This window comes from Oncorhynchus masou, unplaced genomic scaffold, assembly GCF_036934945.1.
Source record: "Oncorhynchus masou masou isolate Uvic2021 unplaced genomic scaffold, UVic_Omas_1.1 unplaced_scaffold_2510, whole genome shotgun sequence".
NCBI lineage: Eukaryota > Metazoa > Chordata > Actinopteri > Salmoniformes > Salmonidae > Oncorhynchus > Oncorhynchus masou.
In genome coordinates this window covers 471-62,562 of record NW_027008961.1, presented here as the reverse complement: position 1 = coordinate 62,562, position 62,092 = coordinate 471, and the positions used below count along the sequence as shown (strand labels likewise).

The 62,092-nt window shown below is 43.5% G+C and overlaps 2 protein-coding genes and 2 long non-coding RNA genes across 6 annotated transcripts; all 4 read left to right on the top strand.

Annotated features, from left to right (window-relative positions):
- The first annotated feature begins 4,918 nt into the window (after window positions 1–4,918).
- LOC135533614 (uncharacterized) lies at window positions 4,919–19,047 on the top strand. Of its 2 annotated transcripts, none has more exons than XR_010454559.1 (3): window positions 4,919–4,963; window positions 18,380–18,457; window positions 18,740–19,047. It is a non-coding gene; the product is annotated as an uncharacterized LOC135533614 (long non-coding RNA). The 2 variants fall into 2 exon arrangements; XR_010454558.1 differs by lacking the exon at window positions 4,919–4,963 and adding an exon at window positions 8,136–8,224.
- A 2,712-nt stretch (window positions 19,048–21,759) lies between these two features.
- LOC135533611 (B-cell receptor CD22-like) lies at window positions 21,760–27,309 on the top strand. Its single transcript, XM_064960901.1, has 6 exons — window positions 21,760–21,787; window positions 21,868–22,131; window positions 22,333–22,423; window positions 22,534–22,585; window positions 22,679–22,914; window positions 27,072–27,309. The coding sequence occupies exons 1-6, from the start codon at window positions 21,760–21,762 to the stop codon at window positions 27,307–27,309; spliced, it is 909 nt and encodes a 302-aa protein (XP_064816973.1).
- A 13,964-nt stretch (window positions 27,310–41,273) lies between these two features.
- Window positions 41,274–45,759, top strand: LOC135533613 (uncharacterized). 2 transcript variants are annotated; one of them, XR_010454557.1, is made up of 4 exons: window positions 41,274–41,507; window positions 44,867–44,944; window positions 45,208–45,552; window positions 45,737–45,759. It is a non-coding gene; the product is annotated as an uncharacterized LOC135533613 (long non-coding RNA). The 2 variants fall into 2 exon arrangements; XR_010454556.1 differs by lacking the exon at window positions 41,274–41,507 and adding an exon at window positions 43,415–43,675.
- Window positions 45,760–45,778: 19 nt separating this feature from the next.
- On the top strand, window positions 45,779–59,135 carry LOC135533612 (sialoadhesin-like). The gene is made up of 12 exons (XM_064960902.1): window positions 45,779–45,946; window positions 46,319–46,663; window positions 46,847–47,074; window positions 47,218–47,577; window positions 47,688–47,897; window positions 48,051–48,314; window positions 48,778–49,041; window positions 49,144–49,401; window positions 49,560–49,647; window positions 49,753–49,807; window positions 56,089–56,318; window positions 58,011–59,135. The coding sequence occupies exons 2-12, from the start codon at window positions 46,396–46,398 to the stop codon at window positions 58,099–58,101; spliced, it is 2,316 nt and encodes a 771-aa protein (XP_064816974.1). The 5' UTR covers window positions 45,779–45,946; window positions 46,319–46,395; the 3' UTR covers window positions 58,102–59,135.
- The last annotated feature ends 2,957 nt before the right edge of the window (window positions 59,136–62,092 follow it).

Genomic DNA, 62,092 nt, shown 5'->3' with positions numbered 1-62,092 from the left:
AGGACTCTAGTGGTGGACCTCTCCTCCCCTCAGGACTCCAGTGGTGGACCTCTCCTCCCCTCATGACTCTAGTGGTGGACCTCTCCTCCCCTCATGACTCCTGGTGGACCTCTCCTCCCTCATGACTCCAGTGGTGGACCTCTCCTCCCCTCAGGACTCCAGTGGTGGACCTCTCCTCCCCTCATGACTCCAGTGGTGGACCTCTCCTCCCCTCAGGACTCTAGTGGTGGACCTCTCCTCAGGGACTCCAGTGGTGGACCTCTCCTCCCCTCAGGACTCCAGACTCCAGTGTGGACCTCTCCTCCCCTCAGGACTCCAGTGGTGGACCTCTCCTCCCCTCATGACTCCAGTGGTGGACCTCTCCTCAGGACTCCAGTGGTGGACCTCTCCTCCCCCTCAGGGACTCCAGTGGTGGACCTCTCCTCCCCTCAGGACTCCAGTGACCTGGACCTCTCCTCCATTCCAGTGGTGGACTCTCCTCCCCTCAGGGACTCCAGTGGTGGACCTCTCCTCCCCTCAGGACTCCAGTGGTGGACCTCTCCTCCCCTCAGGACTCCAGTGGTGGACCTCTCCTCCCCTCAGGACTCTAGTGGTGGACCTCTCCTCCCCTCAGGACTCCAGTGGTGGACCTCTCCTCCCCATGACTCCAGTGACTCCAGGACTCCAGTGGACCTCTCCTCCCCTCATGACTCCAGTCCAGTGGTGGACCTCTCCTCCCCTCGGGACTCCAGTTGTGGACCTCTCCTCCCCTCAGGACTCTAGTGGTGGACCTCTCCTCCCCTCAGGACTCTAGTGGTGGACCTCTCCTCCCCTCATGACTCCAGTGGTGGACCTCTCCTCCCCTCATGACTCCAGTGGTGGACCTCTCCTCCCCTCAGGACTCTAGTGGTGGACCTCTCCTCAGGGACTCCAGTGGTGGACCTCTCCTCCCCTCATGACTCTAGTGGTGGACCTCTCCTCCCCTCATGACTCCAGTGGTGGACCTCTCCTCCCCTCAGGACTCCAGTGGTGGACCTCTCCTCCCCTCATGACTCCAGTGGTGGACCTCTCCTCCCCTCAGGACTCCAGTGGTGGACCTCTCCTCCCCTCATGACTCCAGTAGTGGACCTCTCCTCCCCTCAGGACTCCAGTGGTGGACCTCTCCTCCCCTCATGACTCCAGTGGTGGACCTCTCCTCCCCTCATGACTCCAGTAGTGGACCTCTCCTCCTCTCAGGACTCCAGTGGTGGACCTCTCCTCCCCTCGTGACTCCAGGAGTGGACCTCTCCTCCCCTCATGACTCCAGTGGTGGACCTCTCCTCCCCTCGGGACTCCAGTTGTGGACCTCTCCTCCCCTCAGGACTCTAGTGGTGGACCTCTCCTCCCCTCAGGACTCTAGTGGTGGACCTCTCCTCCCCTCATGACTCCAGTAGTGGACCTCTCCTCCCCTCAGGACTCCAGTGGTGGACCTCTCCTCCCCTCATGACTCCAGTAGTGGACCTCTCCTCCTCTCAGGACTCCAGTGGTGGACCTCTCCTCCCCTCATGACTCCAGTGGTGGACCTCTCCTCCCCTCAGGACTCTAGTGGTGGACTTCTCCTCAGGGACTCCAGTGGTGGACCTCTCCTCCCCTCATGACTCTAGTGGTGGACCTCTCCTCCCCTCATGACTCCAGTGGTGGACCTCTCCTCCCCTCAGGACTCCAGTGGTGGACCTCTCCTCCCCTCATGACTCCAGTGGTGGACCTCTCCTCTCCTCAGGGACTCCAGTGGTGGACCTCTCCTCCCCTCAGGACTCCAGTGGTGGACCTCTCCTCCCCTCATGACTCCAGTGGTGGTACTCTCCTTCCCTCATGACTCCAGTGGTGGACCTCTCCTCCCCTCATTTACATTTACATTTAAGTCATTTAGCAGACGCTCTTATCCAGAGCGACTTACAAATTGGTACTCATGACTCCAGTGGTGGACCTCTCCTCCCCTCATGACTCCAGTGGTGGACCTCTCCTCCCCTCAGGACTCCAGTGGTGGACCTCTCCTCTCCTCAGGACTCCAGTGGTGGACCTCTCCTCCCCTCAGGACTCCAGTGGTGGACCTCTCCTCCCCTCATGACTCCAGTGGTGGACCTCTCCTCCCCTCAGGACTCCAGTGGTGGAACTCTCCTCCCCTCAGGACTCCAGTGGTGGAACTCTCCTCCCCTCAGGGACTCCAGTGGTGGACCTCTCCTCCCCTCAGGACTCTACTGGGTGTGTATGTTTAACTCTGGCTATCATACCTGGGTTGTATTGTGATTCTAGACCATGATAGCCCACTGAGCTAAAGTGTAGACATTAGCTCCTGTTAGCTAACATGAATCTCCAGGTCTAAGACAAGGTTATCTCACCATTACAGACCAGATTCGTTAACTGAAATCACACCCAGTCTGTTGTTTGGTTATTCCACATCTAAATTATACATACTTGAATGTGAGTGTATATACCTACAGCTATACGTTCTATAGACTGTCCAAAATAGCACCCTATTCCTACACAGTGCACTATTTTCTACCAGAGCCTCAAGGTCACGGTCAAACATAGTGCACTGTGTAAGGGATAGGGTGCCATTTAGGTCACATTCATAATGTTGGGTTGTTGTAAGGTTGCTGTAATGGATTTATTCTGACCATGGTCCCCTCCCTTCCTCTCCTCCTCTGGTCCCCCTGTCCCTGTCTCTGGGTGGGGAACGTCACCATGGACCTCACTGAGAAACACATATTGGACCTTTTCAAAACGTATGACCATCATGCCCCATCTGTTTTAGTTCTGTATCTGCATCTCGAACTACATGTTAGTCAACAGACACTCTTATCCAGAGGACTTTCAGAGTTCTACATTCTAATTCTATCTCCCCTCACCTACAGTACAGAACACAGAGAGCATCACAGTTCCACATTCTAATTCGATCTCCCCTCACCTACAGTACAGAACATAGAGAGCATCACAGTTCTACATTCTAATTCTATCGCCCCTCACCTACAGTACAGAACACAGAGAGCATCACAGTTCTACATTATAATTATATCGCCCCTCACCTACAGTACAGAACACAGAGAGCATCACAGTTCTACATTATAATTATATGTGCTGTACTGTAGTTGAGGGAAGATCGTATCAGAGTTCTACATTCTAATTATACATTCTGTACTGTAGGTGTAGGGAGAGAGTATCAGAGTTCTAATTTTATCTCCCCTCATCTACAGTAAATAACATAGAAATATAATGTAGAACTATAATACTCTCAATGTTTAGTCTCTCCCTAGTTGTGGTTATATGTGTGGTGAGATAGAGAGTATCAGAGTTCTACATGAGAGATGATGTGCCTTTGTCAAAATCAAGAATACTAACATGGCTGCTCTCGCCTTGGAGAGGCTCCAGGTTAGTGGTGGGATGAAACATAATGCTGCCAAATGCATTTAACTATGTGAGATGTGCTTTCAATTATTTAGCTTGAACAAAAGGAGATTGTACTTTTGGGAATATGCTATTGGTTCCATTGTACTATTGAGACAATGCTATTGGTTCCATTGTGCTATTGGGACTAGGCTATTGGTTCCATTGTACTTTTTTGACTCTGTTATTGGTTCCTTGAACTTTTGGGACTATGCTATTGGTTCCATTTAATGTATTTTGACAGTGGCTGCTGTTGTATGTATTTTGACAGTGGATGATGTTGTATGTATTTTGACAGTGGATGATGTTGTATGTATTTTGACTGTGCCTGCGGTTTGTCCTACTGTCCAGGTGGTGCAGCTGGAGAGCACCAGACTGGTGATTTGGTACCCAGACCGCTAGGTCCTCTCCTCAGAGGACCAACCTCCAACCGAGACCTCAACACCTCCTCAGCCTCCCAGTACGCGGCCACAGGGTAAGGACATCCAACTATATGTCAAAACATCAACTATATATTATTAATGTATATAAGCATTTATAATGTTGTATTCTAAATTGCTATTAATCTATGGGCCATGAATTGTACAAAATTACAGATAACTGACAGAAGGTGGGGATGGGAGCACTTGCGTGGAGGTGCTTGTGTTTTCATACTGTTTGTTTGTCTTTCCTAGGACCAGGAGGATGGCTCCCATCAATGGTGATGAGTGTTTCTTCTGGAGGACCACTGGCTGCCTGTATGGTGACAAATGTCGCATCAAACACAAGCCTGACCATAGAGGAAGAGACAGGAAACCATGGCAACCCTGAACACCCTGACCACCCAGACTACCCTGACCCCCAGACTACCCTGACCACCCAGACCACCCTGACCACCCAGACTACCCTGACCACCCAGACTACCCTGACCACTCAGACTACCCTGACTACCCTGACCACCCTGACCACCCTGACCACCCAGAGCACAGAATGATTGATGAGAGCATCAATGTAAAAAGACAATCTGTCTGTATCCTCTCAGCATGTGGGGGAGCTGAGTGAACAAATGACTTACTGTTTTATTATGTCAATCAGTTGTATTCATTCATAATAAAATACAGTTTAATCAAATCATATGTAGTGTCATTATTAATGTAATTCATTATTCAGAAAGGCTATGGATACTGGTGTTCTAAAACCCAAAAACAGTTTTAGCAACATGTTTGGGGAATGAACAGCACCCCCACCAGAACTAGTGTTTCTCAATCCTCTCAGGAGGGACCCATCTATCCACTCTCCATATTGGAGCCACCAATGAAGAAATACAAGTAGCCTATGACATATCAGACAGACATTTCTTGTAAAGTCCCTCTCTCTCCTCATGAAGATGTCCACACCGTTCTTAAAGCCCTTCACTGGCGTGTTGGTTGCCAGGAAGAGGCATCATGAGGACAGGAAGCCAGCTCTGCAGCACCTTTCAGCCCCTCAGTACATCTAGTTGCTGTCAACCACAGAACTCACACCATTCTGTTTCATTCTCAGCTTGGACAGTGAGCTCACCTCCCCTCTCTCTCCTCACGCTGTAAGTACGCTTGATGATGTCTATCTTTTCATTATTATTGGTTTCTAGTCCTCAAACTTCTGATATGACAATGTTTTTATATTGCTGTTTTGTTTGTCTGTTAGCCTAGACATACATAATGTAGACCTAAATACAGTTTGTTTGTCTGTTAGCCTAGACATACATAATGTAGACCAACATACAGTTTGTTTGTCTGTTAACCTAGGCATACATAAGGTAGACCTTCATGCAGTTTGTTTGTCTGTTAACCTAGACATACATAATGTAGACCTACATACAGTTTGTTTGTCTGTTAGCCTAGGCATACATAATGTTGAACAACATACAGTTTGTATGTTAACCTAGATATACATAATGTAGACCTCCATACAGTTTGTTTGTGTGTTAACCTAGACATATATAATGTAGACCTACATACAGTTTGTTTGTCTGTTAGCCTAGACATAGATAATGTAGACCTACATACAGTTTGTTTGTCTGTTAGCCTAGACATACATAATGTAGACCTTCAAACAGTTTGTCTGTTAACCTAGACATACATTATGTAGACTACATACAGTTTGTTTGTCTGTTAACCTAGACATACATTATGTAGACCTACATACAGTTTGTTTGTCTGTTAACCTTGACATACATAATGTAGACCTACATACAGTTTGTTGTCTGTTAACCTAGATATACATAATGTAGACCTCCATACAGTTTGTTTGTGTGTTAACCTAGACACATATAATGAAGACCTACATACAGTTTGTTTGTCTGTTAGCCTAGACATAGATAATGCAGACCTACATACAGTTTGTTTGTCTGTTAGCCTAGACATACATAATGTAGACCTTCATACAGTTTGTCTGTTAACCTAGACATACATTATGTAGACCACATACAGTTTGTTTGTCTGTTAACCTAGACATACATTATGTAGACCTACATACAGTTTGTTTGTCTGTTAACCTTGACATACATAATGTAGACCTACATACAGTTTGTTGTCTGTTAACCTAGATATACATAATGTAGACCAACATACAGTTTGTTTGTCTGTTAATCTAGACATACATAATGTAGACCTACATACAGTTTGTCTGTTAACCTAGATATAAATAATGTAGACCTACATACAGTTTGTTTGTCTGTTAAGAACCTAAAGTGAACCTAACTTCAACGTCAGGAAAAACAAGCATTTTAAAACCACGACCTGGAGAGGTAACACCGGCGATCAACTTAACACTTTACAACTAAGCACGCTGAAAATAAACAGGACTTCTGCAGAGTTGCACACACTGTGGTCCAACCAACAGCTCCACACAGAGAGCCAGAAGAGCTTTATTTCCTCCTTCCTGACTGCTGATGTGCTCTTAAAGTGGCAGCGCACAGTGAAGGATCTGTGCAGGATTTCACCACAACATGAAACTATATATGGATAACAGGCTACATTAGACTATATATGGATAACAGGCTACATTAGACTATATATGGATAACAGGCTACATTAGACTATATATGGATAACAGGCTACATTAGACTATATATGGATAACAGGCTACATTAGACTATATATGGATAACAGGCTACATTAGACTATATATGGATAACAGGCTACATTAGACTATATATGGATAACAGGCTACATTAGACTATATATGGATAACAGGCTACATTAGACTATATATGGATAACAGGCTACATTAGACTATATATGGATAACAGGCACCATTAGACTATATATGGATAACAGGCTACATTAGACTATATATGGATAACAGGCTACATTAGACTATATATGGATAACAGGCTACATTAGACTATATATGGATAACAGGCTACATTAGACTATATATGGATAACAGGCTACATTAGACTATATATGGATAACAGGCTACATTAGACTATATATGGATAACAGGCTACATTAGACTATATATGGATAACAGGCTACATTAGACTACATATGGATAACAGGCTACATTAGACTATATGGATAACAGGCTACATTAGACTATATATGGATAACAGGCTACATTAGACTATATATGGATAACAGGCTACATTAGACTATATATGGATAACAGGCTACATTAGACTATATATGGATAACAGGCTACATTAGACTATATGGATAACAGGCTACATTAGACTATATGGATAACAGGCTACATTAGACTATATGGATAACAGGCTACATTAGACTATATATGGATAACAGGCTACATTAGACTATATATGGATAACAGGCTACATTAGACTACATATGGATAACAGGCTACATTAGACTATATATGGATAACAGGCTACATTAGACTATATATGGATAACAGGCTACATTAGACTATATATGGATAACAGGCTACATTAGACTATATATGGATAACAGGCTACATTAGACTATATATGGATAACAGGCTACATTAGACTATATATGGATAACAGGCTACATTAGACTATACAGTATATGGACAGCAGCAGTCAATACAGCAGACTATGGTGATGATGATACTGATTCCTCTGCTAACTAATGCTACTACCAGTACTGTACACAAGGGGCAACAGTGTAACATAATATGATAGAGGCATGTTGTACTACAGACATCAGTGTTTTGGTGCTTCAATGTGACTTTGTCAAGTAGACAGTGTTGTGTTTCACCATTCTATCTGATGTATTGTCAGTTTGTAATGTTGTTATTCGCCCAACATTATTGAGGACATTTTTATTAGGATGGTGCAGTAATGTTGAGATGCCAGTAGGAGGAGCTCTAGTCCAGAACACTGGAACCTTCAGTACCACGTTGATGCAGCTGATGAGGAGTGTAAATTGAATGTGTTTGTAGAATAGAATGAATGACATCATGGAACTGACCAAATGTAAATGGAACTTTGACCTGTTCCATGTAGAACTCAGAGGGTCAAGGCAACACATTCTAAGATATTATAAAAATTCCATATAGAATAGTCAACATATTGTTAACATGGTTCTGTATTTAAATAAAAGTGGATTTGGGGAACATTTAGTCCATTATAGAAACGTAGGACCCTCTCTAATACAGTAACCTCCGTTCTCTGACATGATGTTCTGGTCCTCATGCATGTTAATGAGGAAGGAAAGGAAGGAAAGGACAGTTCTGGATCAGCTACTTGTGTTCTGACTACTATAAATATGTATCAACCACAGAACTGACACTTCAGAACTGACACTTCAGCAGTTCCCACACACTACCAGACAGTTAACTCACTGTACAAGACCTCTCCCCTTCACTTCACTCTGTAAGTACACTTGACAATATCTTGAAATATAGTTTTTTGGTTCTTTGTTTTTAGTAATATATACATAAGACACATACTTGAGGGTAATGTATCATTTTACTCCTTGTTATGTTTTGAGTTATGTTTTGGTTGTTACATCCGGGTCAGTATTCATAAAGTGTCTCAGTGTAGGAGTGTTGATCTACATAGGGATGAGATGATTAACCAGGGTAAAAAGACATGCAGACAAACATTGTAATACTGCAGTGTGTGTGTGTGTGTGTGTGTGCGGGGGATTTCTACATTGCTAGACATGACGGCCTTGTAGACCTGATAGCCAGCGAGGTGAGACCAGTAGTCTCACCAACAGCACACATGCATAAACATTCTTGTGTAAGGGGTCACCTTGTTGGCGCTGGAGAAGATGGCTGACGTTTTATGGGCTCTTATTAACCAACTGTGCTATTTTGTTAGTTTTTTCTTGTTGTTTCTAACTTATTTTGTTCATAATGTTGCTGCTACCATCTCTTATGACCGAAAATAACTTCTGGAAATCAGAACAGCGATTACTCACCTTGAACTTATTGAAGAATTTCTCTTTAATGAGTTGGACGAGAGGGATTTACTCCAGACATCCGAACAGGACCTCATCCCCGTCATTCGTAGGAGAAAGAGACGGAAAAGATTTTGCGGAAGAAGATCGGGTGCCTTGTGACGAGTGGTTAATGTGCAGTTGCCACCTGTGCTGTTAGCCAACGTGCAATCGCTGGATAATTAATTGGACAAACTAAAATCACATATATCCTACCAATGGGACATTAAAAACTGAAACATCTTATGCTTCACTGAGTCGTGGCTGAATGACAACATGAATAACACAGCTGGTGGGTTATACACTGTATCGGCAGGATAGAACAGCAGCCTCTGGTATGACAAAGGGTGGCGGTCTATGTATATTTGTAAACAACAGCTGGTGCACAATATCTAAAGAAGTCTCAAGGTTTTGCCTGCCTGAGGTAGAGTATCTCATGATAACCTGTAGACCACACTATCTACCTAGAGAGTTTTCGTCTTTATTTTTCGTAGCTGTGTACATACAGTGGGGAGAACATGTATTTGATATACTGCCGATTTTGCAGGTTTTCCGACTTACAAAGCATGTAGAGGTCTGTATTTTTTTTTCATAGGTACACTTCAACTGTGAGATACGGAATCTAAAACAAAAATCCAGAAAATCACATTGTTTGATTTTTAAGTAATTAATTTGCATTTCATTGCATGACATAAGTATTTGATCTACTGTTCTCTGCTACCGCACGGCAAGCAGTACCGGAGCACCTAGTGTAGGTCCAAAAGACTGCTTAACAGCTTCTACCCCAACCCATAAGACTCCTGAACAGCTTCTACCCCAACGCATAAGACTCCTGAACAGCTTCTACCCCAACCCATAAGACTCCTGAACAGCTTCTACCCCAACCCATAAGACTCCTGAACAGCTTCTACCCGAACCCATAAGACTCCTGAACAGCTTCTACCCAACCCATAAGACTCCTGAACAGCTTCTACCCAACCCATAAGACTCCTGAACAGCTTCTACCCCAACCCATAAGACTCCTGAACAGCTTCTACCCCAACCCATAAGACTCCTGAACAGATGGCTACCCAACCCATAAGACTCCTGAACAGCTTCTACCCCAACCCATAAGACTCCTGAACAGCTTCTACCCAACCCATAAGACTCCTGAACAGCTTCTACCCCAACCCATAAGACTCTTGAACAGCTTCTACCCCAACCCATAAGACTCCTGAACAGCTTCTACCCCAACCCATAAGACTCCTGAACAGCTTCTACCCAACCCATAAGACTGCTGAACAGCTTCTACCCCAACCCATAAGACTCCTGAACAGCTTCTACCCAACCCATAAGACTCCTGAACAGCTTCTACCCAACCCATAAGACTCCTGAACAGCTTCTACCCCAACCCATAAGACTGCTTAACAGCTTCTACCCCAACCCATAAGACTCCTGAACAGCTTCTACCCCAACCCATAAGACTCCTGAACAGCTTCTACCCCAACCCATAAGACTCCTGAACAGCTTCTACCCAACCCATAAGACTCCTGAACAGCTTCTACCCCAACCCATAAGACTCCTGAACAGCTTCTACCCAACCCATAAGACTCCTGAACAGCTTCTACCCAACCCATAAGACTCCTGAACAGCTTCTACCCAACCCATAAGACTCCTGAACATCTTCTACCCCAACCCATAAGACTCCTGAACAGCTTCTACCCCAACCCATAAGACTCCTGAACAGCTTCTACCCCAACCCATAAGACTCCTGAACAGCTTCTACCCCAACCCATAAGACTCCTGAACAGCTTCTACCCCAACCCATAAGACTCCTGAACAGCTTCTACCCCAACCCATAAGACTCCTTAACAGCTTCTACCCAACCCATAAGACTCCTTAACAGCTTCTACCCAACCCATAAGACTCCTGAACATCTTCTACCCAACCCATAAGACTCCTTAACAGCTTCTACCCCAACCCATAAGACTAAGACTCTAACAGCTTCTACCCCAACCCATAAGACTCCTGAACAGCTTCTACCCCAACCCATAAGACTCCTGAACAGCTTCTACCCCAACCCATAAGACTCCTGAACAGCTTCTACCCCAACCCATAAGACTCCTGAACAGCTTCTACCCCAACCCATAAGACTCCTGAACAGCTTCTACCCCAACCCATAAGACTCCTGAACAGCTTCTAAACCCAGACTTCTACCCAACCCATAAGACTCCTTAACAGCTTCTACCCAACCCATAAGACTCCTGAACAGCTTCTACCCCAACCCATAAGACTCCTGAACAGCTTCTACCCCAACCCATAAGACTCCTGAACAGCTTCTACCCCAACCCATAAGACTCCTGAACAGCTTCTACCCCAACCCATAAGACTCCTTAACAGCTTCTACCCAACCCATAAGACTCCTTAACAGCTTCTACCCAACCCATAAGACTCCTGAACAGCTTCTACCCCAACCCATAAGACTCCTGAACAGCTTCTACCCCAACCCATAAGACTCCTGAACAGCTTCTACCCCAACCCATAAGACTCCTGAACAGCTTCTACCCCAACCCATAAGACTCCTTAACAGCTTCTACCCAACCCATAAGACTCCTTAACAGCTTCTACCCAACCCATAAGACTCCTGAACAGCTTCTACCCCAACCCATAAGACTCCTGAACAGCTTCTACCCCAACCCATAAGACTCCTGAACAGCTTCTACCCCAACCCATAAGACTCCTGAACAGATGGCTACCCAGACTATTTGCATTCCCCCCCTCTTTTTACTCTGCTGCTACAATACTCTCTGTTATTATCTATGCATAAGTCACTTTAATAACTCTACCTACAAGTACATATTACCTCAATTTCCTCGACTAACCGGTGCCACCGCACATTGACTCTGTATGTTATGTACTTGAGTGAAGACCCAAAAGCGGTTTTAACAGAAACAGAGTTCTTTTAATGAAAAAACAGGAATGGCATAGATCCTCTTCCGACGTTGTCAATGGCACAATAGAATACCCGCAGAGAGGGTGACAAATGAAACATAAAGTCCCTCTGATGAATAGCTGGGTAGCGGCGACAGGCTGCAGGTCGCTCTGGGTCGGTGCGGGTCACAGAGGAACGGTGGTAGCTGATCACACTTAGCATATGATGAACTGGACACGGTGCAAACACAAGATAGTTAGTAGAGTACAGGATGCACCTGCCAGGCAGACTCCGACAGGATAGGACTAGGAGGAAGCAAACGAGACGATAGCTTGCTTCTGGCATGAGAAACACAAACGAGAATCTGACACCGAAAGTAGCAGGAACAGAGAGAGAAATAGAGACCTAATCAGAGGGAAAAAAGGGAACAGGTGGGGAAAGGGTGAACGAGGTAGTTAGGGGAGATGAGGAACAGCTGGAGAAGGAGAGAAAGAGAAGGTAACCTAATAAGACCAGTAGAGAGAGACAGAGTGAAGAGAAAGGACAGGAACAGACATAATAAGACATGACAGTACCCCCCCCACTCTCCGAGCGCCTCCTGGCGCACTCGAGGAGGAAACCTGGCGGCAACGGAGGAAATCATCGATCAGCGAACGGTCCAGCACGTCCCGAGAGGGAACCCAACTCCTCTCCTCAGGACCGTACCCCTCCCAATCCACTAGGTACTGATGACCATGGCCCCGAGGACGCATGTCCAAAATCTTACGAACCCTGTAGATAGGTGCGCCCTCGACAAGGATGGGGGGGGGACGAGCGGGGGCGCGAAGAACGGGCTTAACACAGGAGACATGGAAGACCGGGTGAACGCGACGAAGATATCGCGGGAGAAGAAGTCGCACTGCGACAGGATTAATGACTTGAGAAATACGGAACGGACCAATGAACCGCGGGGTCAACTTGCGAGAAGCTGTCTTAAGGGGAAGGTTCTGAGTGGAGAGCCATACTCTCTGACCGCAACAATATCTAGGACTCTTGGTTCTACGCTTATTAGCGGCCCTCACAGTCTGCGCCCTATAACGGCAAAGTGCCGACCTGACCCCTTTCCAGGTGCGCTCGCAACGCTGGACAAAAGCCTGAGCGGAGGGGACGCAGGACTCGGCGAGCTGAGATGAGAACAGCGGAGGTTGGTACCCGAGGCTACTCTGAAAAGGAGATAGACCGGTAGCAGACGAAGGAAGCGAGTTGTGGGCGTACTCTGCCCAGGGGAGCTGTTCTGACCAAGACGCAGGGTTACGAAAAGAAAGACTGCGTAAGATGCGACCAACAGTCTGATTGGCCCGTTCGGCTTGACCGTTAGACTGGGGATGGAAGCCGGACGAGAGACTGACGGAAGCCCCAATCAAACGGCAAAACTCCCTCCAAAATTGAGACGTGAACTGCGGGCCTCTGTCCGAAACGACGTCTGACGGAAGGCCATGAATTCGGAAAACATTCTCGATAATGATCTGAGCCGTCTCCTTAGCAGAAGGGAGCTTAGCGAGAGGAATGAAATGAGCCGCCTTAGAGAATCTATCGACAACCGTAGGAATAACTGTCTTCCCCACTGATGAAGGCAGTCCGGTGATAAAATCTAAAGCGATGTGAGACCACGGTCGAGAGGGAATGGGAAGCGGTCTGAGACGGCCGGCAGGAGGAGAGTTCCCAGATTTAGTCTGCGCGCAGACCGAACAAGCAGCGACAAATCGACGCGCGTCACGTTCCCGAGTGGGCCACCAGAAACGCTGGCGAATGGAAGCGAGCGTACCCCGAACGCCGGGGTGGCCGGCTAACTTGGCAGAGTGGGCCCACTGAAGAACGGCCAGACGAGTAGGAACGGGAACGAACAGAAGGTTCCTAGGACAAGCTCGCGGCGACGGAGTGTGAGTGAGTGCTTGCTTTACCTGCCTCTCAATTCCCCAGACAGTCAACCCGACAACACGCCCCTCAGGGAGAATCCCCTCGGGGTCGGTGGAGACCTCAGAAGAACTGAAGAGACGAGATAAAGCATCAGGCTTGGTGTTTTTTGAGCCCGGACGATAAGAAATAACGAACTCGAAACGAGCGACTAAACAGAGCCCAACGAGCCTGACGCGCATTAAGTCGTTTGGCTGAACGGATGTACTCAAGGTTCCTATGGTCAGTCCAAACGACAAAAGGAACAGTCGCCCCCTCCAACCACTGTCGCCATTCGCCTAGGGCTAAGCGGATGGCGAGCAGTTCGCGATTACCAACATCATAATTACGTTCCGACGGCGATAAGCGATGAGAGAAAAACGCGCAAGGATGGACCTTGCCGTCAGAGAGAGAGCGCTGAGAAAGAATGGCTCCCACGCCCACCTCTGACGCGTCAACCTCAACAACAAACTGGCTAGAGATGTCAGGTGTAACAAGAATAGGAGCGGATGTAAAACGATTCTTAAGAAGATCAAAAGCTCCCTGGGCGGAAACGGACCACTTAAAGCACGTCTTAACAGAAGTAAGGGCTGTGAGGGGAGCTGCCACCTGACCGAAATTACGGATGAAACGACGATAGAAATTCGCGAAGCCAAGAAAGCGCTGCAGCTCGACGCGTGACTTAGGAACGGGCCAATCAATGACAGCCTGGACCTTAGCGGGATCCATCTTAATGCCCTCAGCGGAAATAACGGAACCGAGAAAAGGGACAGAGGAGGCATGAAAAGTGCACTTCTCAGCCTTCACATAAAGACAGTTCTCCAAAAGGCGCTGGAGGACGCGTCGCACGTGCTGAACATGAATCGGGAGAGACGGTGAAAAAATCAGGATATCGTCCATGTAAACGAAAACAAAAATGTTCAGCATGTCTCTCAGGACGTCGTTAACTAGTGCCTGAAAGACAGCTGGAGCGTTAACGAGGCCGAAAGGAAGAACCCGGTATTCAAAGTGCCCTAACGGAGTGTTAAACGCCGTCTTCCACTCGTCCCCCTCCCTGATGCGCACGAGATGGTAGGCGTTACGAAGGTCCAATTTGGTGAAAAACCTGGCTCCCTGCAGGATCTCGAAGGCTGAAGACATAAGAGGAAGCGGATAACGATTCTTAACTGTTATGTCATTCAGCCCTCGATAATCCACGCATGGGCGCAGGGACCCGTCCTTCTTCTGAACAAAAAAAAAACCCCGCTCCGGCGGGAGAGGAGGAGGAGACTATGGTACCGGCGTCGAGCGATACAGACAAATAATCCTCGAGAGCCTTACGTTCGGGAGCCGACAGAGAGTATAATCTACCCCGGGGGGGAGTAGTTCCCGGAAGGAGATCAATACTACAGTCATACGACCGGTGTGGAGGGAGAGAAGTGGCCTTGGAACGACTGAACACCGTGCGCAGATCGTGATACTCCTCCGGCACCCCTGTCAAATCACCAGGCTCCTCCTGTGAAGAAGAGACAGAGGAAACAGGAGGGATAGCAGACATTAAACAGGTCACATGACAAGAAACATTCCAGGATAGGATAGTATTACTAGACCAATTAATAGAAGGGTTATGGCGAACTAGCCAGGGATGACCCAAAACAACAGGTGTAAAAGGTGAACGAAAAATTAAAAAAGAAATGGTTTCGCTATGATTACCAGAGACAGTGAGGGTTAAAGGCAGCGTCTCACGCTGAATCTTGGGGAGAGAACTACCATCTAAAGCGAACAAGGCCGTGGGATCCCTTAACTGTCTGAGAGGAATGTCATGTTCCCGAGCCCAGGTCTCGTCCATAAAACAGCCCTCCGCCCCAGAGTCTATCAAGGCACTGCAGGAAGCAGATGAACCGGTCCAGCGGAGATGGACCGGAAAGGTAGTGCAGGATCTTGAAGGAGAGACCTGAGTAGTTGCGCTCACCAGTAGCCCTCCTCTTACTGATGAGCTCTGGCTTTTACTGGGCATGAGGTGACAAAATGACCAGCGGAGCCGCAGTAGAGACAGAGGCGGTTGGTGATTCTCCGTTCCTTCTCTTTGGCCGAGATGCGGATACCCCCCAGCTGCATAGGCATCCGAGCCGGCGGAGGAGGGTGGCAGTGATGCGGCAGGTGGCAGTGATGCGGAGAGGGGGGCAACGGAGAACGCAAACTCCTTTCCACGAGCTCGGCGACGAAGATCAAACCGTCGCTCTATGCGAATAGCGAGAGCTATTAAGGAGTCCAGACTGGAAGGAACCTCCCGGAAGAGAATCTCATCCTTAACCTCGGCGAGGAGACCCTCCAGAAAACGAGCGAGCAAAGCCGGCTCGTTCCAGTCACTAGAGGCAGCGAGAGTGCGAAACTCAATAGAATAATCCGTTATGGATCGATTCCCCTGACATAGGGAAGACAGGGCCCTGGAAGCCTCTTCCCCAAAAACAGAACGGTCAAAAACCTGTATCATCTCCTCCTTAAAGTCCTGATACTGGTTAATACACTCAGCCCTCGCCTCCCAGATTGCCGTGCCCCACTCACGCGCCCGTCCGGTAAGGAGAGAAATGACGTAGGCGATGCGGGCTGTGCTCCTGGAGTAAGTGTTGGGCTGGAGAGAGAACACCACATCACACTGAGTGAGGAATGAGCGGCACTCAGTGGGCTCCCCAGAGTAACACGGCGGGTTATTGATCCTGGGCTCCGGAGACTCGGAAACCCTGGAAGTGGGCGGTGAATCGAGGTGGAGTTGGTGAACCTGTCTTGTGAGGTCGGAGACTTGGACGGCCAGGGTCTCAACGGCATGTCGAGCAGCAGACAATTCCTCCTCGTGTCTGCCTAGCATCGCTCCCTGGATCTCGACGGCGGAGTGAAAAGGGTCCGGAGCCGCTGGGTCCATTCTTGGTCAGATTCTTCTGTTATGTACTTGAGTGAAGACCCAAAAGCGGTTTTAACAGAAACAGAGTTCTTTTAATGAAAAAACAGGAATGGCATAGATCCTCTTCCGACGTTGTCAATGGCACAATAGAATACCCGCAGAGAGGGTGACAAATGAAACATAAAGTCCCTCTGATGAATAGCTGGGTAGCGGCGACAGGCTGCAGGTCGCTCTGGGTCGGTGCGGGTCACAGAGGAACGGTGGTAGCTGATCACACGTAGCATATGATGAACTGGACACGGTGCAAACAAAAGATAGTTAGTAGAGTACAGGATGCACCTGCCAGGCAGACTCCGACAGGATAGGACTAGGAGGAAGCAAACGAGACGATAGCTTGCTTCTGGCATGAGAAACACAAACGAGAATCTGACACCGAAAGTAGCAGGAACAGAGAGAGAAATAGAGACCTAATCAGAGGGAAAAAAGGGAACAGGTGGGGAAAGGGTGAACGAGGTAGTTAGGGGAGATGAGGAACAGCTGGAGAAGGAGAGAAAGAGAAGGTAACCTAATAAGACCAGTAGAGAGAGACAGAGTGAAGAGAAAGGACAGGAACAGACATAATAAGACATGACACTGTACCTTTACCCCCTGTATATAGCCTCGCTATTGTTATTTTATTGCTGCTCTTAATTATTTGTTACTTTAAAAACAAAAACAAAAATTGTTGTATTTTTCTTAAAACTGCATTGTTAGTTAATGGCTTGTAAGTAAGCGTTTCACTGTAAGGTCTACACCTGTTGTATTCGGCACATGTGACAAAAACAATTTGATTTGAAGCTGGTTTAATGTTGATTATCATGTGTTTTCCTGTGTGCCAAATACTCCAGATATTGTTGTTGGGGGGGTGCAGGGGGAGGTACTAATTGTTGAAGTGGGCTACTCATTTAACATCAACATAGAGCAGGTCTTAAATACCAGCCCCTCGTGATGCTTGGACAGCCTGGGTGGAGGTGCAAGTTGGTGGCACTGAAATGTGTCCGTCTCGGCCACTCACACAGTCACAAGTGTAGAGAGTCAGGAGGCAGTTGCAGGTTTAGAACTACTGAAATGTCATAACATTTACATTTACATTTAAGTCATTTAGCAGACGCTCTTATCCAAAGTACTCAGGAAAAAGCAGGACAACAAGCAACATTTACCAAATTTGCCAAAGCGAAGGCTGGTCTGTCTGTCTGTCTGTCTGTCTGTCTGTCTGTCTGTCTGTCTGTGTGTTTGGGTGTGTGTGTGTGTGTGTGTGTGTGTGTGTGTGTGTGTGTGTGTGTGTGTGTGTGTGTGTGTGTGTGTGTGTGTGTGTGTGTGTGTGTGTGTGTGTGTGTGTGTGTGTGTGTGTGTGTGTGTCTGTGTGTGTGTGTGTGTGTGTGTGTCTGTGGGTGTGTGTTTGGGGGTGTGTTTGGGTGTGCATGTTTGTGAGTCACTTGCTGTTTAGCCTCACAGCTTGGAGGTAGCTCCTATCATTGAACATTGTGGTCAGAAATATGTGTTTACAGTACTACAGATTTATTCAATTAGTGATTGTTGTTGTTTATAATGATGATGACTGTTGTATACATTAGGAAATTATTTTTGCATCATACATCATGTCAGCTTAAATAGACAGATGTAGACAGACATGCAACTCGTCACACACATTACATACTGACAGTATTCACATAGACAATCATATAGCACAATACAACACAACACAATATGAGCCTGGTTCATTTTCAGTAATGAGGCCCTGTACCCCATTTACAGTTTCTACTTCAATGTATCAGGTGGAGTTATTCACCAGCTATAGAGTGAGTTGTTGTTTATGTTTCTAAGACTGCAGGGTGGGAGATGCAACAATGGCCTTGAGAACAGCAGGAAGTGTGTTGGTGGTCTTTCTCTGGTCTGTAGCAGGTATGGTCTCATTCTTATGTTTTAGTTGCTCTATGTATCAATCTACAGACATTTCTAAAAGGTTATGAATCATGATGTTATTCTGGTGTGTTCTGTTAGGAGTCTCCACTTAACTATTTAAAGTGATCTTTCACACCTCACTGAGTGACCCTTATCTGTGGTTTCCATTCACACTCAACTCAGCAACTATGGCAACAAAGTGTGGACAAACCTTACTGTCAGTGTGATCCGAAAGACCTTGACTTCATTCTGATTCCCTTTTGTTGTGTGACTGTGTTTCAGTGATTCTGGGTCAGAATAGCAGGATTGTGACCTACACCAAGAAACGTTTCTGTACCTTGAAGGGGTCAACAGTGGATCTATCCTGCTCTTACACATATCCCAGAGGTCATACAGTCACAGCAACCACATGGTATAAATGGAAGAGTTTGACCTGGACTCACATCCCAGTTAAATATGAGGATCGTATAGAGTACCGTGGGAATAAGGAGAATGACTGCACCCTGAGAATCACAGACCTGAGAGAGGAGGATTCAGCATCATATTACTTCTCATTTTCAACAGGCTCATGGACATCTGGCTCAGCTGTCACTCTCTCTGTCACAGGTTCTGTAATCTGACATAAAGAGAACAGTTACCACTTCTAATGATGTATTACATTTTCAATGAGAACTTGGAATGGTGCTGACTGACAGATGTTCTCCATTGTTGAATGTGGACAAGAGGGGAGTATTGGACGACACTGACCTGTAGCACCACCTGTACTCTGACTGACAACCCCACCTACATCTGGTACAAGAACGGACACAAAGTGAAGGAGGACACTTCCAGCCTGGACTCAGACTCCTTTAGTGATGCAGACAGTTACTCCTGTGCTGTAAAAGGCCACGAGGATCTCCGCTCTCCTGCAGTGTGTGAGTGTGGATTCAACTCAATATTCTAGTATAACTTTTCAAGTGTAAATATTCTGTCTAATAAACAGTCCTCATAGATAACACTTAGCATAACAGTAACACAGGATGGCAGAACTATTTTGGATTACTGATGCTCACGATCCCACTGAGTAAATCATGCATTCTTATCATTATATTTCAGGTGTTCAGGGTCAGAGCTGCAACAGAGTGACTTACACCAAGAGGAGAATCTGTGTCTTGAAGGGGTCAACAGTGGATATATCCTGTACTTATGGCAGTGGTTATGATACAGTCACATCATCACTCTGGTTTAGTACTAAACAGAGTGACAGCTGGAGGGATGAGTTGATCCCTGAGGACCTAACCACAGATCCAGGGTACGCAGGTCGTGTGGAGTATGTTGGAGAGAAGGAGAGAGGTCGCTCCACCCTGAGAATCACAGATCTGAGAGAGGAGGACTCTGCTGAGTACAAGTTCATATTCAACACACAGACATCAAGATGGGGACACAGTTTCCCTGGAACAACTCTGACTGTCACAGGTAACACAGGATCATGTTAATACATACAGGATCATGTTAATACATACAGGATCATGTTAATACATACAGGATCATGTTAATACATACATTTCTATTAGATGTTTCATTATACATGTTTTATCCATAATACACTATTGGTTTAATGATGTTATTGTCATTGACTCTGTATTCAGACCTGCAGGTGAAGGTGACTCCTGCCACAGAGGCAGGGAAGAGGACACTGACCTGTATCACCACCTGTACTCTGACTGACAACCCCACCTACATCTGGTACAAGAACAGACACAAAGTAAAGGAGGACACTTCCAGCCTGGACTCAGACTCCTTTAGTGATGCAGACAGTTACTCCTGTGCTGTAAAAGGCCATGAGGATCTCCTCTCTCCTGCAGTGTGTGAGTGTGGACTTTTACATACAACATTTGTTTCAGGTTGTCAGACAATCATTATTTAATTTGCTGTGAATGTGACGTCCACTTCTGCTTTAGTTCTGTATGCTTTGCCACGCAGTGTTGAATGGGCTTCAAGATATATAATCAAATTCATGAAAATGCAGTAAATGGATGGATTTACTTTAATGTTGTGGAAGCTCATGTCTTTTTGTTCCAGTTGTTGTTGATAGTACATTTTCAATGGACTCCCCCATGAGTGTCTTTCAGAGCCCACTGGTCTCATTTTTGTCTTTGTCAGTGACTCTTTTATTAATTCCCATTTTTGTTTTGGTTACATTTGAGGTTTTCTTGCTGGGGAACGTAACAGCATAAGTGTATACAGTAGATATTGTAATTAAGCATTTTATAAAGGTGTTATATTGTCTTGTATTTCAGTTCAGAAGTGTTGGAGTGTGACTTACACCCATCAGAAGATCTGTGCTTTGAAGGGGACAACAGTGGACATTTCCTGCTCTTACACATATCCCAGTAATCATGAGATCAAACAAGCTTTCTGGTTTACTAAATGGTCTGGTATGGAGGCTGAAGATCTGAGCTCAGTGCCAGGGTATGAGGGTCATATAGAGTACCTTGGGGATAAGGAGAGTGACTGTACCCTGAGAATCACAGACCTGAGATTGAGTGACTCTGCTGGGTTCAGGTTCAGATTCATAACATCTGGAGGAAAGTTTAATGGCTCACCTGTCTCCCTGACTGTCACAGGTAATCTGTCACTCATCTCACATCTATGACACATATCTAGATAGCTGTAATGTGAGTGTGGTATTGTATGTATGCTAATGCATATGATGTGTGTGCTTCAGTGTTTGCTGTGATTTTAGCTGTGCTTTTGTATGTAAGCTAATCAGAATGTTGTGTTTTAATCTGATTAAATTGGTTCTATTAAACCCAGGACTTCCTGGGAAACAGTGGAAAATATTCCGGAGTTGACTATCCTGACTAAATCCTTCAAATTCATTAAATGAATGACTGTAATGACCTTATGAAGGGCAGCTATACAGACACAAAGGAGGAGAATAATGATGTGGTTCCTTTTACTCCAGATGTTGTGTTGGAGATGGATCCTACATCTGTGTCAGAGGGGGAGAGAGTCACACTGAGATGTAGAACCAACTGTACACTGGACCCCATCACAGCCTACAGTTGGTATAAGAATGGACAGTCTCTACCAAACAGCAACACCTCCTCTCCTGTCTATATCCTGTTCTCAGTCAGCAGTGAGGATACAGGCAGATACTCCTGTTCTGTAGAAGGACATGAGGATCTCCCCTCTGATGAAGAGACTCTCACTGTCACATGTAAGTACATTGGGTTTAACCCTTTAGTTTGGTATATTAACATTGTAGTGACAGATATTGGCTCCACATGATACTTGAATTGATCATCTTGAATAAGAGGATGGATCTAAAAGTCATTGTGTGGAAAAGTACATTTGTCGAAAATGTACAGAATATGTTTAACTGACCTAATTGGTTCTCTTACTAAATCCACTGTCTTTTACATCAGATGGTCCAAGGAACACCTCAGTGTCAGTCAGTCCCTCTGGTGAAATAGTGGAAGGCAGTTCAGTGACTCTGACCTGCAGCGGTGATGCCAACCCACCTGTGGACAAATACACCTGGTACAAGAAGAACGTAGCCTCACCAAAAGCATCAGGACAGAGTTACAACATCACTAACATCATCTCTGAGGACAGAGGAGAATATTACTGTGAGGCCCAGAATGGAAGAGGATCTAATAACTCTACAGCTCTGATGATCATTGTAGCAGGTAAAGTTACATCTTCAATACAAAGCTACATGTTTCAATCTAATCTTAATCATTATGTTTTGGCTTATTACACCTTAGGTTATAACTATACATTGGGTTATAAGATCCCTTAACAAGTATTGCATTACTGTCCTGTATTATAGTTTATTTTTAGTTTATTATATAATGCCATGTACTCATATCATCCATATTGTATTATAGGGAAACAGACCTCAGTTCTGACTGCAGCTGTAGGAATCATAGTGGTTGTTCTGGTTCTCATCCTCTGTCTCTCTGGACTCATGTGGTTCAGGTGAGTGAAAATGCATATTATCATGTTGTTCATTATTTAAATGTAGCCCTCTGATTTGTTGTTAACTTCATTTATGAAGTAATGTATTTATTAATTAATGTGCAAAACAGGAAGAAGGCCTCCAAACCCACCAACACAAGAGACACAGCAGATGATGGACAGGTGAGTCTGTTGGAATCAGAAGGAGACTGCGATGACTGTATTCTTTGTGGAACATTTCCACTCCTCATGTTGTCTGTCCTCTCTCTCCATCAGGGAGACTCTAGTCCAGTGTATGACAACATCTCAAACATGGCCATGACCTCTACTGCAGCACAGACAGCTGACACAGACAACCAGGATGATGTTCACTATGCCAGCGTCCACTTCTCTCACTCCAAAAACCAGGAAGTGCCTCTGTACTCCACCGTCCAGCTGCTTCAACCCCAGAAAGAGGATGAGGATGTCCAGTATGCTGCTGTGAATTTCAACCTCCCCTGTGCTGCCACCCGGTGAGCATATTCTGCCATTACAACAATATAGAGTCTCGACTATGAAGAAAATGTGAACACACAGACAGCGTCAATGCCATTCATATGCTGCTGCTTATTGGAGGAGAGGACAATGATCTCATTAAAATAAGCAAAACAGTTGACCCCTAGTGACCCCTCATTGCTCCCTGATAACTCCCTCCATCACTATCTGAGGGTTGAAGGAGAAATCTTCATGTCAAGTGACATTTCATTGAACTCTATGGTGAACTCTAGGGGCATACTATGGTGTGACAGTGAACATTTTGAAAAGTTGCAGTTTTAATGTCTAAAAGGTTCCAGGGCCATTCTACAGGCCAAATGGCATTTCCTGAAACTACAAACTCAACAATTTACATCTCAAGACAGTTACTATGGCATATCTATAATGAAGGAGGGATGTGATGTGATGATGGTTTTGAGTAACTGTTCTGTCTGCATTCCAAATGGCACCCTATTCCCTATTTAGTTCACTACTGGTCTAAAGTAGTGCATGCAAAAAAGGGAGTAGGGTGCCATTTCAGACTCACATCCAGTTTAACGTCTGTTTCTTTCTCCAGGTCCACGTTGGAACAAGCAGCTGAGGAGGATCCCTCTGTTCTCTACAGTACAGTCAACAAACCCAGAACCAAGAAGACCTGAACACAATAAACCCAGAACCAAGAACTGAATACAACAAACCCAGAACCAAGAAGTCCTGAACACAACAAACCTGAACCAAGAAGACCTGAACACAATAAACCCAGAACCAAGAAGACCTGACAAACCCAGAACCAAGAACTGAAAACAACAAACCCAGAACCAAGAACTGAAAACAACAATCCCAGAACCAAGAACAGAAAACAACAATCCCAGAACCAAGAACCGAAAACAACAAACCCAGAACCAAGAACTGAAAACAACAAACCCAGAACCAAGAACCGAAAACAACAAACCCAGAACCAAGAACTGAAAACAACAAACCCAGAACCAAGAACTGAAAACAACAAACCCAGAACCAAGAACCGAAAACAACAAACCCAGAACCAAGAAGACCTTGTATATCTGGACCCGTATATAATAACTAAGTGGTATAATTAAGCAATAAGGTCAGAGGGGGTGTGGTATATTGGCCTATATACTGTACCACGGCTAAGGACTGTTCTTAAGCACGACACAATGCAGAGTTCCTGGATACAGCCGTTAGCTGTGGTATATTGGCCTATATACTGTACCACGGCTAAGGACTGTTCTTAAGCACGACACAACGCAGAGTTCCTGGATACAGCCGTTAGCTGTGGTATATTGGCCTATATACTGTACCACGGCTAAGGACTGTTCTTAAGCACGACACAACGCAGAGTTCCTGGATACAGCCGTTAGCAGTGGTATATTGGCCTATATACTGTACCACGGCTAAGGACTGCTCTTAAGCACGACACAACACAGAGTTCCTGGATACAGCCGTTAGCAGTGGTATATTGGCCTATATACTGTACCACGGCTAAGGACTGCTTTTAAGCACGACACAACGCAGAGTTCCTGCATACAGCCCTTAGCTGTGGTATATTGGCCATGAACCACAAACCCCTGAGGTGCCTTATTGCTATTATAAACTGGCTACCAACATCAATAGAAAAGTAAAAAAGTATTTTTGCATCATACCCGTGCTTTATTGTCTGATATACCAACACAATCTCACACTCCATTTGTGCAAATATGAACAAAAACTATTTCAGCAGATTTCATGTTTTTTTGCGTTTTTGTGTGGATTAATTCATGGGAAAAGACACTCCTTTTTTAGCGATTTAATTTTTTGCAAAATACACACATTTTGTGCGACTTCATTCATAGGAAAATACATTTTTGGCGGCAAACTTTTCAAAATGATCAGAGCAATGGTCACGACTTCTAAAGAAGGTAACTCCTCTCCCCAACGATCCATTTTTCCTTTTCTGTTTGTTTTGTCTTTGGTTCTTTTTCACACCTGGTTTCATTTACATTAATTTCTGTGTGTATAAGGGTAACCTGTTGCCTGCCTAAGTTTGTGCGGGATTAGTCTTTTTATTTGATGTGCTCAGTGTTATTTGTTTTCACGGTTACGTAAGTGTATATAGTGTCAGAACTGTGTTTGTTCCTCCATGCGTTTGCACGGGTTCTCTGTTACGAGGGCGTTGTCCTTTTCGATTGTGCCATTCCAGTGTTGGTGGACGGTCTTATTAAAGCACGCTTCTTAGGCATCCCTGCTCTCCTGCGCCTGACTCCTACACCTGTCACCTAGACGCACCTTATCACAGCAATGCATGATGAGCAATGGTGTTTTTTGTCTGATATACAGTACACACTTCTGAAATGTTGTTTCAACCAATCGGCATCCAGGAACCAAACTACCCAGGATCATATCGGTAGTCCCAGCAGTTGGTAGAGCCATGCTAGGGTAGAGTTGTAAATTAGAGTAGGAGTGCTGATCTAGGGTCGGTTTTGCCTTTTAAACTATGATGAACATGAAAAGGTGCTTAAAAAATATATATTTTTCAAGTTAATTTTCAAAAAATATATTTACAGCAAACACAATCTGATTACAGGAATCTTTGACAAATAAACTTGAAATATTAAACTTAATTGTTGTTGTTTTTAACTTGTTTTAACAGTATCTTTAGTTGAGAGAAAAATAAAAGCTTTTCAAATATATATTTTTTAAATCAACAACCAAAACAATGTGTAAACTACAGAGCCCTGGAGGTGACATTGACTGAGATTTGTATTTTCAACACGAGTAATATAACGTGCTTATGATTTATAAAATGAGTTCACAAATTATAAAACATAATAATTAATTACTCAAATGTGTGCATGAATTTATATTAAACATGATCATGATTTATAAAAAGAGCTAATAAATTATAAAACATGCTCCAAAAATATTAAAACGTGTGCGTGAATTTTAAATGAAACGTGCTCATGACTCTGATAGTTTCTCATGTCTGAGTCAATTCTGGATACATTTGATGAATGTAGAATAATACAAAACATTAGATCTGGTAAAATAATTGAACTTAATTGAACAGAAAAACGTTGAACTTTCTGTACCATCATCTTTGAAATGCAAGTGAAAGGCCATAATGTATTATTCCAGCCCAGAATCAATTTACGTTTTGGCCACTAGATGGTAGCAGTGTATGTGCAAACGTTATAGCTGAGCAAATGAATGATTGCATTTCTGTTCATATGTTGTATCAAGACTGCCCAACTGTGCCTAATTTGTTTATTAATAATCAAGTTCAAAACTGTGCACTCTCCTCAAACAATAGCATGGTATTCTTTCACTGTAATAGCTACTGTAAATTGGACAGTGCAGTTAGAATAACAAGAATTTAAGCTTTCTGCCAACATCAGATATGTCTATGTCCTGGGAAATGTTCTCGTTACCTTCAATCTCATGTTAATCGCATTAGCCTACTTTAGCTCAATCGACCCACCGATCCAGAAGAGGTTTTAAAGCCATCATCAACAGCAGCGTGGAAGAATGGAAGAACAGTCCAGCTTACTACTGTACAGTTCCCATTCATTTGCTCTACTAAGTGGAGAGTGACAGTGGTGGCACCTTTCCATCCCTTTCCTGCTCCTTCAGTCATCAAGGTATTTATCTTAGGTCTACTAGCTGCATGGCCTGGTTTTGTGGTTGTGTCCATTTATGTGGCTCTCACTAACTCCATGGTGTTGAATCCACTCAATGGGTAAGTTGTGTGTGTGTGTGTGTACTGCTTATGCAAACTTTACATTGTGGCCAGCCAGGCATCCAGCTTAGGATGCTCCTCCATTGTTCATTAATTCACTCACAAACACACAAACACTCAACATGTACATGGTCATCCACTTGAACTCAACCTTGTTGGTGCTGTCCTCTATTGAGTTGAACATGTCCTTTATTGAAGCTGGGTTGTGTTCATTAGTGCACACATCATAACAAAATGTGTTGCAACAAAGAAAAAAAAAACTTTTAATATTGTACAAGTTCAGATAGTTTTCTACTTTCTCTTTCTCAGTGTTTCTTCTGTGTTGTGCCTTATGAACATTACCCTGTCCTTTACTGACTTCTTCTCTGTAGTGGCCTGTTATTGTTGTATTGACCATGTTGTCTTCTGTTGATATTTCCCCAGCTGCCTGGCTGCTTTGGGCCTGGCTGGTGAGGTGGTGGTGGTGGTCTCTGGGGGCTGGTCGAGGCGGAGAGGTACAGGCAGGAGGAGCCTGCAGTGGCTGTGGGTGTTGCCCATGTCAAGCCACGCCCGGGGCCTGGCGGGGGCTGAGTACATAACAGCTGAGCTGGACTGCTCTGCCCTCCCTACAGACTCTGGTAGGAGGCAGCCCAGCAACGGCAGCAGACCCAGGAACAGGTGAAGAATGGATGAAGGGGGACGACACACAGAGAAACACACACATGGCTGGGGTACAGGACTGTACAACAACAAGCAGACTTAACATCCCCTAACTAAACACACACATGGCTGGGGTACAGTACTGTCCTACAACAAGCAGACTAAACATCCCCTCCCTAAACACACACATGGCTGGGGTACAGTACTGTACAGTACTGTCCTACAAACAAGCAGACTGTAACATCCCCCTAACTAAACACACACATGGCTGGGGTACAGTACTGTCCTACAACAAGCAGACTAAACATCCCCTCCCTAAACACACACATGGCTGGGGTACAGTACTGTACAGTACTGTCCTACAACAAGCAGACTTAACATCCCTGTACCTAACTAAACACACACACACATGGCTGGGGTACAGTACTGTCCTACAACAAGCAGACTAAACATCCCCTCCCTAAACACACACATGGCTGGGGTACAGTACTGTCCTACAACAAGCAGACTAAACATCCCCTCCCTAAACACACACATGGCTGGGGTACAGTACTGTACAGTACTGTCCTACAACAAGCAGACTAAACATCCCCTAACTAAACACACACATGGCTGGGGTACAGTACTGTACAGTACTGTCCTACAACAAGCAGACTAAACATCCCCTCCCTAAACACACACATGGCTGGGGTACAGTACTGTCCTACAACAAGCAGACTAAACATCCCCTCCCTAAACACACACATGGCTGGGGTACAGTACTGTCCTACAACAAGCAGACTAAACATCCCCTCCCTAAACACACACATGGCTGGGGTACAGTACTGTACAGTACTGTCCTACAACAAGCAGACTAAACATCCCCTAACTAAACACACACATGGCTGGGGTACAGTACTGTACAGTACTGTCCTACAACAAGCAGACTTAACATCCCCTAACTAAACACACACATGGCTGGGGTACACTACTGTACAGTACTGTCCTAAAACAAGCAGACTTAACATCCCCTAACTAAACACACACATGGCTGGGGTACAGTACTGTACAGTTCTGTCCTACAACAAGCAGACTAAACATCCCCTAACTAAACACACACATGGCTGGGGTACAGTACTGTACAGTTCTGTCCTACAACAAGCAGACTTAACATCCCCTAACTAAACACACACATGGCTGGGGTACAGTACTGTACAGTTCTGTCCTACAACAAGCAGACTAAACATCCCCTAACTAAACACACACATGGCTGGGGTACAGTACTGTACAGTTCTGTCCTACAACAAGCAGACTTAACATCCCCTAACTAAACACACACATGGCTGGGGTACAGTACTGTACAGTTCTGTCCTACAACAAGCAGACTAAACATCCCCTAACTAAACACACACATGGCTGGGGTACAGTACTGTACAGTTCTGTCCTACAACAAGCAGACTTAACATCCCCTAACTAAACACACACATGGCTGGGGTACAGTACTGTACAGTTCTGTCCTACAACAAGCAGACTAAACATCCCCTCCCTAAACACACACATGGCTGGGGTACAGTACTGTACAGTACTGTCCTACAACAAGCAGACTAAATCCCCTAAACATCTAACTAAACACACACATGGCTGGGGTACAGTACAACAAGCAGACTCATCCCCTCCCTAAACACACACATGGCTGGGGTACAGTACTACAACAAGCAGACTCATCCCTCCCTAAACACACACATGGCTGGGGTACAGTACTGTACAGTGTCCTACAACAAGCAGACTAAACATCCCCTCCCTAAACACACACATGGCTGGGGTACAGTACTGTACAGTACTGTCCTACAACAAGCAGACTAAACATCCCCTCCTAAACACACACATGGCTGGGGTACAGTACTGTACAGTACTGTCCTACAACAAGCAGACTAAACATCCCCTCCCTAAACACACACATGGCTGGGGTACAGTACTGTACAGTACTGTCCTACAACAAGCAGACTAAACATCCCCTAACTAAACACACACATGGCTGGGGTACAGTACTGTACAGTACTGTCCTACAACAAGCAGACTAAACATCCCCTAACTAAACACACACATGGCTGGGGTACAGTACTGTACAGTTCTGTCCTACAACAAGCAGACTAAACATCCCCTCCCTAAACACACACATGGCTGGGGTACAGTACTGTACAGTACTGTCCTACAACAAGCAGACTAAACATCCCCTAACTAAACACACACATGGCTGGGGTACAGTACTGTACAGTACTGTCCTACAACAAGCAGACTAAACATCCCCTAACTAAACACACACATGTCTGGGGTACAGTACTGTACAGTACTGTCCTACAACAAGCAGACTTAACATCCCCTCCCTAAACACACACATGGCTGGGGTACAGTACTGTACAGTTCTGTCCTACAACAAGCAGACTAAACATCCCCTCCCTAAACACACACATGGCTGGGGTACAGTACTGTACAGTTCTGTCCTACAACAATGGCAGACTTAACATGTCCCAACAAGCAGACTCCCCCTAAACACACACATGGCTGGGGTACACTACTGTACAGTTCTGTCCTACAACAAGCAGACTAAACATCCCCCCTAAACACACACATGGCTGGGGTACAGTACTGTACAGTACTGTCCTACAACAAGCAGACTAAACATCCCCTAACTAAACACACACATGGCTGGGGTACAGTACTGTACAGTACTGTCCTACAACAAGCAGACTAAACATCCCCTCCCTAAACACACACATGGCTGGGGTACACTACTGTACAGTACTGTCCTACAACAAGCAGACTAAACATCCCCTAACTAAACACACACATGTCTGGGGTACACTACTGTACAGTACTGTCCTACAACAAGCAGACTAAACATCCCCTAACTAAACACACACATGTCTGGGGTACAGTACTGTACAGTACTGTCCTACAACAAGCAGACTTAACATCCCCTAACTAAACACACACATGGCTGGGGTACACTACTGTACAGTTATGTCCTACAACAAGCAGACTAAACATCCCCTAACTAAACACACACATGTCTGGGGTACACTACTGTACAGTACTGTCCTACAACAAGCAGACTAAACATCCCCTAACTAAACACACACATGTCTGGGGTACAGTACTGTCCTACAACAAGCAGACTTAACATCCCCTAACTAAACACACACATGTCTGGGGTACACTACTGTACAGTACTGTCCTACAACAAGCAGACTAAACATCCCCCCTAAACACACACATGTCTGGGGTACACTACTGTACAGTACTGTCCTACAACAAGCAGACTAAACATCCCCTAACTAAACACACACATGTCTGGGGTACACTACTGTACAGTACTGTCCTACAACAAGCAGACTAAACATCCCCTAACTAAACACACACATGTCTGGGGTACACTACTGTACAGTACTGTCCTACAACAAGCAGACTAAACATCCCCTAACTAAACACACACATGTCTGGGGTACACTACTGTACAGTACTGTCCTACAACAAGCAGACTAAACATCCCCTAACTAAACACACACATGGCTGGGGTACACTACTGTACAGTACTGTCCTACAACAAGCAGACTAAACATCCCCTCCCTAAACACACACATGTCTGGGGTACACTACTGTACAGTACTGTCCTACAACAAGCAGACTAAACATCCCCTCCCTATTTGATCAGACCCCCTTTTGAGAACCATGTTAAAGTTGACAGTCTGCAACTACCACAAGACAGTCATACCTTCTCCCTTCCTGTCCTGACTGTGATGTAAGATACCTGCCTTTCAGCCTTCACTTCCATCTCCTCTAACTCTAACCTAATAGAGGATATATTAGTGAAATAAATCCTGAAGGGCAGTAGAAATGTAATTACACTGTAACAAGCATTGCAGTTCATTGTAATAACAAAATGTAACTGGTGGTAATTGCAATCTGTAATTACAGAGATGCTTGTTTCAAAAAGTTTTCACTAAATTCAATCATTTATTTTATTTTTATTTTACTTTATTAAACCTTTATTTAACTAGGCAAGTCAGTTAAGAATGAATTATTATTCACAATGATGGCCTACCCCGGCCCAACCCCGACACATTCTGCCCCGCCCTATGGGATTTCCCAAACACTGCCGGTTGTGTACAGCCTGGAATCGAAACAGGGTCTGTGCCTCTAGCACTGAGATGCAGTGACTTAGACCCCTGCACCACTCGGGGCCCCACATTTAGTGTTTTGTTTCTTCTCAGCTGCATTTGATTAAGTAATAACTATCACAAGGTTGTAATCTCTCGTGGACTGATGCGGTGGGTGTCCCGATATTAGATAGGCCCTAATTACCTACCTGCTCTAATTATGTTGTTGTTAGCACTTGCACCCAAAAAGTTTACCATCTGGGTTAACAGATCAGATACAGTAAAGGTCAACCTCACTGACTGGCGTCTACCATGCCATAGTTAGCTAGTGTTTAGCTACATTCAGAAGTAACTAATGTTACTGATAGTGTGCTGACATAAGTATATAGCTAGCTAACCAAGGTTAACATGCTAGGTGTGTCTTACATAATACCACCGAGGTACCGATACCCTGTGAACAAGGTTCAGGGAAGATTAGACCATTGAGGCCAGCTAGCTTTAGAGTAGTCATTACAGCATAGATATTTGCCAGCTTAGGTAGCTAGCTAGTCAACGTAAGAAAACTAGCTAGCGAGCTAGCTTGATAACTAATTTCCAAAAACTCAACAGATTGCATGGTAAAGTCTCCAGCACTTCCGGGTTGGAGCGAGCGGTCGCATCTACACTTCGGTCCGCAGGTAGTATAACTTTTCATTACATTTCATTATAGTACAACGGTTTGATTTGTCTAATCTTAGCAATTTTTTCTTAGCTAGCTACATAGCCGTCTTTGTATCAAAGATAATTGCGTAATTATCGTATTTCGTCGTCCTAACGTAGTCTACACTGCTATCTGCCCAGCAGCTAGCTAACGTCCACCGTCTACCAAATACCAGCACTGTAGAAACTATTACACTCAACTGAACGACTTGATTAGTGTAGTGTTAGCTAGCTACATAGTTGTCTTTGCTGTCTTCGTATCCAAGATAATTGTGTAGTTTAGAGTGTGTAGACTTAGAGTGATTATCTTAATTTACCGAGGTTAGCTAGCCAGCTATTTGTCGTCCTTAACGTAGGAGATACTGCTAGCTAGCTAGCCAACAGCTAGCCAACGTCTACCGAATAGAACTTCAACAACCCGGTCAACATTCCGCTTCGCTCCACAGGTAGTATCACATTTTCATTTCACTTCATTACAGTACAACGGTTTGATTTGTTTGATCGTAGCTAGCTAGCTACATAGCCGTCTGTGTATCAAAGACAATTGTGTAGTCTAGAGCGATTTTCTAGGTTAGCTAGCCAGCAATTGTCGTTCTTTCAACGTAACGTAACGTAATCAACACTGCTAGCTAGCCAGCTAGCCCCCGAATAGCAGCACTGTAGGGACTATTACACTCAACGGAACGACTTGATTAGTGTAGTGTCAACAACGCAGCCACTGCCAGCTAGCCTACAAAGTCAACAACGCAGCCACTGCCAGCTAGCCTACTCCAGCAGTACTGTATCATTTCAATCATTTTAGTCAATAAGATTCTTGCTACGTAAGCTTAACTTTCTGAACATTCGAGACGTGTAGTCCACTTGTCATTCCAATCTCCTTTGCATTAGCGTAGCCTCTTCTGTAGCCTGTCAACTATGTGTCTATCTATCCCTGTTCTCTCCTCTCTGCACAGACCATACAAACGCTCCACACCGCCTGGCCGCGGCCACCCTAATCTGGTGGTCCCAGCACGCACGACCCACGTGGAGTTCCAGGTCTCCGGTAGCCTCTGGAACTGCCGATCTGCGGCCAACAAGGCAGAGTTCATCTCAGCCTATGCCTCCCTCCAGTCCCTCGACTTCTTGGCACTGACGGAAACATGGATCACCACAGATAACACTGCTACTCCTACTGCTCTCTCTTCGTCCGCCCACGTGTTCTCGCACACCCCGAGAGCTTCTGGTCAGCGGGGTGGTGGCACCGGGATCCTCATCTCTCCCAAGTGGTCATTCTCTCTTTCTCCCCTTACCCATCTGTCTATCGCCTCCTTTGAATTCCATGCTGTCACAGTTACCAGCCCTTTCAAGCTTAACATCCTTATCATTTATCGCCCTCCAGGTTCCCTCGGAGAGTTCATCAATGAGCTTGATGCCTTGATAAGCTCCTTTCCTGAGGACGGCTCACCTCTCACAGTCCTGGGCGACTTTAACCTCCCCACGTCTACCTTTGACTCATTCCTCTCTGCCTCCTTCTTTCCACTCCTCTCCTCTTTTGACCTCACCCTCTCACCTTCCCCCCCTACTCACAAGGCAGGCAATTCGCTCGACCTCATCTTTACTAGATGCTGTTCTTCCACTAACCTCATTGCAACTCCCCTCCAAGTCTCCGACCACTACCTTGTATCCTTTTCCCTCTCGCTCTCATCCAACACTTCCCACACTGCCCCTACTCGGATGGTACCGCGCCGTCCCAACCTTCGCTCTCTCTCCCCCGCTACTCTCTCCTCTTCCATCCTATCATCTCTTCCCTCTGCTCAAACCTTCTCCAACCTATCTCCTGATTCTGCCTCCTCAACCCTCCTCTCTTCCCTTTCTGCATCCTTTGACTCTCTATGTCCCCTATCCTCCAGGCCGGCTCGGTCCTCCCCTCCCGCTCCGTGGCTCGACAACTCATTGCGAGCTCACAGAACAGGGCTCCGGGCAGCCGAGCGGAAATGGAGGAAAACTCGCCTCCCTGCGGACCTGGCATCCTTTCACTCCCACCTCTCTACATTTTCCTCCTCTGTCTCTGCTGCTAAAGCCACTTTCTACCACTCTAAATTCCAAGCATCTGCCTCTAACCCTAGGAAGCTCTTTGCCACCTTCTCCTCCCTCCTGAATCCTCCTCCCCATCCCCCCCCTCCTCCCTCTCTGCAGATGACTTCGTCAACCATTTTGAAAAGAAGGTCGACGACATCCGATCCTCGTTTGCTAAGTCAAACGACACCGCTGGTTCTGCTCACACTGCCCTACCCTGTGCTCTGACCTCTTTCTCCCCTCTCTCTCCAGATGAAATCTCGCTTCTTGTGACGGCCGGCCGCCCAACAACCTGCCCGCTTGACCCTATCCCCTCCTCTCTTCTCCAGACCATTTCCGGAGACCTTCTCCCTTACCTCACCTCGCTCATCAACTCATCCCTGACCGCTGGCTACGTCCCTTCCGTCTTCAAGAGAGCGAGAGTTGCACCCCTTCTGAAAAAACCTACACTCGATCCCTCCGATGTCAACAACTACAGACCAGTATCCCTTCTTTCTTTTCTCTCCAAAACTCTTGAACGTGCAGTCCTTGGCCAGCTCTCCCGCTATCTCTCTCAGAATGACCTTCTTGATCCAAATCAGTCAGGTTTCAAGACTAGTCATTCAACTGAGACTGCTCTTCTCTGTATCACGGAGGCGCTCCGCACTGCTAAAGCTAACTCTCTCTCCTCTGCTCTCATCCTTCTAGACCTATCGGCTGCCTTCGATACTGTGATCTATCAGATCCTCCTCTCCACCCTCTCCGAGTTGGGCATCTCCGGCGCGGCCCACGCTTGGATTGCGTCCTACCTGACAGGTCGCTCCTACCAGGTGGCGTGGCGAGAATCTGTCTCCTCGCCACGCGCTCTCACCACTGGTGTCCCCCAGGGCTCTGTTCTAGGCCCTCTCCTATTCTCGCTATACACCAAGTCACTTGGCTCTGTCATAACCTCACATGGTCTCTCCTATCATTGCTATGCAGATGACACACAATTAATCTTCTCCTTTCCCCCTTCTGATGACCAGGTGGCGAATCGCATCTCTGCATGTCTGGCAGACATATCAGTGTGGATGACGGATCACCACCTCAAGCTGAACCTCGGCAAGACGGAGCTGCTCTTCCTCCCGGGGAAGGACTGCCCGTTCCATGATCTCGCCATCACGGTTGACAACTCCATTGTGTCCTCCTCCCAGAGCGCTAAGAACCTTGGCGTGATCCTGGACAACACCCTGTCGTTCTCAACTAACATCAAGGCGGTGGCCCATTCCTGTAGGTTCATGCTCTACAACATCCGCAGAGTACGACCCTGCCTCACACAGGAAGCGGCGCAGGTCCTAATCCAGGCACTTGTCATCTCCCGTCTGGATTACTGCAACTCGCTGTTGGCTGGGCTCCCTGCCTGTGCCATTAAACCCCTACAACTCATCCAGAATGCCGCAGCCCGTCTGGTGTTCAACCTTCCCAAGTTCTCTCACGTCACCCCGCTCCTCCGCTCTCTCCACTGGCTTCCAGTTGAAGCTCGCATCCGCTACAAGACCATGGTGCTTGCCTACGGAGCTGTGAGGGGAACGGCACCGCAGTACCTCCAGGCTCTGATCAGGCCCTACACCCAAGCAAGGGCACTGCGTTCATCCACCTCTGGCCTGCTCGCCTCCCTACCACTGAGGAAGTACAGTTCCCGCTCAGCCCAGTCAAAACTGTTCGCTGCTCTGGCCCCCCAATGGTGGAACAAACTCCCTCACGACGCCAGGACAGCGGAGTCAATCACCACCTTCCGGAGACACCTGAAACCCCACCTCTTTAAGGAATACCTAGGATAGGATAAAGTAATCCTTCTCACCCCCCCTTAAATGATTTAGATGCACTATTGTAAAGTGGCTGTTCCACTGGATGTCATAAGGTGAATTCACCAATTTGTAAGTCGCTCTGGATAAGAGCGTCTGCCAAATGACTTAAATGTAAATGTAATGTATTCTGTAGATGGTAACGAGCTAGCTAGCATAGTTGGTAGTTGGAAGGGACAAATAGCATAACAGATAAGAAGCAGTTGGAGATAAGTTTTTAACAGTACAATGGCAGGTTCTTAAAGTAACTGTCCAGTGAAACTCTCACTTTTAAAATGTAATATTCTATTAATATTCTGTTTACTGACAATACACTCATACCAAAATAATTTTGTTGACTCATACAAAGCTCGTATTTGCGGCGAAACTATTTTTTAAAACTCACCTCAAACAGACTGTTTCAAAAATGCTTGCTATTTCCTAATAGAAGATGATGTCATACTCTTGAGGAGGATGAGCTGGCCAATAAGTGATCTAGAGGAGTATGAGCTGGCCAATAAGTGATCTAGAGGAGTATGAGCTGGCCAATAAGTGGTCTACTGTAACTATTCTGTCAGTTAAATAGCCCTCACAGTTAACATAACTAATACAGGATGACAGAACAATTTTACAGGCTGCATAACAAGGCTGCACTACCAAACCCCACCACAGGGACATAGTATAGACATGCTGCACTACCAGATCCCACCACAGGGACATAGTATAGACAGGCTGCACTACCAGATCCCACCACAGGGACATAGTATAGACAGGCTGCACTACCAAACCCCACCACAGGGACATAGTATAGACATGCTGCACTACCAGACCCCACCACAGGGACATAGTAAAGACAGGCTGCACTACCAGATCCCACCACAGGGATATAGTATAGACAGGCTGCACTACCAGACCCCACCACAGGGACATAGTATAGACATGCTGCACTACCAGACCCCACCACAGGGACATAGTATAGACAGGCTGCATTACCATATCCCACCACAGGGATATAGTATAGACAGGCTGCACTACCAGACCCCACCACAGGGACATAGTATAGACATGCTGCACTACCAGACCCCACCACAGGGACATAGTAAAGACCGGCTGCACTACCAGATCCCACCACAGGGATATAGTATAGACAGGCTGCACTACCAGACCCCACCACAGGGACATAGTATAGACAGGCTGCACTACCAGACCCCACCACAGGGACATAGTATAGACAGGCTGCACTACCAGACCCCACTCCAAGGTGACATAGCCATTGACTATAGAGGGGCTTGATTTATGATTTACCCAAAATACTACAACAATATAGAAATACATACTGTACATCTAACATTGATTTATTTTGAAGATTAGCTACAATGTAGTTTAGCTGCAAAGATTGTAATTTGAATAGACTCTGTTTTTACAAATAATGGTTTCATTGGACTTTTGGGATAATGCTTTTGGTTCATTGTACTTTTGGGACTATGCTATTGGTTCCATTCTAAGTATTTTGGCTGTTCCTGTTGTTTGTCCTGCTGTCCAAAGGGTGGAGCTGGAGAGCACCAGGCTGGTGATCAGGTACCCAGACCGCTGAGTCCAGAGAACCCCTCCCTCTCCTCAGAGGACCAACCCTATAGGCCTCAACACCTCCTCAGCCTCCCAGTACGCCTCCACAGGGTAAAGACATCTGTCTGTCATTCAACACATCATTATGAGTTATTCTAAAGTGTTACCAATCAACTCATATACACTTTTGAAATGTACAAAGTGATGGAAGGAGGAAGCAGGAGCTCAGGTGCAGGTGTTTGTGTTTTCATGCTGTTTGTCTCTCTCTCTCCCAGGACCAGGAGGACGGCTCCCATCAATGGTGACGAGTGTTTCTTCTGGAGGACCACCGGCTGTTTCTATGGTGACAGGTGTCGCTTCAAACACAAGCCTGACCAGAGAGGAAGAGACAGGAAACCCTGTCCACCATGACAACCCTGACCACCACGCAGGGACTGGATATGAGAGAGGGAGGAGAATGATGAGGATGAGGGACTGTGTCCCTACTTTAAAAGGGAACAGGAGGTTTGGGGGGGATGGTGGATGGGGGGGGGTGTCACCCCGTTTGTAGTCCTCTGGCACAGACCACAGATCCCAGACAGAACACTGGACATATATAATGAGTGTGTGAAGTGTCAATCAAAGTGAAGAGGAGTGCACCTCTGATTTCCTTCCCCCTCTCCCTCGGCCGGAGCTGTGAAACATGGAAATGACATCATCATTAGAACTTGAAGGGATCTCTGCCCAGTGAACCTCCTCTATGATGACCATGTTGTAGACACTAAGGGGGCTGACATCTGTTGTTATCATGTGTTTTGCTGTGTATGTATATATGGTCATGTGACTGGACATGTGACCCCTTGTGATGTCAATTTGAGACTCAGTGCCAGCCTGATGCTATAGGGTGCCTAGTAATTGCCCCTACATGGGAAACATTAATGTTATTTTGAATTGAATTACAGTTGAATATGGGGCATGTTCCAGGCAGACTATATTGCAGTCATCTGCCTGCTCTCACAAACATTAGTCATTCTCCTTGTTTACCTAAAGGGGTACTATAAATCTAAATCAAATATCTAAATGATCCATGGAATGACCACCTTAAATCAATTCCATTTGTCAGCTAGTAGAACCCCCCCCCCTGCAAACGGCTTTGACTTTTAGAGGTTCAGAAACCCAGTGTCAGAGGGAGCATTGACCAGCACCTACACACACAAATCAAATCAAATTGTAATAGTCAAATGCACCGAATACAACAGGTGTAGTAGACCTTACTGTGAAACGGTTAATGACAAGCTCTTAACTAACATTGCAGTTGTTTTTATGCAAGTAAATCATTTTTTAAAATTATTTTAACAGATCAGATAATAAAATAACAATAATGAAGCAGCAATAGACAATTACATGAAAGATTATTCATTGTCATTTAAAAAGAACACGCATCATACAGACACAATGGGACACAATAATCCTAGACAGATAGACTTAGCTACAGTGCCTTGCGAAAGTATTCGGCCCCCTTGAACTTTGCGACCTTTTGCCACATTTCAGGCTTCAAACATAAAGATATAAAACTGTATTTTTTTGTGAAGAATCAACAACAAGTGGGACACAATCATGAAGTGGAACGACATTTATTGGATATTTCAAACTTTTTTAACAAATCAAAAACTGAAAAATTGGGCGTGCAAAATTATTCAGCCCCCTTAAGTAAAAACTTTGTAGCGCCACCTTTTGCTGTGATTACAGCTGTAAGTCGCTTGGGGTATGTCTCTATCAGTTTTGCACATCGAGAGACTGAAACTTTTTCCCATTCCTCCTTGCAAAACAGCTCGAGCTCAGTGAGGTTGGATGGAGAGCATTTGTGAACAGCAGTTTTCAGTTCTTTCCACAGATTCTCGATTGGATTCAGGTCTGGACTTTGACTTGGCCATTCTAACACCTGGATATGTTTATTTTTGAACCATTCCATTGTAGATTTTGCTTTATGTTTTGGATCATTGTCTTGTTGGAAGACAAATCTCCGTCCCAGTCTCAGGTCTTTTGCAGACTCCATCAGGTTTTCTTCCAGAATGGTCCTGTATTTGGCTCCATCCATCTTCCCATCAATTTTAACCATCTTCCCTGTCCCTGCTGCAGAAAAGCAGGCCCAAACCATGATGCTGCCACCACCATGTTTGACAGTGGGGATGGTGTGTTCAGGGTTATGAGCTGTGTTGCTTTTACGCCAAACATAACGTTTTGCATTGTTGCCAAAAAGTTCAATTTTGGTTTCATCTGACCAGAGCACCTTCTTCCACATGTTTGGTGTGTCTCCCAGGTGGCTTGTGGCAAACTTTAAACAACACTTTTTATGGATATCTTTAAGAAATGGCTTTCTTCTTGCCACTCTTCCATAAAGGCCAGATTTGTGCAATATACGACTGATTGTTGTCCTATGGACAGAGTCTCCCACCTCAGCTGTAGATCTCTGCAGTTCATCCAGAGTGATCATGGGCCTCTCGGCTGCATCTCTGATCAGTCTTCTCCTTGTATGAACTGAAAGTTTAGAGGGACGGCCAGGTCTTGGTAGATTTGCAGTGGTCTGATACTCCTTCCATTTCAATATTATCGCTTGCACCGTGCTCCTTGGGATGTTTAAAGCTTGGGAAATCTTTTTGTATCCAAATCCGGCTTTAAACCTCTTCACAACAGTATCTCGGACCTGCCTGGTGTGTTCCTTGTTCTTCATGATGCTCTCTGCGCTTTTAACGGACCTCTGAGACTATCACAGTGCAGGTGCATTTATACAGAGACTTGATTACACACAGGTGGATTGTATTTATCATCATTAGTCATTTAGGTCAACATTGGATCATTCAGAGATCCTCACTGAACTTCTGGAGAGAGTTTTCTGCACTGAAAGTAAAGGGGCTGAATAATTTTGGAAGCCCAATTTTTCAGTTTTTGAAATGTTAAAAAAGTTCGAAATATCAAATAAATGTCGTTCAAATTCATGATTGTGTCCCAATTGTTGTTGATTCTTCACAAAAAAATACAGTTTGATATCTTTATGTTTGAAGCCTGAAATGTGGCAAAAGGTCGCAAAGTTCAAGGGGGCCGAATACTTTCGCAAGGCACTGTATATGCATGTCAGGGTTCCCTTTGGGTCTGTTGTTCTGAAGATCAGTGAGCTGAAGACATCTCTTTCACACAAGAACACAGTGGAAACTCAGAGCAGCTTGCCTTGGCCTTGGCATAATGACATCTCACTGTTGTCTGTTGTTTCTAGCTAGCTAATGTTGAAAGCTAAATGTTAGCTAACAAGCTCACTAGCTAACTAACTAGCTCACTAGCTCACTAGTTAACTAACTAGCTCACTAGCTAACTAACTAGCTCACTAGCTAACTATGGGGTCTTGATGTAATTCAGCGGCAACACATCATATTGTTCACAATCCAGTACATTCAGAGTAGCTGTGTGATGCACAAAAATGCTTGTTTATCACTGAATAACAGCAGCGTCATGTTATTTTACCTTCTATTTTGTATATTTTCATCGGACAAGAAGGGACATATGAGGCCTGGAAGCTGCAGTAATGTAGAGATGTCAGTAGGGAGAGCTCTAGTCTAGAACACTGGAACCAAAGATACTCCCCTTTCATCTGTTCTGGAACCTTCAGTATCAGCTGATGAGGAGTGATGGGAATGGGTCACATTTTGTCTCTTGTAAAACATGTAGGTCCACTCCTCAAATAAAGAAATGTAACTACAGTATTCTGACTTTAGACCATTTTCTATTTAGATACAGTAACATCACCTTATGTGACATGCTGTTCCTGCATGTTAATGCCCTGACTAGGCTACTTTAAAATGTGTCAACCACAGAACTCACACATAGGCTACGCCTGCTTCTACTAACACTTACAGTAGACTACTTCTTGTTTCCATTCAGTGACAGTAAGTTGACTAACTGTTCAAGACCTCTCCTCTTCACTTCACTCTGTAAGTACACTTGATGATATCTTGAAATATAGTTTTATTTTTGCTGTTTTTAGCCAAACATCACATGACTGCCTGTATCTTTGTACTTGTTGGTTTATATTGAACTGTGTTTTGGTTGTTACATCAGGGCCTGTATTCATAAAGTGTCTCAGACGGTCCATATAATTATGATCTAAAAGGCTAAACTGATCCCAGATCAGCTCTCCTACTCTGATACACATTGTGAATACTGACCCTGGACTGTGTTTTCATGTGTTTAGTTTAGTTCAGTTTATTCAGTGGCATGTTTAAAGCATGATTAGTAGAGTTTGCCAGTAATACCCAGATGCATTTCTGCCGAAAGGGGGACGGATCTCAATTCTATAGGGTCGTGTTCACTGTCATAGTATAACAGGGTGAGGAAAACGTGTGTGATGTGATGTTTCTGTCCATGTGTGTGTGTGTAAATGTATTTTTACATATTAATCTGATTGTTAGATATACAGTCTCCAAAATGATTGCCACCCTTGACAAATACTGAGCGACGCTGTGTGCTACAAACGATGGGATGTACATTGTTCATGTGGTTTCACAAGACGTGTGCCTGCTGTTTTAAGAGCACTGAGAGCAAAACAATTGCTGTGGAGACATTTTGAAAATGGCCTCAAGTAAGAGTGACAGTAAGATTAAGAGTGATTGAGTGGATGCTTCGTAAGAGCTTTAGGAGTAGTATTAACATGAGACACAGTGATGGTGGGTTGTGTTTTGGAGTAGTATTAACATGAGACACAGTGATGGTGGGTTGTGTATAGGAGTAGTATTAACATGAGACAGTGATGGTGGGTTGTGTTTTGGAGTAGTATTAACATGAGACACAGTGATGGTGGGTTGTGTATAGGAGTAGTATTAACATGAGACAGTGATGGTGGGTTGTGTTTAGGAGTAGTATTAACATGAGACAGTGATGGTGGGTTGTGTTTAGGAGTAGTATTAACATGAGACACAGTGACGGTGGGTTGTGTTTAGGAGTAGTATAAACACGAGACAGTGATGGTGGGTTGTGTTTAGGAGTAGTATAAACATGAGACACAGTGACGGTGGGTTGTGTTTAGGAGTAGTATAAACACGAGACAGTGATGGTGGGTTGTGTTTAGGAGTAGTATAAACATGAGACAGTGATGGTGGGTTGTGGTTTTGTTGGTTTAGATGCACACACTCAGTATCACTTCCCTGTTCTCCTTTCCTGTCTGTCCTCTGACAGGCCTCCTGAATCATATCAGAAATCTATATATGCACATTACACTATTCAGAATATGTTCCTCTGTAGCTCAGTTGGTAGAACATGGCACCTGCAACGTTATGGGTTTCGTTCCTGGGACCACCCATAGGTAAAATATATGCACAAAGACTGTACATTGCTTTTGATAACTAAATGGCAATATTTATGGACAGCAGACTACAATAGACCACACAGTCAGTACAGCGGGCTACGGTGATGTTCAATCATGCCTCTCCTAGATACAGCTTCTACCAGCACTGTACAACAGAGGAGGCTGGTATATAGGTGGATGGGATCATTTTAATGGCTGGAATGACAGGAACATCATTCAATTTATTCCCATTACTTCCCAAATGAATGAGGACATCATGAGGACTGGAGGCTGCAGTAATGTTGAGATGCCAGTAGGTGGAGCTCTAGTCTAGATCACTGAACCTTCAGTACCACTTTGATGCAGCTGATGAGGAGTGATGGTCATGGGTGTTAAAATGGAATGGGTTCTAATTGAATAACATCATGGAACTTTGACCTGTATATGCAGAACTCAGAAGGTTCAAGGTAGGTCATTAAAATGTTAACGTTATAAATAGTATAGTCAACACATTGTTTACATGGTTCTGTATGTAGTATAAAAGACCACAGTGAAAATTGACACATTTTTTAAATAAAATAAATATCTGCCCAGACTTGTCTTTTACACAATTTCTGTTCTATTACAGTAACAGCCCTTTTCTGGCGTGTTGGTCTGGTTGTCGTGGATGTTAATGTCTTTAATAAACAGGAAGGACAGTTCTGCATCCACTACTTGTGTTCTGACTGCTTTTATAAGGTTTCAACACTTACTTCTTGTTTTCACTCACTACCAGACAGTTGACTCACTGTACAAGACCTCTCCTCTTCACTTCACTCTGTAACTACTCTTGACTATATCTTGAAATATAGTTATTGGTTATGTGTTTTCAGTCATTAGTCATATTCTTGAGGTTATTGTATCATTTTACTTCATGCTGTGTTTTGAGCTGTGTTTTGGTTGTTATATCAGGGCCAGTATTCATAAAGTGTCTCCCCCGGTGTGGTTGTGTGTTACGCAGTGGGTTTATCTGAGGGCCCTTTAGGACCAGACTGATAGGGAGGAGGGTTGACATCTATACTGTGTAGGATGTGTGTTTTAACTTTTCTACATATATTCTACATCCAATGCTGCTGCTCCAGTTTCAACTGTTCTGCCTGTGATTATTATTATTTTACCATGCTGGTCATCTATGAACATTTGAACATCTTGGCCATGTTCTGTTATAATCTCCACCCGGCACAGCCAGAAGAGGACTGGCCACCCCACATAGCCTGGTTCCTCTTTAGGTTTCTTCCTAGGTTTTGGCCTTTCTAGGGAGTTTTTCCTAGCCACTGTGCTTCTACATCTGCATTGCTTGCTGTTTAGGGTTTTAGGCTGGGTTTCTGTTCAGCACGTTGAGATATCAGCTGTTGTAAGAAGGGCTGTATAAATACATTTGATTTTATATGATAACAACCAGCTCTCTAGACTTTAATACAGACTCCATGGGAGTTATGGGCTTCCCTACAGATGGTGTGTGTGTGTGTGTGTGCGTGTGCGAGTCACTTGCTGTTTAGACTCACAGCTTTAGGGTAGAAGCTATATTGAACCTGGTGGTCAGTCTTTAGGCTGCTGTACAACTTGATGGACCGTAGAGGATTGAACATTTATCCTCCTGTATTTGGGGTTTTGATTGATGAACTTGATGTTAATGATGTTGATGTTGATTATAGTGACGATGATGATGATGATAATGACTATTGTATATATTAGGAGTTTATTTTTGCATCATACAACATATTATCTTAAGTAGACAGACGTAGACAGACATGCAACACATCACACACATTACATACATACAAAGTGCAGTAGACTTACAGACAGACAGTAATCACATAGACAACCATGTAGCACAACACAACACAACACAATATGAGCCTGGTTCATTTTCAGTAATGAGGCCCTGTACCCCATTTACAGTTTCTACTTCAATGTATCAGGTGGAGTTATTCACCAGCTATAGAGTGAGTTGTTGTTTATGTTTCTAAGACTGCAGGGTGGGAGATGCAACAATGTCCTTGAGAACAGCAGGAAGTGTGTTGGTGGTCTTTCTCTGGTCTGTGACAGGTATGGTCTCATTCTTATCTTTAAGTTGCCTTGTTTATCGATCTACAGATATTTCTAAAAGCATAACCATTTTTATGTTCTACTGTCAACACATTTGGCGTCCCCACTTCACTTTAAACAGTTATCTTTCACACCTCACTGAGTGAAGCTTATCTGTGGTTTCCATTCACACTCAACTCAGCAACTATGGAACAAAGTGTTAGTGTGAGTCACAAGACCTTGAACTTAATGTAACGTCCTTGTGATGTCTAACTGTGTTTCAGTGGTACTGGGTCAGGATATCTGGAGTGTTACATACACCACTCAGAGTATCTGTACCTTGAAGGGGTCAACAGTGGAGATGTCCTGCTCTTACACATATCCCAGTGGTACAGTCACAACAACCTTGTGGTTCACTGAAATGTATGATGTGGAAAATTATGTCAGTCTGTTAGATGACCCAGACTACAAAGGTCGTGTGATGTACCGTAGTGATAAGATGAATGGACACACCCTGACAATCACAGACCTGAGAGAGAGAGACTCAGCTACGTACAAATTCAGATTTATAACAAATCAGACCAGAGGGAAATATTTTGGGAGCCCTGGAGTCACTTTGTCTGTTACAGGTACAGTGACATTGTGTATAATCCTAATGTGTTTAATTGCTTCTGGGAAATTGTCTTGATCTGTATTGAAATAATATAAATATGATTTTTAATAGGAATGTCTGAATTGATGATTTGAGAATGTCTCCTACCTCATTTGAATGAACAACAGAACATTGATGGGGTTTAATGTTATCTACTCCAGACCTGCAGGTGAAGGTGACCACTCAAGGTGGTCAGGTGACACTTACCTGTATCACCACCTGTACTCTGACTGACAACCCCAACCCCACCTACACCTGGTACAGGAACAGTAAGATTGTACAAGAGGACTCCTCCCCCTCATACACTTTCTACTTTCAAACTGAAGACAGCTTCTACTGTGCTGTAAAAGGCATCAATTCTCCTGCAGTGTGTGAGTGTGACTGATACACTTTTAAAGTCTGTCAAAATCATCCAATGCATCCAATACAATACTGACACCAATTCATAATGAGAAGACTAACCTTCACGATGTTATCCAGACGGCACAAAGAACTGTTTCAGTTGCCCTGTTTTTCAATTGACAGACATTTCTACAATGTTAATGTTATTCTGCTGGTCTGTTTGGCGTAATTTTACATAGTTTTCTTTCACTCATTGAGCGATGCGTATCTGTTGTTCCCATTCACACCCAACTCAGTAACTATGGCAATAAAGTGTGGACAAACCATCTTGTTAGTGAAAGCCATTTTGGAATAATTTTTATTTAATAAATGTTGTGTTGTGTTGTGACTGTGTGTTTCAGTGGTACTGGGTCAGGATGGCTGGAGTGTTACATACACCACTCAGAGTATCTGTACCTTGAAGGGGTCAACAGTGGAGATGTCCTGCTCTTACACATATCCCAGAGGTAAAGTCACAACAACACTCTGGTTCACTAAATGGGGGACTGGTGTAGAACCTGAAGATCTAGGTCAGGACCCAGAGTATGCAGGTCGTCTGGAGTATCATGGAGATAAGAAGAAAGACTGTACCCTGAAAATCACAGACCTGAGAGAGAGAGACTCAGCTACGTATTGGTTCAGATTTATAACAGATCAGACCAGAGGGAAATTTTATGGAGATCCTGGAGTCACTCTGTCTGTAACAGGTACAGTAATATGCTTTATGCTGCTAGTCTGTTCAATTAATATCTACTGTCCATTTAGGTCTAGAAATTGGATTTGTATATATGAAACAGATTTCAGAATGAAATGAGTTTGAGAATGTCTTGCATCATGTGATTAAACTATAGAACAGGTGATGCAGGGTTTAATGCTGTGATCTACTCCAGCTCTGCAGGTGAAGGTGACTTATTCAAGCTGGCAAAATAGGGTGACAATTACCTGTATCACCACCTGTACTCTGAGTAACCCCAACCCCACCTACATCTGGTATAAGAACGGACAACGTCTAGATGAGAGCACCTCCCCCCAGTACAAAGACTCAGTCTCCAGTAACTATGGAGACAGCTACTCCTGTGCTGTAAAAGGCCACAAGGCTCTCCACTCTCCTGCAGTGTGTGAGTGTTTCTTTAATTAACAATACTGTACAACCTGTGTGTGTGTTGGTTTCACTTTGTCATTTGAGAACTGTTAGCATTTCTAGATTTCTAGAACTGAGAATATAATCCAGTTGACCTCTTGATATGTCACTGTGTTTCAGGTGTTCAGGGTCAGAGATGCTACAGAGTGACTTACACCAAGAGGAGAATCTGTGTCTTGAAGGGGTCAACAGTGGACATATCCTGTACTGTTGGTTATTATTCCACCACATCAGTCTGGTTTAGTCCTAAACAGAGTGACAGGTGGAGGGACAAGTCGACCCCTGAGGACCTAACCAGAGACCCAGGATATGCAGGTCGTGTGAAGTACCCTGACAAAGAGACACGGAGAAACGAAGGTCCCTCCACCCTGAGAATCTCAGATCTGAGAGAGGACGACTCAGCTGAGTATCGCTTCACTTTTAAAACAGACAACATTGAATGGGGTCATAGTTTCCCAGGAACAACTCTGTCTGTCACAGGTAATACTACACTGTATGATACAACTGTAAATCATATTGAATTACAGGATAAATATATTAACCATCCTGTTAACACAGAGGTGTATGTGGTTTTATACATATTGTTTCAGGTCTGCAGGTGAAGGTGACTCCTGCTGCAGAAGGACAGAAGACACTGACCTGTAGCACCACCTGTACTTTGACTGACAACCCCACCTACATCTGGTACAAGAATGGACAGAATGTACAAGGTGTCTCCTCCCCCATGTACTCCATCAGCAGTGAGGATGCAGACAGCTACTTCTGTGCTGTAAAAGGCCGTCTCAGCTCTCCTGCAGTGTGTGAGTACAGCACAATAGTACAGTATTCTACTTAGCAAGTATCATGTATTCAGGCAAAAGAGACCTCTTACTTTATCAATCATTACAGAACAAAAATATATTTTTTTTACTCATTAATATTACTTTGACAAAACATTTGGTATTTTACATCAGATAAACCAAAGACCTCAGTGTCAGTCAGTCCCTCTGGTGAAATAGTGGAGGGCAGTTCAGTGACTCTGACCTGCAGCAGTGATGCCAACCCACCTGTCCAGAGTTACACCTGGTACAAGAAGAATGGAGGTGACTATCAGAGTATGACAGGACCACAGCATGTCTTCAGTCACATCCAGTCATCTGACAGTGGAGAGTACTACTGTGAGTCCCAGAATGAGATGGGGACAGACAGGTCTGGGACCATCAACATGGATGTGAAATGTGAGTAAAGTACTGCTCAGTGTTTCAATGAGAAGGTAGCAAAACAATTATAATTAAATGAAGTAGTCCTTAAGCATATCATCTCCAAATGAGTATTTGTTAACATTTTGTGTAAGTTAGAGTTTTAGATAGTTCTCTAACTAAACAGATAATTTATTTTTGACATGACATGTCATTTGTAAATATACTACTGTGGTAAATATACTACTGTGTTAAATATACTACTGTGGTAAATATACTACTGTGGTAAATATACTACTGTGTTAAATATACTACTGTGGTAAATATACTACTGTGGTAAATATACTACTGTGGTAAATATACTACTGTGGTAAATATACTACTGTGGTAAATATACTACTGTGGTAAATATACTACTGTGGTAAATATACTACTGTGGTAAATATACTACTGTGGTAAATATACTAGTCATATCCCTCTGACAAATTCTCCTTTACATCAGATAAACCAAAGAACCCCTCAGTGTCAGTCAGTCCCTCTGGTGAAATAGTGGAGGGCAGTTCAGTGACTCTGACCTGCAGCAGTGATGCCAACCCACCTGTGGACAAATACACCTGGTACAAGAAGAACGTAACCTCACCAAAAGCATCAGGACAGAGTTACAGCATCACTAACATCAGCTCTGAGGACAGAGGAGAATATTACTGTGAGGCTGAGAATAAATATGGACGACTCAACTCTTCTTCTGTGTTTGTGGACGTTCAGTGTAAGTTCACCTCATCTTTAATCAGAGAATCACATTTAAATTCATATTTCAATAACAAGTAAAACACTATTTAAAACACTGTTGTTAAATATCGTCCACCAGATGGCCCAAAGAACCCCTCAGTGTCAGTCAGTCCCTCTGGTGAAATAGTGGAGGGCAGTTCAGTGACTCTGACCTGCAGCAGTGATGCCAACCCACCTGTGGACAAATACACCTGGTACTTTCAAAATGAGACTTTTCTAAATGGATGTGGACAGATGTACAACATCAGTAACTTCAAGTCAGTGGACAGTGGACATTACCACTGTGAGGCCTGGAATAGAAGAGGATCTAGGAACTCTACAGCTCTGATGATACCAGGTGAAGTTTCAGCTTATATATTTCTACACAAAATTATGTTTCAAGCTAATATTAATAGTTGTACTTTGGCTTATCATACTTTGTGTTATAATTATATATACATTCAGATTAGATCAGTTAACAAATATTGTTCCCATATCATCCCTATTTTATTATAGTGAAACCAACCTCAGTCCTGACTGCAGCTGGAGGAATCACAGTGGTTCTGGTTCTCATCCTCTGTCTCTCTGGACTCATGTGGTTCAGGTGAGAGATTATGTTAAAGATTATTTCATTCCAACTCTTTTTTATTAACTTACTTTGTTCATTGATTCGTTCAATAATAAATGTATTAATTAATGTGTAAACCAGGAAGAAGGCCTCCAAATCCACCTCTGACACAAGAGACACATCAGAGAATGTACAGGTGAGTCTGTTGGAAACAGAGAATGTACAGGTGAGTCTGTTGGAATCAGAGAATGTACAGGTGAGTCTGTTGGAAACAGAGAATGTACAGGTGAGTCTGTTGGAAACAGAGAATGTACAGGTGAGTCTGTTAGAATTAGAGAATGTACAGGTGAGTCTGTTGGAAACAGAGAATGTACAGGTGAGTCTGTTGGAATCAGAGAATGTACAGGTGAGTTTGTTGGAAACAGAGAATGTACAGGTGAGTCTGTTGGAATCAGAGAATGTACAGGTGAGTCTGTTGGAATCAGAGAATGGACAGGTGAGTCTGTTGGAATCAGAGAATGGACAGGTGAGTCTGTTGGAATCAGAGAATGTACAGGTGAGTTTGTTGGAAACAGAGAATGTACAGGTGAGTCTGTTGGAATCAGAGAATGTACAGGTGAGTCTGTTGGAATCAGAGAATGTACAGGTGAGTCTGTTGGAAACAGAGAATGTACAGGTGAGTGTTGGAATCAGAGAATGTACAGGTGAGTCTGTTGGAATCAGAGAATGTACAGGTGAGTCTGTTGGAATCAGAGAATGGACAGGTGAGTCTGTTGGAATCAGAGAATGGACAGGTGAGTCTGTTGGAATCAGAGAATGTACAGGTGAGTTTGTTGGAAACAGAGAATGTACAGGTGAGTCTGTTGGAATCAGAGAATGTACAGGTGAGTCTGTTGGAATCAGAGAATGTACAGGTGAGTCTGTTGGAATCAGAGAATGTACAGGTGAGTCTGTTGGAATCAGATAATGTACAGGTGAGTCTTTTGGAAACAGAGAATGTACAGGTGAGTCTGTTGGAATCAGAGAATGTACAGGTGAGTCTGTTGGAATCAGAGAATGTACAGGTGAGTCTGTTGGAAACAGAGAATGTACAGGTGAGTCTGTGGGAATCAGAGAATGTACAGGTGAGTCTGTTGGAATCAGAGAATGTACAGGTGAGTCTGTTGGAAACAGAGAATGTACAGGTGAGTCTGTTAGAATCAGAGAATGTACAGATGAGTCTGTTGGAAACAGAGAATGTACAGGTGAGTCTGTTGGAAACAGAGAATGTACAGGTGAGTCTGTTGGAATCAGAGAATGTACAGGTGAGTCTGTTACTATCAGAGAATGTACAGGTGAGTCTGTTGGAATCAGAGAATGTACAGATGAGTCTGTTGGAAACAGAGAATGTACAGGTGAGTCTGTTGGAATCAGAGAATGTACAGGTGAGTCTGTTAGAATCAGAGAATGTACAGGTGAGTCTGCTGGAATCAGAGAATGTACAGGTGAGTCTGTTACTATCAGAGAATATACAGGTGAGTCTGTTACTATCAGAGAATGTACAGGTGAGTCTGTTACTATCAGAGAATGTACAGGTGAGTCTGTTGGAAACAGAGAATGTACAGGTGAGTCTGTTACTATCAGAGAATGTACAGGTGAGTCTGTTGGAAACAGAGAATGTACAGGTGAGTCTGTTACTATCAGAGAATGTACAGGTGAGTCTGTTGGAATCAGAGAATGTACAGATGAGTCTGTTGGAAACAGAGAATGTACAGGTGAGTCTGTTGGAAACAGAGAATGTACAGGTGAGTCTGTTGGAATCAGAGAATGTACAGGTGAGTCTGTTGGAATCAGATAATGTACAGGTGAGTCTGTTGGAATCAGAGAATGTACAGGTGAGTCTGTTACTATCAGAGAATGTACAGGTGAGTCTGTTGGAATCAGAGAATGTACAGATGAGTCTGTTGGAAACAGAGAATGTACAGGTGAGTCTGTTGGAAACAGAGAATGTACAGGTGAGTCTGTTGGAATCAGAGAATGTACAGGTGAGTCTGTTAGAATCAGAGAATGTACAGGTGAGTCTGTTACTATCAGAGAATGTACAGGTGAGTCTGTTACTATCAGAGAATGTACAGGTGAGTCTGTTACTATCAGAGAATGTACAGGTGAGTCTGTTACTATCAGAGAATGTACAGGTGAGTCTGTTACTATCAGAGAATGTACAGGTGAGTCTGTTACTATCAGAGAATGTACAGGTGAGTCTGTTACTATCAGAGAATATACAGGTGAGTCTGTTACTATCAGAGAATGTACAGGTGAGTCTGTTACTATCAGAGAATGTACAGGTGAGTCTGTTACTATCAGAGAATGTACAGGTGAGTCTGTTACTATCAGAGAATGTACAGGTGAGTCTGTTGGAAACAGAGAATGTACAGGTGAGTCTGTGGGAATCAGAGAATGTACAGGTGATCTGTTACTATCAGAGAATGTACAGGTGAGTCTGTTGGAATCAGAGAATGTACAGATGAGTCTGTTGGAAACAGAGAATGTACAGGTGAGTCTGTTGGAAACAGAGAATGTACAGGTGAGTCTGTTGGAATCAGAGAATGTACAGGTGAGTCTGTTACTATCAGAGAATGTACAGGTGAGTCTGTTGGAATCAGAGAATGTACAGGTGAGTCTGTTGGAATCAGAGAATGTACAGATGAGTCTGTTGGAAACAGAGAATGTACAGGTGAGTCTGTTGGAAACAGAGAATGTACAGGTGAGTCTGTTGGAATCAGAGAATGTACAGGTGAGTCTGTTAGAATCAGAGAATGTACAGGTGAGTCTGTTACTATCAGAGAATGTACAGGTGAGTCTGTTACTATCAGAGAATGTACAGGTGAGTCTGTTACTATCAGAGAATGTACAGGTGAGTCTGTTACTATCAGAGAATGTACAGGTGAGTCTGTTGGAATCAGAGAATGTACAGATGAGTCTGTTGGAAACAGAGAATGTACAGGTGAGTCTGTTGGAAACAGAGAATGTACAGGTGAGTCTGTTGGAATCAGAGAATGTACAGGTGAGTCTGTTGGAATCAGATAATGTACAGGTGAGTCTGTTGGAATCAGAGAATGTACAGGTGAGTCTGTTGGAATCAGAGAATGTACAGGTGAGTCTGTTGGAAACAGAGAATGTACAGGTGAGTCTGTTAGAATTAGAGAATGTACAGGTGAGTCTGTTGGAATCAGAGAATATACAGGTGAGTCTGTTGGAATCAGAGAATGTACAGGTGAGTCTGTTGGAATCAGAGAATGTACAGGTGAGTCTGTTGGAATCAGAGAATATACAGGTGAGTCTGTTGGAATCAGAGAATATACAGGTGAGTCTGTTGGAATCAGAGAATGTACAGGTGAGTCTGTTGGAATCAGAGAATGTACAGATGAGTCTGTTGGAAACAGAGAATGTACAGGTGAGTCTGTTGGAAACAGAGAATGTACAGGTGAGTCTGTTGGAATCAGAGAATGTACAGGTGAGTCTGTTAGAATCAGAGAATGTACAGGTGAGTCTGTTACTATCAGAGAATGTACAGGTGAGTCTGTTACTATCAGAGAATGTACAGGTGAGTCTGTTACTATCAGAGAATGTACAGGTGAGTCTGTTACTATCAGAGAATGTACAGGTGAGTCTGTTGGAATCAGAGAATGTACAGATGAGTCTGTTGGAAACAGAGAATGTACAGGTGAGTCTGTTGGAAACAGAGAATGTACAGGTGAGTCTGTTGGAATCAGAGAATGTACAGGTGAGTCTGTTGGAATCAGATAATGTACAGGTGAGTCTGTTGGAATCAGAGAATGTACAGGTGAGTCTGTTGGAATCAGAGAATGTACAGGTGAGTCTGTTGGAAACAGAGAATGTACAGGTGAGTCTGTTAGAATTAGAGAATGTACAGGTGAGTCTGTTGGAATCAGAGAATATACAGGTGAGTCTGTTGGAATCAGAGAATGTACAGGTGAGTCTGTTGGAATCAGAGAATGTACAGGTGAGTCTGTTGGAATCAGAGAATATACAGGTGAGTCTGTTGGAATCAGAGAATATACAGGTGAGTCTGTTGGAATCAGAGAATGTACAGGTGAGTCTGTTGGAATCAGAGAATGTACAGGTGAGTCTGTTGGAATCAGAGAATGTACAGGTGAGTCTGTGGGAATCAGAGAATGTACAGGTGAGTCTGTTACTATCAGAGAATGTACAGGTGAGTCTGTTGGAAACAGAGAATGTACAGGTGAGTGTTGGAATCAGAGAATGTACAGGTGAGTCTGTTGGAATCAGAGAATGTACAGGTGAGTCTGTTGGAATCAGAGAATGTACAGGTGAGGCTGTTACTATCAGAGAATGTACAGGTGAGTCTGTTGGAATCAGAGAATGTACAGATGAGTCTGTTGGAAACAGAGAATGTACAGGTGAGTCTGTTGGAAACAGAGAATGTACAGGTGAGTCTGTTGGAATCAGAGAATGTACAGGTGAGTCTGTTAGAATCAGAGAATGTACAGGTGAGTCTGTTACTATCAGAGAATGTACAGGTGAGTCTGTTACTATCAGAGAATGTACAGGTGAGTCTGTTACTATCAGAGAATGTACAGGTGAGTCTGTTACTATCAGAGAATGTACAGGTGAGTCTGTTACTATCAGAGAATGTACAGGTGAGTCTGTTACTATCAGAGAATGTACAGGTGAGTCTGTTACTATCAGAGAATATACAGGTGAGTCTGTTACTATCAGAGAATGTACAGGTGAGTCTGTTACTATCAGAGAATGTACAGGTGAGTCTGTTACTATCAGAGAATGTACAGGTGAGTCTGTTACTATCAGAGAATGTACAGGTGAGTCTGTTGGAAACAGAGAATGTACAGGTGAGTCTGTGGGAATCAGAGAATGTACAGGTGATCTGTTACTATCAGAGAATGTACAGGTGAGTCTGTTGGAATCAGAGAATGTACAGATGAGTCTGTTGGAAACAGAGAATGTACAGGTGAGTCTGTTGGAAACAGAGAATGTACAGGTGAGTCTGTTGGAATCAGAGAATGTACAGGTGAGTCTGTTACTATCAGAGAATGTACAGGTGAGTCTGTTGGAATCAGAGAATGTACAGGTGAGTCTGTTGGAATCAGAGAATGTACAGATGAGTCTGTTGGAAACAGAGAATGTACAGGTGAGTCTGTTGGAAACAGAGAATGTACAGGTGAGTCTGTTGGAATCAGAGAATGTACAGGTGAGTCTGTTAGAATCAGAGAATGTACAGGTGAGTCTGTTGGAATCAGAGAATATACAGGTGAGTCTGCTGGAATCAGAGAATGTACAGGTGAGTCTGTTACTATCAGAGAATATACAGGTGAGTCTGTTACTATCAGAGAATGTACAGGTGAGTCTGTTACTATCAGAGAATGTACAGGTGAGTCTGTTACTATCAGAGAATGTACAGGTGAGTCTGTTGGAAACAGAGAATGTACAGGTGAGTCTGTTACTATCAGAGAATGTACAGGTGAGTCTGTTGGAATCAGAGAATGTACAGATGAGTCTGTTGGAATCAGAGAATGTACAGGTGAGTCTGTTGGAATCAGAGAATGTACAGGTGAGTCTGTTGGAATCAGAGAATGTACAGGTGAGTCTGTTGGAAACAGAGAATGTACAGGTGAGTCTGTTAGAATTAGAGAATGTACAGGTGAGTCTGTTGGAATCAGAGAATATACAGGTGAGTCTGTTGGAATCAGAGAATGTACAGGTGAGTCTGTTGGAATCAGAGAATGTACAGGTGAGTCTGTTGGAATCAGAGAATATACAGGTGAGTCTGTTGGAATCAGAGAATGTACAGGTGAGTCTGTTGGAATCAGAGAATGTACAGGTGAGTCTGTTGGAAACAGAGAATGTACAGGTGAGTGTTGGAATCAGAGAATGTACAGGTGAGTCTGTTGGAATCAGAGAATGTACAGGTGAGTCTGTTGGAATCAGAGAATGGACAGGTGAGTCTGTTGGAATCAGAGAATGTACAGGTGAGTCTGTTGGAATCAGAGAATGTACAGGTGAGTCTGTTGGAATCAGAGAATGTACAGGTGAGTTTGTTGGAAACAGAGAATGTACAGGTGAGTCTGTTGGAATCAGAGAATGTACAGGTGAGTCTGTTGGAATCAGAGAATGTACAGGTGAGTCTGTTGGAATCAGAGAATGTACAGGTGAGTCTGTTGGAATCAGAGAATGTACAGGTGAGTCTGTTGGAAACAGAGAATGTACAGGTGAGTCTGTTGGAATCAGAGAATGTACAGGTGAGTCTGTTGGAATCAGAGAATGTACAGGTGAGTGTTGGAATCAGAGAATGTACAGGTAAGTCTTTTGGAATCAGAGAATGTACAGGTGAGTCTGTTGGAAACAGAGAATGTACAGGTGAGTCTGTTAGCATCAGATTATGTGTTTTGCTTTGAGGAACATTTCTACTCATCATGTTGTCTGTCCTCTTCCCACCAGGGAGACTCTAGTCCAGTGTATGAAAACGTCTCAAGCATGTCCACAGCCTCTACTGCAGCACAGACAGCAGCCACAGTCGACCAGGATGATGTTCACTATGCCAGAGTCCACTTCTCTCACTCCAAAAACCAGGAAGTGCCTCTGTACTCCACCGTCCAGCTGTGTAAACCCCAGAAACAGGATGTCCAGTACGATGCTGTGAAATTCAACCTCCCCAGTGCTGCCACCCGGTGAGCATAGTCTGCCATTACAATAACATAGAGACATTTCTGGAGCATTGTGAATACACCACATTAAAATAACATAGAGACATTTATAGAGCATTGTGAATACACCACATTAAAACAACATAGAGACATGTCTGGAGCATTGTGAATACACCACATTAAAATAACATAGAGACATGTCTGGAGCATTGTGAATACACCACATTAAAATAACATAGAGCCAATTATAGAGCATTGTGAATACACCACATTAAAACAACATAGAGACATGTCTGGAGCATTGTGAATACACCACATTAAAATAACATAGAGACATGTCTGGAGCATTGTGAATACACCACATTAAAATAACATAGAGACATGTCTGGAGCATTGTGAATACACCACATTAAAATAACATAGAGACATGTCTGGAGCATTGTGAATACACCACATTAAAACAACATAGAGCCAATTATAGAGCATTGTGAATACACCACATTAAAATAACATAGAGACATGTCTGGAGCATTGTGAATACACCACATTAAAACAACATAGAGCCAATTATAGAGCATTGTGAATACACCACATTAAAATAACATAGAGACATTTCTGGAGCATTGTGAATACACCACATTAAAACAACATAGAGCCAATTATAGAGCATTGTGAATACACCACATTAAAACAACATAGAGCAAATTATAGAGCATTGTGAATACACCACATTAAAGGAGAAATATGCTTTTTTACAACCAAATGTCTATTTTGTATCTAAATGCCATGTTCCCAGAAGGGTCCAGACACCTTTTTTTGCAATTTCACTTGTTTTAGGAAACCAGCAATTCACTTCCTCATCCTCGTTGTGCAGTACGGAGGCTCTGAAAAAACATGAACAAATGCTCCAAAAACACCCAAATCCATCCTTTTCGAAACAGAAATATCTCAGTATAGTGATGCAGGTCTTTAGATGTTGCAGTTGTACACATGACATTGTGTCATTCTGAACTGTATCCACAACGGTATATTCCGTTTTGTGTGACTCCTGCTGTTTCTCCGTCCAACTGTTCTATTCTCCATGTATCAGGCTGCTAGAACGGACCAGAAGCATCGTTCAAGTCTCAACAACATGGAACATAACGTTACAGATTAAGTTCAGAAAGACACATTTTATGTGTACAACATCTGAAGACATGCATCACTATAGACTACTTAGAGCTTTTTAGTTCCTAAAAGTTTTTTTCGGGGGGTGTTTTTGGAGCCCACTTCCTGAACAACGAGGATGAGGAAGTGAATAGATGGTTGGGGATAGTTTCTCAAAAACGAGTGAATTCGCCCAAAGAAAATCTGACCCTCCTATAACATTCCAGTTACTTATGTTTCTAGATTTGGTTGTAAACAAGCTTTATTCTTGATTACAGCTCATTCATATGCCGCTGCTTATTGGACGAGAAGACCATGACGTCATTAATAAGAGAAAGAGTTGACCCCTAGTGGCCACTAGTAATGGCATTTCCTTACAAACCCAACAATGAATGAGAGTGTGGTGGTTTTGAGGAACTGGTATGTGTTCCAAATGGAACCCTATTCCCAATTTAGTGCACTACTTTTCACCAGAGCCATATAGGCCTTGGTCAAAGTAATGCACTAAAACGAGTATATGAAGGTTTTTAGTGGATGCAGACTGTTACATTTCTGTTTCTCTCTCTTCAGACCCACGGCAGCACAAGCAGCTGAGGAGGACTTTTCTGAGAACTATAGTAGAGTCAACAAACCCAGAAGACCTGAACACAACAAACCCTGAACCAAGAAGACATGAACTCACCAAACCCAGAACCAAGAGTACCTGAACACAACAAACCCAGAACCAAGAGGACCTGAACACAACAAACCCAGAACCAATAGGACCTGAACACAACAAACCCAGAACCAAGAGGACCTGAACACAACAAACCCAGAACCAAGAGGACCTGAACACAACAAACCCAGAACCAAGAGTACCTGAACACAACAAACCCAGAACCAAGAGGACCTGAACACAACAAACCCAGAACCAATAGGACCTGAACACAACAAACCCAGAACCAAGAGGACCTGAACACACACAACAAACCCAGAACAAAGAGGACCTGAACACAACAAACCCAGAACCAAGAAGACCTGAACACACCAAACCCAGAACCAAGAAGACCTGAACACAAGTTTGACATAAACCCTGTGTTACGGATACAGTTATCCTGTGTGTGTGTGTGTATCCTGTGTGTGTTTCTTTTCTCTCCTTCTCCCCTCACAGGTGAAAATCATCACTCCCCAATCAATCATCAATCAGAAGACACACCTCCTCATATTTCCTAACCTATCACAGTTCTTTCCCCATGGTTTAAAAACCCCATCATTTGTTTGTTCTAGAGCCCAGCTCAGCCCAGCCCAGCTCAGCTCAATCTCTCTGTAAATGCCATGTCTGTAGGTCTCTGTGTTTCACTCTCGCTTTGTGTCGTAACCTCTCTTTTGTTTAAGCACCTCATAGCACTTTGTCATCACCTGTGAGTATTGTTTTTGGTTATGGTGTTTGTGTTTGATTGCTGGTGGAAAAGGGGGAAACCAAGACAAGTCGCCCATGGGCATACACTACCCGTAGGTGAACTTTGTTAAATACACTAGTTAGAACTGGGCGGACCACCCACTGTATTTTTGGTTAGTTAGCTGTTGTTAAAGTAGGCTAGTCTAGCTCAGGGTGTTTTTGAATACTTATTGTTTCTTTCCTTGGGTCCAGCTCAGCCCCTTTTCCTGCTCCCCCCATTACCGTGTGTTTATAAATAAACCTAGAGTTTGACGGTAGATTTCAGTTGTCGTGCTTATTTCGTTCACACTTTTCCTTTGTCACAATAATAATTTGCATGAGTTATGTTACGAGTCTCATTACCATCCCCCCTAGACTGTCGGGCCAAAAGGGATTCGTAACACCCTGTATATCTGGACCTGTATAGTCCAACTAAGTGATATTATTCTATCATAAGATACGCCATTTAGAAACACTTTTAACCAAAGTGACTTATTATGTGTGGATACATCTTTCATGCCGGTGGTCCCATTGGGACCCATTCACCATGCTGTACCAACTGAGCCACAGGACTACTGTATTCACACTGGACTGCTGATCTAGAGTCAGTTTTGACTTTTAAACTATGATGAATAAGATAATAATCATAATAAATTACATTTGTCAAGCACTTTTCATTATACAGAATAATATACAGAACCTTGTAAATCATTTTTATGTTTTTCCTTTCATGTTTTAAGTAACATGGAACAGAATCTGAACACAATAACTTTGCTTTGTATTTCTGAAACAGCCTCGATGTCCAGTTATATTGTATATGAAGGCTGAGAACATTCTAAATATATGTTTTCATTTCTTCTTGATGTTCGCTCACAGGAACAATACTTATATTCTACAGTACCATTCTACAGTACTGAACTATTCTATTACATTCTACAGTACTGAACCATTCTGTTACATTCTACAGTACTGTATTATTTTGTTACATTCTACAGTACTGAACCATTCTGTTACATTCTACAGTACTGAACTATTCTATTACATTCTACAGTACTGAACCATTCTGTTACATTCTACAGTACTGTATTATTTTGTTACATTCTACAGTACTGAACCATTCTGTTACATTCTACAGTACTGAACTATTCTATTACATTCTACAGTACTGTATTATTCTATTACATTCTACAGTACTGAACCATTCTGTTACATTCTACAGTACTGAACTATTCTATTACATTCTACAGTACTGAACTATTCTGTTACATTCTACAGTACTGAACCATTCTGTTACATTCTACAGTACTGTACTATTCTGTTACATTCTACAGTACGGAACCATTCTGTTACATTCTACAGTACTGAACCATTCTGTTACATTCTACAGTAATATTCTGTTACATTCTACAGTAATATTCTGTTACATTCTACAGTACCATTCTGTTACATTCTACAGTACTGTACTATTCTATTACATTATACAGTCCTGTACTATTCAATTACATTATACAGTACTGTACTATTCTATTACATTATACAGTCCTGTACTATTCAATTACATTATACAGTACTGTACTATTCTGTTACATTATACAGTACCATTTCTATTATATTACAGTATACAGTACTGTACTATGACAGTATACAGTACTGTTTATATTCTATTACATTATACAGTAGTACTATGACAGTATACAGTACTGTTTCTATTGTATTACAGTATACAGTGCTGTTTATATTCTGTTACATTATACAGTACCATTTCTATTATATTACAGTATACAGTACTGTTTATACTATTACATTATACAGTACTGTACTATTACAGTATACAGTACTGTTTATATTCTATTACATTATACAGTACTGTTTATATTCTGTTACATTATACAGTACCATTTCTATTATATTACAGTATACAGTACTGTACTATTACAGTATACAGTACTGTTTATATTCTATTACATTATACAGTAGTACTATGACAGTATACAGTACTGTTTATAGTCTATTACATTATACAGTACTGTACTATTACAGTATACAGTACTGTTCATATTCTATTACATTATACAGTACTGTTTATATTCTGTTATATTATACAGTACTGTTTATATTCTATTACAGTATACAGTACTGTACTATTACAGTATACAGTACTGTTTATATTCTATTACATTATACAGTAGTACTATGACAGTATACAGTACTGTACTATTACAGTATACAGTACTGTTTAAATTCTATTACATTATACAGTAGTACTATGATAGTATACAGTGCTGTACTATTACAGTATACAGTACTGTTTATATTATATTTCAGTATACAGTACTGTTTATATTCTATTACATTATACAGTAGTACTATGATAGTATACAGTGCTGTACTATTACAGTATACAGTACTGTTTATATTCTATTACATTATACAGTCCTGTACTAGTATATTACATTATACAGTACTGTACTATTCTATTACATTATACAGTAGTACTATGACAGTATACAGTACTGTTTATATTCTATTACATTATACAGTACTGTACTATTCCATTACAGATGATACACATAATATATGTTTATTTGATATTTTCATATACATTTGTTATTGGTTTTATGACAAAGTTATGGTAATATTTTGCCTCAATGTTCTGATGCAACGTTTCTTTTCACTTTGTAGTGTCTGACTGTCATTCATGTGATGACATGTTATTTTATCAAATAGATTACCTAACGTTTAATTGATTACGTGATTGAATTAAATCATGCAACAATTAACTCACTAATAACCTGGGGCATGTTGGAGTGAACCATTAAGGAGAGAGCTGAGCATTAAATAGGTCTGGTTGCCAGGCTGAAATAGCAAGGACATGCACATTAAGAGATGACACCCAGGCCATATGACACTCAGACTATACTCTATTTTAGAAAGAGTACATTAACCAAGACCATACATACATTTATGACAGCTGGATGTACTATGTTCAGCAGGTTACAGGAAGAAGGATGGAAGCAAGATAACTGATGACTAACACGTGAAACATAAGCATGCAATGCACACATTATTTTTAGAACATGGAAAGAGTTCTACCATCATTATAACCTAACCAAAAGCAGATATGGGTGTTAGGAGTTCCCTCTTCCAAATTAACTCTTACAGATCTAAAACATACATTTCCCTATGTCGTCTTCTCTGTTGGAATCCTGGATCGTCCTGTAGGGTTCCTCACAGT

Bases quoted from the DNA above. Each gene is read 5' to 3' on its own strand.
- LOC135533611 (XM_064960901.1), top strand. From the start codon at position 21,760: ATGGATCTAAAAGTCATTGTGTGGAAAA. The intron at 22,132-22,332 runs GTAAAGTTACAT...ATTGTATTATAG, and splicing joins TCTGATGATCATTGTAGCAG to GGAAACAGACCTCAGTTCTG. The intron at 22,424-22,533 runs GTGAGTGAAAAT...TGTGCAAAACAG, and splicing joins TCTGGACTCATGTGGTTCAG to GAAGAAGGCCTCCAAACCCA.
- LOC135533612 (XM_064960902.1), top strand. From the start codon at position 46,396: ATGTCCTGCTCTTACACATATCCCAGAGGTAAAGTCACAACAACACTC. The intron at 48,315-48,777 runs GTGAGTAAAGTA...CCTTTACATCAG, and splicing joins CATCAACATGGATGTGAAAT to ATAAACCAAAGAACCCCTCA. The intron at 49,402-49,559 runs GTGAAGTTTCAG...ATTTTATTATAG, and splicing joins TACAGCTCTGATGATACCAG to TGAAACCAACCTCAGTCCTG.